This window comes from Malaclemys terrapin, chromosome 3, assembly GCF_027887155.1.
Source record: "Malaclemys terrapin pileata isolate rMalTer1 chromosome 3, rMalTer1.hap1, whole genome shotgun sequence".
NCBI lineage: Eukaryota > Metazoa > Chordata > Testudines > Emydidae > Malaclemys > Malaclemys terrapin.
In genome coordinates, this window is record NC_071507.1 from 205,211,598 (window position 1) to 205,283,686 (window position 72,089).

At 46.8% G+C, this 72,089-nt stretch overlaps 1 protein-coding gene across 1 annotated transcript; it reads right to left on the reverse strand.

Annotated features, from left to right (window-relative positions):
* Positions 1-2,511: 2,511 nt before the first annotated feature.
* On the reverse strand, positions 2,512-59,266 carry SELENOI (selenoprotein I). The gene is made up of 10 exons (XM_054022389.1): positions 59,124-59,266; positions 24,018-24,086; positions 23,567-23,675; positions 15,917-15,991; positions 15,079-15,341; positions 13,533-13,641; positions 12,081-12,129; positions 10,315-10,495; positions 8,574-8,756; positions 2,512-5,379 (listed from the first exon to the last, which is right to left on the reverse strand). The coding sequence occupies exons 1-10, from the start codon at positions 59,178-59,180 to the stop codon at positions 5,263-5,265; spliced, it is 1,212 nt and encodes a 403-aa protein (XP_053878364.1). The 5' UTR covers positions 59,181-59,266; the 3' UTR covers positions 2,512-5,262.
* Positions 59,267-72,089: the final 12,823 nt, after the last annotated feature.

Genomic DNA, 72,089 nt, shown 5'->3' on the forward strand with positions numbered 1-72,089 from the left:
TGTTCCGTAAGACGCCATGATGGTGGCTAACCGAGGTACAGGTAGCAAACACCTTTCCTCTGGGATGCGGGTCTGCTAAGAACGTGCTGCTAAGTGATGCCTCCCTCTTCTGTTAGGTTTTTCGCTGCTGCCGTAAGACAGAAAACAGGCGGCACTGACAAGTCCAGCTGCACGGTAGGATTTTTCTGATTTAATCAAGACTTGGTTCAGCAGCAAAGAGGTTAAACAAACTTCTGTTGCAACCACCTTCCAAGACAGCAGACATAAAATGCTGTCTCCGCAGCCCTGGCCTGCCGCCACCTCCAATACAATGCTGCGAGGTAGCCTGGGGACATAAGGCAAACAAGGTACTAGCAAAGGTTTCCCTTGGCTACTACAACCCTTGCCCAGTTTGCTGTCCGTCTGCATTTCAACAAAGCACAAACAAGATCTAAGACAGCCCAGCTGATCTCAACCCACCAACCCAAGATGCCCCCAGTGACTGGCACACCACATAAAACCACCACCTGTGACAGAGAAAGATTCTTCCGTGGCTTTCAGCAGGCAGAGGATTTACCATCATCCCAGTGCTGCAGCACAAGGAAAGAGGAGCAGGTCTCCTTTACAAATGAACCAAATCCCCTAACTCCAAGTGGTTGGGTTTTTACGCCACTGTTAACGCACCATTAGCTAGAACCACAAGAGCTTCCCAGCTGTTCAAATTACTTGCATAGCAGGCAGCGCTGAGTGCATCTTTGCAGGGCAAGTCGACACTACGAGAGGCTATGTCGGCACAGCTACGTCTGGAGAAGAGCCGCTATGCTGACGGGAGAGCGTCTCCTGCCCACCTAGCGCCAGTGTGGTCAGCGCTTAAGTCTTTGTCACTTGTGTTGCTCATGGGGGTGTCTTTTTCACACCCCTGAGCGATGTAAGTTACATCAACTTACGCAGTAGTGTAGCCCAGCCCTCGGCGTGGAGGAAAATTCAGCTGGGCCACAGCTGAAAAAGCAGCATTTATTTACATACAACAAATCTGATCTGTCACTTCGGAAAGTCCCAACAGGCCAGAACGTTCTCACTGTGGGCTAAGACACCAGGAGCCCAGATAGACACCAGGAGCCTAACTTTAGAAACCCAAGATCTGAATATTTTTGCTGTAGTGACCAAGAAAACCCCAAGCTGAATGAACACATTAGTCATCCATGAGATTCGGTATTGGCGGATTCCCCAGCGGTACCCTAGATCAGGCCGCGAGCACGATAAATTCACCAGACAGGGCAGAACAGGCATGGAAAGGCCAGGTACAATCTCAACACTGCAGTTCCTGCCTTCTCTATTGTTTGTACTCGATGGACCAACTGCAACAGAAATGCTTGTGAGGGATGCTAACTTGGACCACAACGGCTACTTTCATTAACATACCAGTGACTTCAGTGAGCTGTTAAACCTGCACGTATGTGACCCAGCTAAATGTGTGTCCCATGAGCCGGATTTTAGTCACGAGGTTGAACTCGGGGGGGGGGGGGGGGGGGAAGAGGGGTCGGCAGAAGACGTTGCATGGGGGGAGGGGAGCTGCAGGTCTGCAGGGGGGCGAAGTGCAAGTTACACACGCTCAGGAAGCCTCAGCATGGAAATGAAGCTGCGCGTGTAACAAACCGTTTTTCTGAGCGGAAGAAGCCACGCGATGGCATTTGTGTCCGCTCCCAAGGCTTCCAACACTCACTTCAACCAAAGACCCCTAATCGCAGGAACGCAAGGGGTCAAAGTGTCTTCAGCAAGCCACTGGCTTATTTTCACAGTGCTCCGGCGAGTCTCTAGCACAGGAACGGGAGCAGGACGATGTTATGGAAACCGGCTTGTGGGATTTAACGACATGGAACAGTCCGTTTTGAAGCCAACCGCTTACATACACTGCCTGATTTGGGCACGTTGACGGCCCAGAGGGGTTCTTCCCCAATGCTCGGCTCTGCCTGCCGATAGTCCAGGCTGAGGTACAATTGACAGCACTGAGGCATCCCCTGGGGAGCATTTTTAAGGATCATTAATGCAGCGGGGCGGCTCACTCAGGGGTCTCAATAATTAAGGACACAAAACAAGCAGCTCTTTTACATGGGCAGAGAAGCACAAGGGCTCAGAGTGCCTCAAATATGCAGAAGGGGAATTCTAAGCATGGGCACATACGCTCCTGGGTCAGAGTATCATTCCTTCCAAAGAGCCCGGCACCGGAAAGGAACGCACCCCGCTACAAGGAAGAGGCCAGGGTGAGGAAGCAGAATTTCCACCTTCGTGTCTCCTCCTTACCCAGTATTGCAGAGGCCAGAACAATGACCAAATCCAGCCCTTCACTAGAGAACGAGTTTATTTTTAAAGACCGGATTAGGAGAAAACACCAGTTTTCTTTAAAAATAAACCAACCCAAAAGATTTGCTCCCCCTCGCACACACTTGTGGTGGGGAGACTGTAATTTTGTCGGTTTCTGATCAGACATTTCATTCCCCAGAATCCATGACATCAAGCACGTCAGTCACTAAATTCAGATCAACACTGCGCAAATGAAAACTGTTTATTGTGTTGGGCGGCAGAACGTGCCCAGAGAGCAGAATCAGACAGGTTAAAGAGCTCATCCTGCCCTCATCTGCCTGAGCTCGAGCAGCATTAAAACTGATTTCTAGCATAATTTGATTGTAGAGGTTTTGCTAGCCCCAACATGCAATAAGTTAAGGCACCAAATTCCATGACTCCCCAGAGATAAGCCTGTGTGTGTAAAAGGGTTTGAGAGATCCTGCCGTAAGAACATGTCAGTAAAATGCATGAAGGCGTTTAGATTGCAAGTCTGCTCTAGCTGCCAGCCTCCACACAAGAGTGTTTTTTTCAGGGTGTTTCCATGCACGGCCCAAAGGAATGGTTCAACATACTCCACAGCCAGAGGAACAGTGACTAGGGAACCGAGCAGACAGAATCTCACAATGTAAACGCCACCCCAGTCTGAACACAGCAGTACTGCCGGGAGAGTGGGGACGGGGCGGAGAAATTGGACATGCCATAAAAGGAAATGCAGAACACGTTTAGCTTCATGCTTGGGACCCAGACATTTCTTAACGTGACTAGTCAAGGGGAACTGGCCCAAGTATTCCATGATCCGTCGGCACGCAAATGGAAAAACCCAACCTCAGCAACGCGTCACGGCCACGAAGGCGGATTGTGCAGTAGGAAAACGTTCCACAGATAGTTAATCTGTGTGTCCCATTTTCAACAGCTGGTTTCAAATTCTTAATGTTTCTTGTGCAACTACAATTTCAGTTAATTTGCCCATAATTATATATTTAATTCAACAGTTACGAGTGTCAAAAATTGAAGCACAGCCCAATTCCTCTGTACACTTAAGCTTTTTCTGTACAATGTCAGTAATATATATATGAGAGTACGCTACTTATTTCATCAACTCTGAGGGGGGAATAAGAGGTTTTTTCCTCTCCCAGATTAACACCTTCCTCCAGTTCCTGATGTACAGTCATGACACATTAACAAAACAACTAAAACGTGTTTAGTCCAATCACCTCACAGCCAAAAAACAAGATGGGAACACCTAGAGATGGAAGCAGTAATGGTATTTTCCCGCTTGAAATTAAATTCTCCCCCTTGTGTCTTGCAGGGTGTACCTCTAGCCATCAGCTATGATCTTGTACAGGACACCCCAGTGAGAATTCAAGTTCAAATTAAAACCAACCTATTTACAATAAATGCTGTGAACTGGCTTCTGGACGTTCTGTTTCGTATAACTTGCATGACAATGATTTACATTTACAAAAGAAAAGCGTTAAATAGTAATGACAGTTAAGTTTTCCTAGAGCAGGAGATTTTTCACCCACGGTCAAGGAATACACCATGACCAAGCTACTCCCCAGGTATGAATGAATTTGTTCCCACAATACATTATATATGAACATTCGTTGTGCTTGCCCACTTCCGAGTGCAGCCTGTCCAGAACCTGGGTTTAGGCTGCGCTCTTCATTCAAGCACAAATCTTCATTAAATACAATGAACAGAAAAGAAAATCAGCACTCAGTCTTCACCACCACTCAATTAAATGAATTACAAAAAAGAAAACCGCTGAACGCAAACGGCTTAACAGATGGGAAACAGAAAGCTGGATGGGATGTGTGTGACCTAAATGAAATGGTAATTTAAAAAAATCACCTCTACTTTTCCCCCAATAAAATATCCACAAGTGTATGTGCATGTCAGCGGCTGTAAGAACTATTCAGGTGTTTTTCCAAGCTGTGGGATTTGCCACAATGCAGTTCTCTGGAGCTGTGAGACTGCGTACGTAGAGATTGTCCCACCCTTCACGGGGACGTGCACACAAATCGTAGTGCATACAGCAAGTCTGAAATGAGACAAGCTCCATGTAGCATGTGACTCCCCTTCCCCCTGCAAGCCAACCCTCTGACATTAAATGAGGTTGTACTGATTTATCAGAAGGGAGAATTTGGCCAAGTGCTATTTTAGCTCTTGCAGGCAGTAATAAGCCACCCGCCATCCCAAAACAACCATTGCTGCTAAGAGCTCAAGTTCCCTTCATGGGCTCGTGATTAAAGAACACATGTGGCCAATGTATGGTTAACAAGAAAAATACTGTCAAGATATGGTCCCAGTTACCCACAGCTGGAAAAAGGGGGAGGGGGGGAGGGGCGGGAAGAAGGGGAAGCTGCCTTAACCACTTGGGAATTGAGGGATTTGACTAAGTCGTCCTAGTGGAATATCATTTGAAGCTTCTAAACAAACATTTTGCATGAATGGACGTGTGCGCGCGCATGCTGGGATCTGCTCCCTAGACTAACATCAAGGGACAAAGGTCATCTGATAAGGTCTAACACTAGACAGCCGCGTGTGTGACTCATGTGCCTTCGTGTACGACGAAGACGTTCCTCACTGACCCTGCAGCTCAAACGTCTCCGTTACAGATGTGTTGAGGCCACTGCTACTAACTCAGCTGCCAGGTTATTTTGGGTGACCGTGCGTTCTGAGCGATGCCATCCACGTTCCCAAGCCAGCTCTACCTAAACAGAGTTAGGGCTTGAAGACGTCTGGCTAATCTAATATACAGAAATAATTGGAAAGGCTACTCCCCTCGCCTGGTTTCACCATAGAGCGGTTTGTGTTTTCTCAATGGCAGTCGGGGGTGTAGCCCTGGTGCTGAGCCCCCACTGCCCCAGTGTCTGTCCAGAAGATCGATGTAGGTCTGTGGTGATGGTTGAAGTGCAAGCTATTTCCAGCAGTTATTTACAGTACTTGTGCAGACTGCAGGCTGATTTTCTCTTCTTCCCCTTCTAGTCAATCTGTACTGGGCTTCTTTAGCGAGAAAGGCCGGATGTTGAAATGTTTGCTCAGCTGGCTTACCTGGGGGAGAGAGAGAGAGAGAGAGAGAGAGAGAGAAGTTAAATGAAAGCAGTCCATCAGCCAACTTGCCTTCCACTTCAGCCTCAAACAATCAAGGGGACTTGAATGGAGCAGTTCAGTACGCCTCAGGATTCGGGCCCAGGACTGCAGTGAATTGGCAGGGTGCTGTATGTATGGGAAGGATGCATAGCCCCTGCCCATGGTATGCTCATCCCTCGCCAGGGCTATTAGTCACTACCTTACAGAAGCCCCTAAGGATACATCTACATGGCAATAAGACACCCCAGGCTGGCCAGTCAGCTGACTCGGGCTTGCCGGGGTTGGGCTATAAAACTGTGGTGTAGACATCTGGGCTCACGTTGTAGCCTGGGCTCTTGGACCCCACGAAGGGGGGAGGGTCTCCGAGACGCTGAACACCTGCACTGCAATTGTACAACCCCACAGGCCAAGCCCCGTGAGCCTGGCTCAGCTGACATGGGCCAGCCGCCAGTGTTTTACTGCAGCGCAGACATCCCCTTATGCACCACACCATGGACCAAGCGAGCCACACGTGCAGCTAAAAAAGGCTGAATGGCCCCACATGGGTGCATGAGACCTGTCTCAGAACACCAGGAGCCTGATGTGCAGGGCCAGGCCAGCCACACACGACACTCTGCAAACCGGAGTACTTCTCTGAAGCACCCCTCTCTCTCCATGGACTGTGAGAATGCCGGCAGGCTCCCACCAAGCCAAAGCCCTGGGACACAGGGCCCACAAGCCACTAGTCCAGCCTGGGGTGGAGCAGCTGCACCAATTCTACACTCTACCAGATCTGGGAACGACTAACTGTCCTTCAACATGCCACTGGGGTTTGCATTGTGGGGTCCAGCATTTGACCCTCTAAGAGGTTCTGACGAATAGAAATACTTATGGCAATTCCTGACTGTCCATCTAGTGCAATATTGTGCCGCACAGTGACCAGAGGCAAGCGCAAGAAACCCCCAAGGGGATCAGTTCTGGGCAGGCTTCTCCAAAGGAAATTTGTGCCCTAACCCGCCTCACCAGTTAGTGGCTGGTTTTAGCCCTGAAGCATTAAGGTTTCTACACCTTACAAAGAGATTTGTACCCTACCCAAAGTACCTGGATAGTCCATTACACTTTTATATGGAATCTTAAACTCTTGGTCCCAAATGGTATCTTGTGGCAGTGAGTTCTACAAGCTAATTGCACATTGTAAACCATATGCATTTCCTTTGATCAGTTTTTAAGTCTACTGCCTTTCCTCTCTGAACGTGCACTTGTTCTTGAATGCGCCTGGCCTGTTGCGAGCTGTGAAGCCAATGCTCATGCTTTAGCTAAACAAGTAACAAGGGCATACACAAGTCGCTCAGTTGAATACTAGCCATACATGAACTGCAAAAACAACAAGCAGAGGCTGGCTTGCTTCCGGAGCACGATAGTCAGACAGCAGCTACATAGCACCCTCTTATAGCTCTGAGCTAGCAGTGCCTGCACTAGACTGTCCTGCCTAGCCACTCCCACCAGATGACAGTACAACAGGACATCGGTATGTAACTGTGCCAAGAGACAGTATGTCTGAGATTTGGAGACCCGCTTTTAATTATCCTTGAAAAGCCTCCTCTCGCAGTGACCTTCACAAGGCAGAAAGGGCTCATTTCCTCCTGACAGACAGTGAAAAACCATGTCGGACTTAAAGGCTGCATTCAGGAAATTTGCTTTTTGATGAGATTATGCAGAGAGCTACGTCAAGTCATTAGGCTGGCTGAAATTTCAGAGTTGTTTTTAAAGCAATTCACATGGCTGGCAGGAAAAGACCAACACATACAGCGTGGCAGCTAAGCAACCACGTCACCCAAGGCCTGTTCACCTGCAGCTCCGGAGGAGAAACTGCAGATTCACTCTCACCCCATTGTGTCTTACAAAGGGGTTCCAAATGGGTGGGGTTTTCCAGAGAGTATAAGGCGAGAGGAGACCATGACCATCAGTCTATGTCACAGCCCCGAGAACGTCACCCACTGAATCCTGCGTCAAACCCGTGTCTCGCAAGGAGCTAGCGTATGTATTTTTGAGCTGGCCCAAAGCGACAAGTGCTCGGGGTCCCACTCTGGCTGCTGAGGTGGTCATTTCCCTGTTCAATTGACCTAGGACAACCCAACTGGGCTCTTCCCACTGAGCAGCACTTCCACCGCCTAGACGTTCTGCATCCTGCCAATTCCTTCACGCAGTGCTGGTCTCCCTAAGTTAGCTACAGTGCTTCCTTGATCCCTGAAGGCATCTGGATACAGGGGAGACACTTCCACTGTGCTCTCCCTTCCCAGCTTCTCCCCAGCAGAGGAACTCATCTCAGAAGCTTGAAATATGGCAGGTTCTACGTCAGTAATTCAGGTTCTTTAGTCATTTTGTTCACTCTTTATTTAGCCAGACAACCACCGCACTTCAGACAGCGTTCTAGTTACACTATGCCTGGGGCATCTGAAAGCCATAGTTCAAAGGCGCAGTATGAAAAAAAATCAGTTAACGCCTATGGGAAAGTTTATAAATCTGTACGCAGGGCAGAAACACTGTTTGGGTTAACACGTTAAGGCGGTCTTCCCAAGCAGTGCCGCCTACCGGAGAGAGCGTCACACTGATTCGAGTGTCCAGTCACGTGCTACCCAGCAGCAGCCGTGGGGGCCTTTAGAAAAGAAGTTTTAAGTAAGGTGAAATATTAGGAAGTGAATGGTACCTAGCTAAGTCCCCAAATAATTTATTTAAAATTAGAGATACGCCCAACCTGGTCTCTGGATCCCATTCTGATCTTGGCCTTTTTCTGACCGACAGAACCAGAACTACATCCGAACTTGGGCACATTAAATCCATGTTTCGACAGTGTTTGGTTCCTACGTTTTAAGCTGCAAACTGTGATCTGAAACAGGGTGTGGATCCAGGGTTTGGATTAGACCCAGTCTTGAATTTAAACGACTAAAAGAATTTCTGCTGCAGCTGGGCTGTCAGTTCCTGGTGTACAAAATAAGAGCTTTCAGACGCCCCTATTTAGCTTCCTTTCATGTTTTCTATAAATGCTTCAATCTGCCTGGTATTCCAGGTGTTACATGCGACACCCCCCGCAAAACTGATCAGCAATGGGACGAAGTGAATCCTACAAGCAGAGCCGCTACAGTGAAACCCCAAGCCCAAAGGCAGATGTCACTTACCACTCCTACTCCGTAGTGGATGTGCGCCAGGGTAATGAGAGCCGTCAGTAGGTATAGGAGAAGATTTTCCCAGTGTGCTGCGACTCCAGAGATCACCACAAAGATGACCAGGGCTAATGGCAGCAGCATCCAGTTGAGAGGCTGGCACCGGGTACTACTCATCTGACACACGATCAGCTGGCACTGGTGGGGGCAGGCGGGAGAAAGGTCTGTTAGATGGGCGTTGGTTTCCTTCCAACGTGAGCCTCCAACCCATGACTCACTCACTCGGAATACAGCAATGAAGGCTGTAGCGGGGTGGTCACCCGCTCCGGCCTTAGAGGGCTTCAAACAGCCCAGGAGAGGGCTGCGGCTGGGAGCAAGCCGTTCCCAGGCTCAGCTGTGGCCATGCCCCAATCAGGGCTCAGCTGGCCCTTATAAGAGGGCAGTGAGCCAGGAACAGAGTCAGTCTCTCTCGGTCTCTAGAGGGAGAAGGCTCTGGGCCTGGCTGCTGGGATGCTGAATGGGGTACCTGAGGGGAGCAGGGCTGGGGGATAGGGCAAGGGAGCTGGGGAGCTCCCGCCTGGAAAAGCCCGAGGCTGCGGCCTTGTCAAAGGCCAGAAAGGTACTAGGGTGCAAGGGTGCAGCCGGTCCAAACCCCCTTTGCCTGTGATGAGTGGCTTTTCCACTGCAGTCCGCCCCAGCGAGCAGGGGCTAGATGGTGACTGGCAGTAGCCCAAGACTGAGGCGAGGTGGGGATAGTGGGTGGGGAGACCCTGAGAGCAGATGTACTGCCAGGGGGCCAGCGGCCGCAAGGCACCAGCCTGCAGAGGGCGCTCCTGAGTCTAAGCTTATTCCCAGGACGACCGACAGGAGGCGCCGCAGGGGTGAGTCTCGCACCGTTACAGGGCCATGTACGTCTCTAGAGCGATAATTATTAAAACATGGACAATCATCTGCTCTAAAGGTTCCCAAAGACTGAGAAAGTTTCCATTTTGACATGAATTCCTCTTGTGCATATAACCAGAGAAGTCCACATCAAGAGCAGACCATCACAAGGATCTATTTGCATTGATTGGTCAAATCTGACCGATCTTATCTGCAAAGTTAGTAGAAAACTCTGCCGAGTGGGAAAGACAGGAAGCCCTGCTTCTGGGCACAGTCCGAGGATAGTGACAGATCTCTGATTAAAGCGCCAGAGCTTCCTAAACATCATCGCCAGGGCTGGCCTTTTGTCATGCAAGGCATGGATTCCATGGCTTAACAGTATTCATGATTTAGGGGGGATGAGGGCAGGGGCTTCATGTCTGTAGGCAGATGTGACAACACACAGCTGAATCAAGTTTACCAAGAACCTTGCGAGTGACCATGTTAAAACTGAGAGAGCAGGAACTCAATTATGTGAATTGTCAGCCAGAATCAGGGAGGGGTGGAAAAAGCACATACTGGGTTTGGGGAAAGTGTCAGATCTGGTTTACAGGACACGTTTTTCAGCTCTAAAAGAGTCAGCATATCTCTCCTGCCCACTTCAGTGCCTGCCCTTTCAGTCATGGCAGTGCAGCAAAGTGGTTTAGTTACAACAGATACAATCCACAATTCTTGGCATTTTCATTCTGGGTTTGTGACTTGCCTTTCCACCTCATGAGCAGACTGGATAGTTCGTATAATGTAGCCTGACAAACCGCTAGCCCTCACCATTGTGTTAATTCAAATCAGCCCCCCCCCGTCCACACGCATTTTAGCGGAGAACTAGCGCTCTTACTGAAATGTTGGCGAAGGCTGTTCCAACCATGAAGTAGAAGAGCCTGGGGTGGACCTCCAGGATGTCTGACGGCGACATGAAGATCCAGGTCATGCACAGAATGAACAGCAATGCTGGCGAGAAGAACGGCAGCATGATTTCATACACTGACCTGTGCTTCAGAGTGTTACTTTTATAGGCCCTGAAAGGCAAAAGGAACACAAATCTTAAGTCAAACTCTCGGAAGCCACAGCTTCTAACAGAGGCAGGCACAAGCCTTCCTTTGGGAACTCTCCAATCCAGGTGAGCGCCCAACTAGCCTTGGGCACCTTTCCTGAAGTGGAGTACGACCAGCACAGGCTGGGCAGAGCCCAGCAATAGGAATTGTGAGAGAAAATGGGCAAGAGGCCAGTCTCAGGTCAGACACTCCCGCGAATAATGCACCCACGATAGTTACATGTTGCTTATTCAGATGGGTCTTTGGTAACCCTGCATTAGTGGACGATGGATTTCAACGCTGAAGTAAGAAGCAACAGAGGGTCCTGTGGCACCTTTGAGACTAACAGAAGTATTGGGAGCATAAGCTTTCGTGGGTAAGAACCTCACTTCTTCAGATGCGCATCTGAAGAAGTGAGGTTCTTACCCACGAAAACTTATGCTCCCAATACTTCTGTTAGTCTCAAAGGTGCCACAGGACCCTCTGTTGCTTTTTACAGATTCAGACTAACACGGCTACCCCTCTGATACTTAACGCTGAAGTAATAACTGGCCAATCCCAGATGCAGCCTTTTAAGGAGCTGGCAACAAAGGGAAGAACCGGGGCTCCAAAATGGAGTTCAGACTGCAACACTGGGTCTGGGCTCGGGAAACAATTCTGATGAGAAAGACGGTTTCCTGCACAACTTCCTTCTTGCAGAGCCAGTGAGAGGCTAGATCGCCAGAATAGGCGGATGAGTGAAATCTCAGTCTGGGTAGGCAAGAGTGAAATCACCCAGATTTATGCCAGGTGCTTAACGTTCATTTTGTCTACCGGGCGACTCATGGCTAGTTCAATATTCAAATCAGCCATTAGCAGGGTCACCAATTAACGCCTGCAAATCAGGAAATCTGTCAGGGAAGTGCAGGATTTTGTTATTAAAGTAAGTAAAGGGGGGTGACGGGGAGGAGTGTGTTTTGGAATCCAACCCCTACTCAATCCCCCAAGGGGCCATTTCCCAGGTTGCCCTGTTCTTCTAGCCAGACATGCCGCTAATACAGCAGCGGAGACCAGAGGTCCCAAAATGCACTGAGCTGCTTGGCCTGCACGCAGGGACTAGGGTGACCAGATGTCCTGATTTTATAGGGACAGTCCTGATATTTGGGACTTTTTCTTATATAGGCTCCTATTACCCCCCCCACACACACACACGCCCGTCCTGATTTTTCACACTAGCTATCTGGTCACCCTAGCAGGGACCTGTGCTCACAGCAAGTCACATTATTGTATTAACAAGGGCGGCATCTTAAACCCTTCTCCATCTTAATCAGGAGTGCCTTTTGGGCTCCTGGGAAGCTGCCAGTGAAGGTAAGGAACGTTTATAAGCAGTCTAATTTACAGAAAGCTACGCCAAGTCATGGTTCTCCTTCTATTACAGCCGGGGCAGTGCTGGGCCATCAATACACCGTGCTCTCCAACTATTTCTTTCTGCAGCATTCTGCCTGGCTAACTCCTAGCAGAACAGGATCACCACATGCGGTGCCTCAGACCCTGCAGAATAGTTCGTTCACATGATTTTTGGAAAACTTACTTGTAAAAGTTAATCAGGCTCATGGGCACAGTCACTGTGAGTGCACACCCTGAAAGAGAAAGGTCTAAGTTAAGGCAGCGTAGTAATTCAGAGTCCATCGTCATCCCTGAACTCCTTTATGAGCATTGGCAGGGACAGGCTGTTAACCATCATGCATCTTTTTTTAAACAGTCATTTGCAACATTACAGTAGCTGAAAGCGTACTTAAACCCACTGTCACCCCACTGCTGCTCAGATTTTTGTAATGGCCATTAACGTGATTTGTATATTTGACTCAGCTCTTCAGAAAAAGCACTGCCTTGGTTAGGGAAGTGCCAATAAATGCATTTATGGAAAGAACTATTTCTTTTAGTGAAAACATATCGTTATCTGCATTCTGACCAGAATTCCCAAGAAGACACCCAGTGGGCAGCAGAGAAAGCTTTATCAAGGGTTTCACTTTTTCATGCAAGGAGGACATATTTCAGACACAGAAAGGTTATTATAAGGATAGAAGCAAACAAAACTGCCTAGATTTAATGTGCACCATTTAGGACATGAGAACTGCCATTAACAAAAGCTTTAGTCATTTGACCAAGTTTCATGGACCTCCCTGAAGGGCCAGAGTGCCATGAAACCCCAACACACTTTGAAAGCTGCCAGGGTGGCCAGCGGCTAAGAGATTAAATAGGGCAAAGCTGACGTTTGACCAGGACCTCCCAGCAGGAAAGCTGCCTCAGAAGGCATCTTTTGAAGGCTAGGGGTACCAAATTACTTCTCTTCCCAAAGGGTGAGCCACAAATACATTCAAAACAAGACAGCAGTAAAGCTACCCAAGACTTTCTGGCCAGCCAACCTTAACACACTTCAGCTCCCAGGCTGACGTGAAGAGGCAGTTCTGACACAGTACTCTGTGGAGAAGAGTGATGGGAACTACAGACCAATCTGCTGCAACAGGCTAGATTCCAAAGGAGAGTCTCTCAGGCCACGCAGGCTGAGGTATCTAAATACAGACCTATTATCTAGCTCGGGGTGGCCAGACTGCACCACAGAGCAGTCCACAGCCACCCTTGATGTTTAGTAGGAGCGTGCAGACTATGGAAACAAGTCCGGGCATGCATTACTTCCACGCTGCTTAACTTAGTACGGAGCATTGCATGCTGGGACCACCTCCCGCCTGGAGCTTTGTTTGGAGCTGGCTGCAATATTCTCCATTCTATAGAAGTTAGATGCAGCCCACGGCCACTTAGACGGTTCCCACCAAAACCTCAATGGGACTAGTATCAGACCCTGTGCATTTTGTTGCTTTCAGTCTAGACCAAGACTCGTTCAGGCAAGTTTTCTACAGAGATATTTTATTAAGTTTCTCTTTGCTAAAAATATAAACAAATGCTGACTGTTTTTTAAAGTGAAACACTGGCTATTGGTAAAGCGGTGGTGGTTAAAAATAGGCTTCAACATGGAGCTTCTTACCAATAATCATTGCAGTGAATAGGTCTCTATATAAGAAATTAAACAGGAAAGGTGCATACCAGGCCTCAACTCCCACAATCGCTGTCACTATGTAGACAACTGAAATGGTCTGAAAAGGAAATGCAGAGAGAGCGCAGACAAGCATTAGCAGCTGGAAAGATGGGTCAGACCAAATGTGCTTTTGGTGGGGTGACCATTCCTCATCAGGCGGCTCCGAGAGCTGCGAGCGTTGCTTTCCAATCAGATTTTCACTACCCAGTTCTAGCTTTAAAACAAGAGGAAGCCTGTATCTCCGGGTCAGATGCAACCACGGTACCCCAGTGCAGCTGTCAGAACCACTTGGGGCCCCAAACATATGCCCCCGTTCCCAGGTTCCTACGCTGACTGCATGTCAGGAACCAGCCCAACCTCTGCTTCCGGCAACATGACCAAGGAAGCCTCACTGTTAGTCTGGAAAGGGACAGGGTGAGGCAAAGGTTGCTTGGTCACCGTGAGTTTTAAGGCCAGTCCGGAAAGGGAATAGCAAGGAGAGGGGCCTGTGATGCTCTGCCCTGCCCACCCTCCCACCCCCTGTGAGCTCTGTCTGCAGATGCACCTGGGGATAGCCTCACCCCACTACTGGATTGACCAGCACAACCACAGAGGGCAGTTACACTTCAACAGCACCCCAGCACCAGCCACCAGAGCCACGTCTAACTGCCTCTAGCAAACCAATCCCTGGTATTTTAGGATTGTTTGATGCACAATCAAGAAAATGCACTATGGATTAGTGCCAGGGTAGGAGAAACTGGAGACGCGGGCCAGAGGATGACTGATTGCAAAGACTAGAGAAACCACGATTTTACTGATGGAAGGGGCAGCTTTCAAGGGAATTTCTAGTGTCGTACAACGATTCAGTAGAGATACCTGAACTCGTGACAATCAGTGCTTCTACAACCACTGGACCCGATTCAATTGCACACGAGTATATACTGCTAAGTTGGTACTGTTACATGGAGGCCACAACAGAATCAGGCCAAGTCAGTTTGGGACAACCAACAATTAGTATCCAATTTTTAAAAACATTTCATTTCCTGCTAATGCAAAAACCTATGTCAACATAAAGATACTTGCAACACACATCACTTCTCTGCTGAAGAGAAATCAGATCTGTCCCAATCTAACTATGCAATAAAAGTTTCATGATAACTTCCTCCCTTGTTCCTTGATTCATTAAACTTGACTTTAATCATGGGAGAAGTCTGCTTTGCTGAATCAGAGCTTCATGAAGTAGCCCTGATGATATCGTTCCAACTACTGCACCCTGCAACCAAGCAACCAACCTTTCTGCCCTCTGCCAGAAAGCTCTCCTCCCTGAAGAACTCAGAATATCGTTAGGTTTAGGTATGGTGATGGTGGCACTTTATGACTACTGGACAGATGTCACCAAGGGAAAGATGCCAGGGCAGCACATGCCCCTACACAAATAGTTCTGGCAATTCACCAAAGCCTGCCTGCTGTTTTCTAAAGGAGTATTTTGAAATCAAGAGGCAGAAGGGCTACTTACCACCTGGCTGATGTCATAGCCCCAGGGCAGGAAGAGAATCCCTGTGTTATATTTCTCCCAATGGGAGAGGATGAAGGAAAACAAAACCACCCATAAGAGCAGATAGAGAACGAAGACGCTGACACCATTGGATCCCCGCCCAAAGGTGGAGTAAACGGTCACTACGAAGAACATGCAGGCCCAGCTGTCCAGGCCATGGTCAAAGAGCTCCCCCAAGGGAGTGCTGGAGTTTGTTCGGCGCGCTTGCTTCCCATCAACACCATCTGGAAGGGAAGCGCACAGAGAGGCAAAGTTAAACATCCCCAGGCAAAGCAAGGAACTCCTCTGCAGCTGCCAGAGAACGTGGGCTCTGCTGAGAAGTCAGCAGCCAGCTTCAGTATCCAGCACTGTCCGCGGGGGTGCAGAGATTGGAAAAAGAAAAAAAAAAAAAACACACAAAAAACCTTAGGAAGAGTCTACGTTAAATATTTAACAGAAATCTGCTTTCAATATTTCAGGAGTAACCCCATAAAGTCAGTTCTGATAGGAAGAGACATCTACTTTTATGTTCCTCCCTGGAACAAGTGGGTAAAACAGATAAAACAATACAAAGTGGCAGTTTCCAGAGACATCTCAGCCAGAGATAGGTCATTCACAACACCCCAGAGTAAGGGGTGGCAGGGAACCGAGGAATTACCTAGAATCAGAGTTTTGTTTCTTGGGGGGTGGGGGAGGGGGGCTGAGGGGAAGGAATTGGGAAACACAGAACTATGACAACAGTTCACTTGACTAATTAAAGTCATTATGATGACAGGCACACTAGAAATCCAAGACACATCATGAGAATCTTAAGTCTTACCAAGTGTATATGCCACGAAGTTGAGGAGACCCACCATGACCCACACTCGATTTGGAACATGAACATGATCAGGTGCTGTGGAGATTGGAAAGAAGATTGGAGAGTTGAGTGTGCGTACACACACACACACACACACACACACCCCCCAGCAGGTTATGCTATGGTACAAGAGATGCTTTCAACAAGAATTGTTTTAGCAATTAATTGGAACAAGGTTCCATCCAAATCTGTGGGTCATCTCACTGTCCTGAGGAGGCTCCTTTACATTCTCTCAGTCGGCTTGTACCACCGAAAGGAGATGCATCAAATCAGCCTTCACCTGCTCAGTGCCTACCAGCATTCTCTTACGCTTCTTTCTGCGAGGCATCCAGTAGACCCTGAAGATCACACTTTTTGCTGAATTTGTCAAAGATCTGGGCACACACAAGTGTCACACACTCAAATACTGCATCTGCCTCCTTTCCCCGTACCCTAAAACATGCAATAACATTTTCAATGGAACTTAGGCACTTTTGAAATTTTTACTCGTGAGCTATTTTAAGCCCAAGACTTTAGAGCACAGGATAAATTCTAGACTGTAATTAGATGGATCTGCATTTCCTGGGATGAAAGTTAAAGTACCTAGTTACAGTACAACCACGATCCTGGATTTTGCTGCTAGGATGGCTTTGCTGCCCTCTGCACCCCACCCCATTCGCCCTTCTGGAGAACAGAGAGAGCAAGAGTTCCAGATCTTTGTGCTGTGAGAAAACCGTCGTGGGCAAGGTGAAATTCTGTCTCCACATGGGGGCACTTTTGTTTTTAATGTATTGATTTTGTGGCAGGCTGCAGTCACAGGAGTTAAGAGAGCGATGCCAGGAGAGGGTGAGTCCATGAGCTGCGTGCCACGTAATCACGATCCTGTCACTGAAAGCGAGGATGCTCTGCTGTCATGGAAACAGAGGTGGGCAAGGACAGACGTTCCCAACTGCTTACTTACTGATGCCAAAATTGAGTAAAAACATCTGCAAAGCGTGATTCTATTCTGAGACGGGACTGTGTGAAAACAGTGGGGGCGCACAGATTCAGAGATTCCAAGTCCAGAAGGGAGCATTGTGGTCATCTAGTCTGACCTCCCTGCATAACACAGGTCAGAGAACTGCCCCAAAATAATTCCTAGAGCAGAGCTTTTAGGAAAAGATCCAAGCTTGACTTAAAAGTTGCCAGTGAGAATTCACCACAGCTCTTGGGAAACTGTTCTAATGGTTAATTACTCTCACGGTTAAGAATTTAGGCCTTATTTGCAGTCTGAATTTACTGAGCTTCAACTTCCAGTCACTGGATCATGTTAGATGTCTCTCTGCTAGACTGAAGAGCCCATTATTAAAATATTTGTTCCCCATGTAGATACTCATATAGACTGTAATCAAGTTGCCCCTTAACTTTCTCTTTGTCAAATAGATTGAGCTCCGTGAGTCTATCATTATAAGGCAGCTTTTCCAATCCTTTAATCATTCTCAGGGCTCTTCTCTGAACCCTCTTGAATTAATCAACATCCTTCTTGAACTGTGGGCACCAGAGCTGGACACAGGATTCCAGTAGCAGTCACACCAGTGCCAAATACAGAGCTAAAATAACCTCTCTGCTGCAACTCAAGATTCCTGTTTATGCATCCCAGGGTCTTTTGGCCACAGCGTCACACTGGGAGCTCATGTTCAGTTGATTATCCACCACAACCCCCCCAATATTTTTTCAGAGTCACTGCTTCCCAGGATAGGAGTCTCCCATCCTGTAAGTATGGCCAACATTCTTTGTTCCGAGATGTATACATTTACAATACGGTTAAATATAAATGTATACATCTAGGAACTAAAGCAGGTAGGCCGTTCTTACATACATATTGTCTGTCAATGACTCCATATCCTCCACACCAAGGCACGCTTTTCCTTACTTTCACTTTATCTTTGCCCCAGCCGAAATGATGGTGGAGGACCAGAAAGGACTATTCCAAACCCCTTGAGTAAGGATAGGATTTGGTCAGATTCTGTGACTTTAACGGAACTCCATGACTTCTTTGGCTTCAGCCCCCACCTGAGCAGCCCCCCCGGGTGCTGGGCTGGAGCAGCAGTGGTCAGTCCTTGCTGCAGGAGCAGCGGCAGGGCTGGAGCAGCAGCTGGCGTCCCCGTTAGAACCCCTTTCCCCGGTATTCAGTGAAAGCCGGGACAGGTCACGGACTTCCATGAATTTTTGTTTATTGCCTGCAACCTGTCCATGACTTTTACTAAAAATACCCATTACAAAATCTTAACCTTACCCCATGAGTTGCAGCCCTAAAACATGCCTGACACTTTTTCTAGGGATACCATAGCAAGAGCATTTTAAAGTCTGCTTCCTGTAAACAGTTTAATTGCTGGATGAACAGAGATTACACTTAAAGTATATCCTTTCTCCCCACCCCAAACTGGGGACATGAGACTGACACACTTTCTAGGCAGTAAGACGATCAAGCAGTTGCAGTTATGGTCATTCATCCCCAAGAACTTGTTAAGCAGTTAGTCAAGCCTGCAACAAGGAGCCTTACTCCACAGGGAGCACAATGCTCTCTGGAGTTCGCAGCTAGAGCAGGGACAATGTTCTTCCACCCCATGCCCAGCTAGGATGTGCCCATTTCCCCTAAACATTCTTGGTAAGAAAAAGTCAATGGGAGTTTTGCCATTGCCTTCAATAGGGTCAGAATTTTACCCTCTGGAGATTTAGACCTCAAGGGATTCCCAACCTCCACCAGGGCCACTGATGAAAACCCAGAGTTAGAAGCAAGCTCAGTGTAAGTTTATCATATACAGCACATTCTGCCAGTGCACCTAAATCCTGACCGACACCACCAACTCAGGCAGGCATTAGCTTTATACGTGTGCTAGGCAGACAGCTGATGTGGCAACCAGCCTTCCACCTGCAGGGCATTGTTTCTGGCCGAGGACAGGAGAGATGAAATCTGAGATAAGGTTGTAGGGGTACCCACACCACCTTCCCCAGCCACCTGATTCTTCTGTCTGCAGCAATATACCACTCTGAATAATAAGTTAGGGCCCTGCTACCTCTGTGGTTCAATAGTGCTGCTCGATATGGATTCTGGGACCCTTCAAAATCCCAGAGCAACACACGGTAATGTGAAGTGGCCCCCAGAATTCTTAAGCAACACAACTTTATTGTGAGACGGTAGCAGCACACTGGATCCTGAACAGACAGAACGGCTCTGAATTTACCATTCAGGTCAGAAAAGGTTCTAACTCAGCTAATGCACCTCAGTCCTGACCCACAGCATCTGGGGCTTTTCTAGGCCACAGACCCCACACGGCTACTTTGTCCTGAAGCAATCTTCAAACTACAGCACAGAGCATTTTATTTTGGGGTAAGCAGCAACTAATTGTAATGTCAGGGGGTAGCATGGGCCAAGGAACTGATCGTGGTACTTGGGCGCCAGAACTCCAGAGAGTCCTAATCTCTGCATGATCAGTTACTTATTGTGTTACCTTGGGCAAGTCACTTAGTCTGAGCTCAGTTTTCCCATCTGTAACGTGGGTAGGATACTTACCTAAAGCTGAAGCCATTAAAAGGATAACATGCAATAACTGGTTTCAGAGTAGCAGCCGTGTTAGTCTGTATCCGCAAAAAGAACAGGAGTACTTGTGGCACCTTAGAGACTAACAAATTTATTAGAGCATAAGCTTTCATGGACTACAGCCACATGCATCCGAAGAAGTGGGCTGTAGCCCACGAAAGCTTATGCTCTAATAAATTTGTTAGTCTCTAAGGTGCCACAAGTACTCCTGTTCTTTATGCAATAACTGTTCTCACATCTCTCACTCCCATTACGGGGGAGGAGAATTGTGGTAGTCTCAGATACCATCTGTGCACTAATTTATCTTCAGTGGCAATCATTGTCTCTCATTGTCCCTGTAATCGGGTGATTAATATCCAAAAAGGGATTCTGAACATGTAAAGCAATATATAAGTGCCAAGTATTATTAGTATGTGGCCGAACACCTGGAAATACCATTTGACTGGAGCCAAATATTAGATACAGGAATAAGTTATAATGTGCCACATTTAAACGTTCATTTCAGCAGGATATTAACGTGGATAGCGAACTTGACAGATATTTTTCTCCAATTTAAACTTGCATTTACCGCATATTATGAGAAAAAACACTGCAGCTCTAATATCTGCTTTATGGGAATTGCAATACGAAGCCATTAGTCATAAGTGTTCTTTCCATTTTTTTCTCCAATGATATTTTGGAAATTATACCAATTCTGGCAAGAATGACTAATAAAAGGACTAATTCGTTTCTTAAACTCGAGGTGGACTTTTACACTCTGGTGGCTCTTTTGCTGAGCGTGTTTGTTTGTTTGTATTAAGAGGCACAGTTTGTTGATAGTGGCAAGTCAGTTATAGGAACTGCATTACCAACCAGACAAAGGAGAAAAGGTGTTCAGGGAAGTTCAACAACGTGATCCAGGGGCTGACTTACAAGCCCTTCCCTACAATCTGGCCTATGGCCAACCTGGAGTAATTTAAAGGAAAAATCCATTCAGGAAGGACATATGCTGACAGCATTAGCAGGTCTGATGCCCAGGCATCAGAGACAATGTATCTGGTCATCTACAATAGACCATGTTCTGCCATATGCACATTGCTTGAAGCTTCAAAGCAGTCTTTCTTCCCTCCCTCATGGGTCATGGCACTTGATGAAATCCTGAAAATATATCCGAGACCGAAGCTTTGGAACTCAAAAAAACCTTTCCCCTTGTGGGTTCGCACGCTGACCTACTTCTACTGCTCTTACAGATCAGAGGGTTGGATTGTGGGGTGTTCTGCCTGTCTCCCAGCACAGGGCACAAGACCAGTCACAAAAATCACGCCCAGGCAATACACTAGTTTCTCAAGGGAGATGATGCAAGCCCCATCCTTTGGAACTTTAGGCCTGAACACTTTGAGAACGTCCTGCAGAGGACAAGCCTGCTCTGGCAGGGAGAAGGACTGGACGATCTGATGGGGCTTCTCCATCTGATTGTATGATTCACGGGTACTATGAAAAACAGATCATAAGACCGAGGAATGAGACAAGGAGCCTCTCAAACCCGCTGCCTGCCACGTTTCATGACTTCAGTGTCAGAGAGAAAGGGAACTGCAATGACAGAAGCAGGAAGGTCTGGTACGAAAATCCATTAGACAAAGGGGAGCAGTGAGGGCAGTGCTGGAAGCAGACCACCTATTCCCTACGGTCACAACTATCCACTGGGCAGAGGAAAGATGCACGGCATGCCAAAGGTACCATGGTGTGGCACCACCCCCTCCTAGCAATCTGGTGTTGGAGAAGTTATTGGGGGAGTACAGACCTTTCTGAAATTCAGCTGCCTGCCTGCTGGGGACAGAATAACCAATTTGAATAGAATTCTGTGGAGTGGGATGAGATCCCTGAGCTCATTTCACTTGCAAACCACACCAAAAATTGTACATGTCTTCAAGATGAAAGGCTAGTTCAGCCCTTTGTGCCCCAAGCCCTTTTGGGCAGTCAGCGGCTTGACAGAACTAACTCTCCTAGGTGGAGGACACCACAATGCATCTTCCCCTCATAAGACGCCAACATGAACCTGCAATTGGACAAATGTTGATACAGGGAGTTGCTCCTGCAGCTTTAAAGAGTTACTCATTTTTAATTCGTAGCTTCCCAGTGCAGTGTATGATTACTACAGCACAGAGTATTCTTGCTAGTGAAATCTGCCAATTTGCCAAGGAACAAAGTGCACAGAATTCCCTCAGTTGCTAAGAATTGCAGCTTCACTTGCGCTTCTCAGATCTCCAGCTGGGTTTTGATGATTGACCCATTACAGCTATTTCTTGTTTCAACAAGATCCTAGCTAGCTGACACGTGAAACACAAAATCTGAAGAGACATGACATTTGCGGTCAGCAATAAGAGACATCACATTTTGTTCTTTACAAAAGCTTAGCCATGAGAAGGGGTTCTATGATGGCATGTAACTGGGCACACAAATTAGACCTCAGAAGAGTCATGTTCAGTATTAATTTAGGATCCAATTCTCTTACCCTGCACGTCTAGTCATTTACACTAGTACACTGCCACCAAATCAAAATGGTAGCATTTTACACTTACTTAAGCCAAGTGCAGGGCAATGGAGAATCAGGTTGTTGCAGGATAGGAAGACAAAAACACTTCAAGGGAGATTGCACATCCTTCAAAGGGGAGATTCTCATAGCCTTCAGATCTGTGACTTCGAACACTATTAAAGTTACAGAAGTGCCCAGAAGAACCCAACTTGTTAAGCCTCGTTATTTGCACAGCTTTAGCGCCAACACCCAGATCTACGACAAGACAAAGGTGCTAGGGCAAGGAATGAAAGGCCAAACTTCTTCCTCTTTTTTTGGTTACAAGACCTTCCTATTCCTTTCTTACTCCTTCTCCCCATCAAAACTTTTAGTCGGATGTTTAGGAAGAGCCATTCCAACATGGGATACCGAACAGACACAGGCAAGCCCCGCCGTAGAGATTATGCGGTACACTACAAAGACTTCCGGAAAGCAAATCATTTGAGATTCTCTCTTGAACAAATGCAGACAAAAGAAACGTTGGGTATGTCTACACATAAGAGCGCAGCAGCTGTGCCATTGTAGCACTCCAGTGTAAATGCTCAATACTGCAATGGGAGAGTGTTCTCCTCTCGCTGTAGTTAATCCACCTCCTGCAGAGGCGGTAGCTAGGTCAGGGGAAGAAGTCTTCCTTTCATCAGCCTGGCCCCCTCTACATCAGGGGTTAAGTCAGAATAGCTACGTCTCTCCAGAGGTGTGGATTTTTCACACCCCGAGAGATGTAGCTATGTCGATGTAAGTTAGATCAGCTCTTAATGTCAAAACAGCCTCACAAGACTGCCATATAAATTTACTAGCCCAGATATAAAGTCTGCTTGCCCATCCTTTATCATGATGACAAGGAGGACTGTAACAGACTGTGAAAAGACTGAACAGTCATCCATCAGAAGAGGGAAATAAAGGTACACACATGTAGCATGTAATGTTTGGGTGTATTGATATCCAATTGAGATTACTCTAAATCCAACAAAAAACAGGTACCACTGGTTCACACACAGCACTAAAAATAAATGAACTGGACAAAGACAAGCAGGCCAGTAACCTAAAATTGGTATTTTATCAGCAAGGTGGGTTACATCATCTGTTATTGGCACCCAAAGGTATTATTTGTTCTTCCTCAAGGCTATAAGTAGCATAATGGGTGTGTCTGTGTGTCCCGAAGTCAGCTTGACTTTAAAAGGTACAAAGAACTCTTAAATTTGGGGGGTTGTTTTTTTTTTTTTTTTTAAAACGTTGGCTATTCCTCCTCACAAAGCAACCGGAAGGAATGAGTCATATTTTGGCTGCTTTAATACAGTATCCCCCAGCGATTCGGTCCTTGACTCTTCTTACCACATTGATATTTCAAAACCAAAGAACACTCCAGAGCAGTAGATGAGCAAGCCATATCAGTCAGCACATGAAATTGCAAAACTATGGTACAGGAAGACAGGAGTATCAGATCTTTTATTACTCACATGCTCTAAAACGTACAGTTTAAAAAAAAAAAAGGCAGTCTTACCGGAAGCATAAAAATCAGGGTCAAAGTATGCCATGAGGAAGAAGTTGAAGACAAGCAACAGGAAGCCAGAAAATGTTATCAGATTTGGAGCCAACCAGGTAGGGAAAATCTATGGGAAAGCGGCAAAAACACACACAAAGAATCACATCAGCGCACACAATAGGCACTACACATTGCTTTAACTACATCAGAGAGGAGTTTATGACTTATCGGTGTTAGATAGTGAGAGAGGCTTTTGACATTTCTGATTCTGCAGCATAAAATTGTAGATGGTTGTGCAATCGCGCCCACAGTTATTGTCCTGCTTGAAGGACAAAGGTTGGCATTTGTCATGGAATTAAAGCAGAGTTTGTTTCAACCAAAAGGCAGTCCTGTCTAAGAGATTATGCCATGACAGAAACTGGCACTTCCACTTCCAGCACAGAACCACATGACCAGCAGGAATTCTCACCTTCACGATAGTATTCCAGAACGGGTGCATAACGTAGAGAGAGAGGGGATTGCTGTCCACCGCACTGTACTGTGAAGGAGAGGAAGAGAAATATGGTTAAATGAATGCTCCAGCAGGTCTCCCTGAAAGCCAAACATACTGACTAGACAATACCAAATTCTCTCAAAGGGATCAAGTATCCCCTGGGTCTGGGCTTCTCAAAGTGCGGCGTGTCAGATAAGTCACAGTATGTCATACACGAGCAGGATGGCATACTTGCCTATAGAGCAGGGAAACAGTAACATTTTAAAGATAATGGGAAAATCTGAAGCGCACTCTGCCACATTTGCTGGAAACACTGCAGTCTCCATGCTCATGGAACTCCTGCCCAGAAGTTGTCTTATTTCAGGAAAAGTCTGACCATTGAATTTATATTTAAAACCTCAACTACCACCCCCCCCCCGGCCCCTAAAGACGCCTTTGCAAAATAACTCCATGAATATAACGTGCAAAATAACATGGGACTGGACGACTAGCAGCATAGACAATAAAGAGGAAGGGATGCAGATCAGAATAAGTAAAGAAGACGTCAGAGAGGTCTTCTGATTAATCTGAAAGAAACCAAGTCAGCAGGGCCTGAAGTTATCCACCCCAAGGTGCTGAAGGAATTAGCTGAAGAAATCTTGAAGCCACTGGCAGTAATATTGCAAACTCATGGATGACAGCACCAGTATTTCAGTACCGGGTAGATTGGTTCAAACTACAGTAAAGAACAGAATTATCAGACACAAACGTGAACATGATTTGTTGGGGAAGAGTCAACATGGTTGTTGTAAAGGGAAATCATGCCTCACCAATCTACTAGAATTCTTTGAAGGGGCCAACAAGCATGTGGACAAGGGGGATCCAGTGGGTATAGTGTACTTCGATTTCCAGAAAGCCTCTGACAAGGTCCTTCACCAAAGGCTCTTAAGAAAAGTAAGCTGTCAGGGGATAAGAGGGAAGGTGTTTGCATGGGTTGGTAACTGGTTAAAAGATAGGAAACAAAAGTTAGGAATAAATGGTCAGTTTTCAGAATGGAGAGATGTAAATAGTGGTATTCCCCAGGGATCTGTACTGAGACCAGTCCTATTCAACATATTCATCAGTGATCTGGAAAAAGGGGTAAACAGTGAGATGGCAAAATTTGCAGATGATACAAAACTACTCAAGATAGCTAAGTCCCAGGCAGACTGCGAAGAGCTACAAAAGGATCTCTTGAAACTAGGTGACTGGGCAAGAAAATTGCAGATGAAGTTCAATGATGATAAATGTAAAGTAATGCACATTGGAAAACATAATCCCAACTATACATATATAATGATGGGGTCTAAATTAGCTCTTACCACTCAAGAAAGATCTTGGAGTCATTATGGATAGTTCTCTGAAAACATCAACTCAATGTGCAGCAGCAGTCAAAAAAGCGACCAGAGTGTTGGAAATCATTAAAAAAAATGGAGATATCCCATCCCATCTCCTAGAACTGGAAGGGACCTTGAAAGGTCATCGAGTCCAGCCCCCTGCCTTCACTAGCAGGACCAAGTACTGATTTTGCCCCAGATCCCCAAGTGGACCCCTCAAGGATTGAACTCACAACCCTGGGTTTAGCAGGCCAATGCTCAAACCACTGACCTATCCCTCCCCCCCTTAAGAAAAGGTGTGTGTGTGTGTGTGTGTGTATATACATATACACACACACACACACACACACACCTTAAGTTCCCTATAAGCTGTGCGGACACGCAGCAGCCTATTTAGTGCCGTGCATGCGCTCAGGGAACCCGCCAGGGACCTGCAGTGGTGGTGTGGTGCAGCCCGACCCCGGAGTAGCCCAGCCCCAGATGTGGCCAGGGTACTGTGGCATGGTCCGACCCCGGAGTAGCCCAGCCCCAGACGTGACCGGGGCAGTGTGGCATGGTCCGACCCCGGAGCAGCCCAGCCCCAGACACAGGTGGGGCAGCGCCGCCTGGCCTGACCCCGGAGTGGCCCAGACCTAGTCACAATCAGGGCAGCACGGCGCGGCCCCAGGCACGGCCCTCCCACAGCCTGGACCTGCTGGGGCAGGGATGCCTATCCTGCAGCCCCAGAGCTCCCACAGCAGGGAGAGGCACCTCTCTCCCACAGCCCAGGTGCTGCTGTGGGGAGAGAGCTGGGGGGGTGGAGAGGAGAGGAGTCCCACCAGAGCCCCAGAGCACCCTCCTGCACCCCAAACCCCTCATCCTCAATCCCATCCCAGAGCCCGCACCCCCAGCCAGAGCCCTCACACCCCTGCACCCAATCCTCTGCCCCAGCCAGAGCCCCTCATTCCCTGCACCCAACTGTTACCTATCAGCTCTGTGCTCTTGGGGAACCAGGGTGCAGTATCCAACCTGTCTGACTCACGAAAGACCTCCCGCTCCCCAGCCCCCTGCTTAAACCAAAGCCAACCAGAAGAAAAAGTCTTACAAAAAGCAATGAGAAGGCCGTGGGAGACACCTAAACCCCTGGGATAAGGTGACAGGATTAAGCAAACTCCCCTAACCTCCTTTGCATCAAAGATGGGACAGGGAGGCATCTCTATTAGCATACAGAAGGGAGAACAGAGATTCCAAGGCAAGAACCGCACAGAACTCTGGGACCAGAAAAGCAGGGAAGCACTGCACCGTGGGGGATCTCTGCTCCAGATGTGAATGAACCCAGGCCTGCACACACCCAGCTCAGTAGTTATCAGGCCATAATAAACCCTTTATTGGTATCCAAAATACCGAAGCTGCCTAATTGCTTTGTGAGCTCCCTCCAAGGAACACCGCCCATAGCCAGGAATGATCAGTTCCCATCGTCTAGCCTGAACAAAACAACCTTGGTGTTCTCCCTTCAGCCATCAGTTTACCCATAAACAAATCTAGTGTTCTCCCTTGAACTATTGTTTTTTCCCTACAAAAACCCCTACCCACGCTCAAGTAAGTTCTCGGATGCCTGGATCCAAAATCTGCATCAGTTCCATTGGGACTCCATCTTCTCCTGACTGATCGTGCTGGGGGCTCTGCCTGTCTCCAGCACTCCGGACCCTCAGCTACCACCACCCTCTGGGAACCCCGATCGATTCCAGCTTCACGGAGCGGTGAGAACCCAGCTCTCTCTGTCTCGGTGTAGCCTTCTGACCCTGACGTGTGGGATCAGTTATAGTTTTCTAAGCCTGACTTTTGTAATCAAATTTAAGTTAGATTTAATATTGTTTGTTTGGCTCCCCTCGTCTGGTTAGATATATGGAGATATACCTATCTCCTAGAACTGGAAGGGACCCCGAAAGGTCATCGAGTCCAGCCCCCTGCCTTCACTAGCAGGACCAAGTACTGATTTTGCCCCAGCTCCCTAAGTGGCCCCTCAAGGATTGAACTCATAACCCTGGGTTTAGCAGGCCAATGCTCAAACCACCACGCTATCCCCCCCCGGGTATTTTTTGGCTTCCCCATTCGCTCTGCAGCAACACTCCTCGTACCTAAGCAAAGATCCCTGCAGTGCGCAAAAATCTTGTAGGGTTGGCTCATCAGGTGGGTTACTAGCAGAACAACCGTAACATGAAAGTGGAGCTAGGGACGTGCTGAACCTGGGGCATACAAAGGTGGCAGCTTGGAAGTGCTCGAGCCAGCCTGCTGAGTCCAGGGGCATATAAGGGGTCAGCTTGGGAGTGCCGATTAACCTGGTCCTCTCAGACGTGCTCGGTTAATGCGTGTGTGCGTTCGTCTGATTGTGGGGCTGGAAGAACCCAGCCCTGGGGAACCTAGGTCCTGCAGGATAGCCCCATTGGGAGGGAACTTGCAGAAGGGAGAAGTAGAGCTCCGTATGAGAACACACGTGACACAAGCAGTACACTGATAGAATTACAGAACCCCGCTGCCCAGAAGAGTAACCCTAATAAAGGAGCATACCCCAAAGTAACGGGCAAATCTGGTAACAACCCTCTGCCCCATCCCTGAGCCCCTCATCTCTGGCCCCACCCCAGAGCCCACCCCCTCCAGCTGGAGCATTCACACCCCTGTACCCCAACCCTCTGCCCCAGCCCTGAGCCCCCTCGCCCCCCCCAATGCATTGTGTCACACATCACTTCCATATTGGTGCACATAAAATTCATTCCGCACATGGGTGGGAAAAATTAGAGTGAACACTGCATATTAACTCTATATAAATCCAGGGTACACCCACATCTTGAATACTGTGTGCAGATGTGGTCGCCCCAACTCAAAAAAGATATATTGGAATTGGAAAAGGTTCAGAAAAGGACAACAAAAATTATTAGGGGTATGGAACAGCTGCCATGTGAGGAAAGATTAATAAGATTGGGACTTTTCAGCTTCGAAAAGAGACGATTGGCGGGGGGATAGGACAGAGGTCTATAAATCATGACTGGTGTAGAGAAAGTAAATAAAGCAGCATTACTTACTCCTTCCCATAAACACAAGTACTAGGGGTCACCAAATGAAATGAACAGGCAGCAGGTTTAAAACAAACAAAAGGAAGTGTTTTTTCACACAACACACGGTCAACCTGTGGAACTCTTTGCCAGAGAATACTGTGAAAGCCAAGACTAAAACAGGGTTCAAAAAAGAACTTGATAAATTCATGGAGGATAGGTCTGACAATGGCTATTAGCCAGGATGGGCAGGGATGGTGTCCCTAGCCTCTGTTTGCCAGAAGCTGGGAATGGATCACTTGATTCCCTGTTCTGTTCATTCCCTTTGGGGCACCTGACATTGGCCACTGTCGGAAGACAGGATACTGGGCTAGATGGACCTTTGGTCTGACCCAGTCTGGCCGTGCTTATGTACAGGTGAGGTCAAAGGAATACTGAAGAAGGGCTAACATGGTGCCCATCTTTAAAAAGGGGAAAGGAGGGGCTGGGGAAGTACAGACCAGTCAGACTGACCTCAATATCTGGGAAGCTACTAGAGCAACATCTATATCACTAAATTTGCAAATACCTGGAGGATGAAGGGGTGATCACTAGCCAGCATGGATCTACTAAGAACAAATCATGCCAAATCAGCTTGATTTCCTTCTCTGACAGGATAACTGATTCGGTGGATGGGGGAAATGTGGCAGACATAATATACCTGGACTTCAGCCAGGCTTTTGACATAGTCCCACATGACATTCTGATAGGTAAACTGGAGAAATACAGGCTCAGCAGAACTATCATTAAGTGGATACATAATTGGTTAAACAACTACAAACAAAGAGTAACTATTAATGGAACAGGTTTCAGAGTAGCAGCCGTGTTAGTCTGTATCCACAAAAAGAACTGGAGTATTTGTGGCACCTTAGAGACTAAAATTTATTGGAGCATAAGCTTTCGTGTCCGAAGAAGTGGGCTGTAGCCCACGAAAGCTTATGCTCCAATAAATTTGTTAGTCTCTAAGGTGCCACAAGTACTCCTGTTCTTCTTTTTGCGGATACAGCCACTCCCTGTCCCTATGTAGCTCTGCACCCCTGCCCCTCGCGTGTCTGTACCCTCACCCAGCCACTCCCCGTCCCTGTAGCCCTCCCCCTATGTCTGTGCCCTCACCCAGCCACTCCCTGTCCCTATGTAGCTCTGCACCTCTCCTCCTTCCCATGTGTGTCTGTGCCCTCACCCAGCCACTCCCCGTCCCTGTAACCCTCCCCCTATGTCTGTGCCCTCACCCAACCACTCCCTGTCCCTATGTAGCTCTGCACCCCTGCCCCTAGCGTGTCTGTGCCCTCACCCAGCCACTCCCCGTCCCTGTAACCCTCCCCCTGTGTCTGTGCCCTCACCCAGCCACTCCCTGTCCCTATGTAGCTCTGCACCTCTCCCCCTCCCCATGTGTGTCTGTGCCCTCACCCAGCCACTCCCCCCCCCTCCCTGTAACCCTCCCCCTGTCCCCATGTTTCTCTGAACCTCCCTCCCCCCTTGGCTCTGTGCCTCCACTCCTATTCAACCCCTGTCCCAGTCTGTCCTCCCCACTAGCCCTTATGAGCCCCTGACGGTCGGACACAACACACACACACACACCCCTACCTTCTCCTGACCTGGCTGGCAGGGAGCTACTGCTGTTCTTGGGCCACAGTGCTCTCTGGTGGGCAAAAGAGAACTGCAAGCAACATTTTGGCAGAAGCTTTTTTCTGCACAAAAAATTAAAAAACCTCTGGGCTCATTAAATATACGCACGCGCGGTAGTGCAGAATTCTCCCAGGACTAAGAGACTGGAGGCCAAGATGTTGAGCATTTAGTAGATTAGTTATTAGTATATAAGTAGTTGAGTGCTGATGATGTGCTAGGAGCTGTAAGTTAAAATATGGGCACAGCCCTGTCCCAAAAAGAATATAGTCTAAACAGAGCAGTCTTAGATCTGTTAAGACCACAGACATGCTTTACACACTAAAACAAAGTTACTCCTTCAGTGACAGGACTTGTACAAGACTGGATTGTTCTTCTGGTTGATGTATTAGAGACTGTCATATCTACAAAGAGAAATATGAAATTGCAAAAAAATGGGAGGGGGAGGATATGGGTATACTTGGTAGAAGTTGTACCAGTTGTCCAAAAAACCCCAACACACCACACCTATAATCTGTCTCAGATCTAGCCTTTGTATTTCAGACCTAAAGAACAGAGGAAACCGAGAAAATGTCATATAGCACCCAATAGTTAGGACCCTGAGCTCCAGGCAACTGGGCAGTGGATTCATTACAACCATGCAGAGGTTATAAAATTTATCCATTAAATAGCAATTCACTGGGTAGCTTCTATCCTCTTAGTAAAAGATCTGCCATTTACTGCAGGGTAATTCCCTAGGCAGAGGGACACAATTTTCAAAGTTGACTAGCAATCCTTAATGCACCCTCTCCCTGAAAATTACAGCACCCTCTCCCTGAAAATTAGGCCCCTTAAAGGTGCCTCAAAGGTGTCTCAAATTGCACACTCAAGAAACTAGTAGGTCTTGAAAATCTTGGCCTGGGTTAATATAAATAAGGTACTGTGCAGTATTAGTATTCAGCCAGACATGCAACAAGGAAACCTGTGTGAAGGCAGCCGGTATAGATGGGCTACATTTACAATTAGTTCCTCATGGGTCTACAGTGTATAAGAACCAGACCCTTTCATTTCCTTAGTCTATTATTGCTGCAATGCACTGTAAAAAGCCAAGTGTGCCAATACCAAAGTTAGCGCAGAAACAGAAATTATAAATGGAGCAGAAATTCTCACTTAACAGGCACCGATAATGTCCCACACAAGCAAAGGCACAAAAGCCACTCTCCCGCGTCCACCATCATGATCATAGACTCATAGACTTTAAGGTCAGAAGGGACCATTATGATCATCTAGTCTGACCTCCCGCATGATGCAGGCCACAAAAGCTGACCCACCCACTCCTGGAAGAATTCTCTCCCTTGACTCAGCTGTTGAAGTCCCCAAATCATGATTTAAAAACTTCAAGTCGCAGAGAATCCTCCAGCAAGCGACCCCTGCCCCATGCTGTGGAGGAAGGCGAAAAACCTCCAGGGCCTCTGCCAATCTACCCTGGAGGAAAATTCCTTCCCGACCCCAAATATGGCGATCAGCTGAACCCCGAGCATGCGAGCAAGATTCTCCAGCCAGACCCTCCGGAAAAAAGTTCTCTGTAGTAACTTTTAATATCCCATCATTGACCATTGTTACTAATTACCAGCGATGGCACGTTATTGACCTATTGACTAAAATCACGTTATCCCATCAAACCATCCCCTCCATAAACTTACCAAGCTTAATCTTAAAGCCAGAGAGGTCTTTCGCCCCCACTGTTTCCTTCGGAAGGCTGTTCCAGAACTTAACCCCTCTGATGGTTAGAAACCTTCATCTAATTTCAAGCCTAAACTTCCCGACGGCCAGTTTATATCCATTTGTTCTCATGTCCACATTAGTACCAAGCTGAAATAATTCCTCTCCCTCCCTGGTATTTATCCCTCTGATATATTTAAAGAGAGCAATCATATCCCCCCTCAGCCTTGTTTTCCATGTCTGTCTAAACAAGACCCCATCTACCCACCCCAGGCACATGGGAAAGAAGTTTTATGAGGCTGCAGGAGTTATGAAGAGAAATAATTGTGTCTGATTGAAGATGGCGAGAACCTGTGCTGTGGTCAGACACCATGGCTTCCGCCTGGCTTTACCCGATCAGCTTCTAACAGAGGCTACCTGAAGACGGGGATATCATGAATTTCCTGAAATCCAGACATCCAAGGTCTGACTCACTGCTTTTGGAGTTGAAATCTGCACAGCTCCAGAAATGAATCAAGCACAGTGAAAGCACTCAATGCTCACTTCTTTAATCAGGGCAGGATAGTGCTTGAACATGAGAAGACCTGGTCCTCAAGTGCACTTAACTTTAATTAAAGCTTAGGTTCTGCAGAAGTTGCTAGTATTCTCTTTAGAAAAATCCCTACTCCCTTGGGGCCAGTGGAATTTTCAAATCCTCTGGAAACACTTCCTTTACAATCAATAAACCAGACTATCTAATTCTAAATAATGCTGCAAGTTGTTATCTGCTGTCTACCTCATAACAGAACTATTATCCAGCACAAAGGTACAAAGATTATCCTGTCTAAAGTCCTTCCTCCCGGGGGACGTTCTGATACAACCCCAAGAAAAAATTCAGAGGCTATAAATGCCTAAGCTGACTTATTTAGTGCTGAAGAGTGTGTGACTTGGCCGTCATTTCATTGTTCAGTCCATAATTCCATGTGCTTCGTCCCGGTGAAGTGCTCCCAGGACACACCAAGCACATCTGGCAATTACCCCCTCCTGAAGGAAAGCTCCCCTCCCCAACTACAACCAAAGAAAAGTCACTTTCTAAAAGCCATCCCCTCTACACGATCTTTTACTGCATTTCCAAATGAAGGTGATAAGCATGCCCATTTACCTTCTTTTTAGAAATAGAGGGGAACAAGGGAAAGAGAAGGCAGATACAGACATCAAAACAAGACAGCCTCAAACCTCTAGCCCACACGTTATTGACCAGGAGAAGATGTTTATTTTCACCTCCTGATTAAAATGTATTCCGTAAGGAAAGAACACAGTTTAGGACACACAAGAGGTGGTTATGAAGGACAAGAAGATGACCAGGAATCACTAGAAGTAACTGAGGCAGAGACAAGACAAGACACCAAAGTGGCTTATATGGCTTCGAAATAATACAGTCTCTTCCCTGCTCCCAGCGCAGTGATGAGACTCAGAAGAAGTCTTACACTAACCGGTCTATGAAGAGATGTAGAATTTGTCAGAGGATATGTTAATGTAAAGTCATGCCATGGCCTGCAAGTGCCAGCTAAAGCTAATAGAATTATTCTCTTTCATGAGATGCTGGCATGCCCAGGCAAACTTGTTTCGGGATAACGTGCTTGTGCACCCAAATAAGGTAGTTTGTGACAAGAGGCGCAAATCAAACCTATGTAAGCCTCTTGTAAGAGACAGAGCAAATCCCAGGATTAACAGAACAGGAAGTTGAGAAGGCAGAAAGGGCCTTAATATTAGACTGGAAACCGATCCATCTCAAACGGGTGGGAGAAAATCCATCTACCTTGTCTATTAGAATTTATTTCTATGTAAAGAAGGTTAAAATAAGAGCTGACTCCAGTCCTTTATTCAGAGATTTTGATATCCCATTTTCTATTTTTTTTTCTTTAATATTGTTGCTGCATACCCCAACCACAGATTATTCTGCATTCTGCAATGGATACAGCTGTGGCTTTTGGCAAACTCATATACTGTATTTACTTCCCCAAGCCCATAACTATCAACCACCACCCCAGACCACTGGCGAAGCTGTGCCACAGCATGAGAATCTTAAACTTCGTCTCCTTATACCACTAGGAATTTCAGCACCCAGCTTACTGCAATTTTAAAGCACGGAATTCCAAGTGGTTTAAGCGATAATGAGATTTAAACGGATGGCAAGGGACGGGGGGGGGGAAAAGGAGATTGTTTGAATCTCGGTCTCATTATCTCCATAATCACTTGGAATTAGAAAGCAACTAAACAGTTTGGGATAAAAAGAGAAGCACCCTAGGTAGAAATTTTTTTCTAGACAGCTTGATCTATATACACTTCTCTGCCACCTTTTATCCAAAGGATCCCAAAGTGCTTTATACGCTTCAATGAAATCTCAAAGCCCTAGTGGTGGGGCAAGTATGATCTCCATTTTCCAGACAGGGAAACTAGCAGTGATAAGCAAACCTGCTCTAAGTCACGCAGGAAGTCAGTCTGTTCTCAGCAAGCTGAGAACAGAACCCAGAACTCCTGGATTCCAGGCCTGTGTTTTGCCACAGGACTTCCTTCTCCTCACTGTGGGAAATTTACAGCCATGCAGAGGCTAACTCGTGGGCACGTTGCCCAACCGCCCTAACATATGTGATAAGCTACTTAGAGTCATCGAATTTAAGGTCAGAAGGGACCACCAGTTCATCTCACCTGACCTCCCGTAGATCACAGGCCACTAATGGCACCCAGCACCCGCACACTAAACCCAACAAGCAAAGTTAGACCGAAGTATAATAGCCTACAGGGGGCTAAATTATTATGTGCCACAGGCAGATACTAGGAGGGACCAAGGTGCAGCAATGCCCAAGACCCTGGCAATGGCAGGGAATTGATTATGCGAGACATACCCAGATGATCCAGGTAAGCGACTTGCACACAATGTGCCTAGTTGAGTGAGTAACCATGGCTTGAAGGAGCCCTCATCCGATCTTTCTTGGCCGGAAGAACTCTCCTCATCAGGCCTCCTGGGCAGGCTGCGTGTGTCAAGTTGCTTTTTGGAGATCACATTTCAAAGCCCTAAGATATCACTCTGGTAAATTGACATCTCCACCAGGATGAAGACTTAAGGGCTATCCCCATTCATAAGGTCGGATGGACCTCTAGGGAGCAGACTCCTCAATTCATGGTTTATAAGTAACCTTAACTCCAGGCTGCAAGCTACTCTGAGTGAAAGCGGGCCCTTGGGAGGGTACATCTGGAACAAAGCTACAGTACACAGCGTGCTCTCCTGGCACGTAGATTTAAACCCCGTTTCTTTTGCAGTCCCAGAGTAGACCGTTTCATCTTACAGTTTAGCACATAATTCTTAACTGGCAAAAGTAATCCAATTAGGTAATCTGGCCAGCCTGTCTCAAACAGCGCCTTCCTTGGCTCCAATGTCTCCTGATAACCAGTGAAGCAAATGCAGAGTGGCAGGTTTAAACCCAGCACCATTTTTTTCTTAGACTTGTTAAGGCCCAAAGGATTCAGATGCCAGCTTCTTCTCTTGCTAAAATTTTGCTATTCCGTCACTTCACTCCTGCTGCTTCTTGATGCAAGTTAGTGGGACCTCCAATGCCACCGAGCCCAGGTGCAAAAAAATAATAGGCAACAAACGTAATTACACGCCTCAGAGTCCTGCTCTTTCAAAGTACTGCCCTGTAGATTATGGGTAGCACCAGTTATGACAGTGGTTCACCAGCGTCTTTGAAGGGCAGGGCAAGTGAATGGTGGGTCAAATATGAGGCAAGTAGCTCACCCACATAGCAAACTCGCACTCAAAGCGTACGAATCTTGGTAATCGTGATTCTGTTTTAATATAGCACCTTTCATGCCAGTGGATCCCTCTGCACATTCATACTCAAAACAGTCACAAAACCTAATAACTACCAGAGAGATTAGAGAGGCACTTTTAGATTCCTGTAGTTGGTATAATCACTGCAGTCACGACTGAAATGCAGCCCACCTATGAAGCAGCAAGTGGCATCTGCCTGACAGCGCATAGCCGTACTACACAATAGTTCAGGACAGGAGATGAATACCCCAATCAACAGAAATTACATCGGGAACTAAGAGAAGCAGAATGTTTTTCCAGCTGCAGTATTGATACCTGGCTACTAAAAGTATTTAAAACAACCAAAACATGACAGCCACAAGAGGCGTTTCCCCAGGCACCACTAGATTTTGTGAAGCCAGCCCCAGATATGGCTGAACAAAACAATCCCCCAGGTGGAGGTGTTTTTATTTTTTAAAGCTATCTACCGTTCTAAGTTTTAATATCTGGGCACAATCAATTTACTACTTTTAGAAGTGAGGTTTACGCTTAAATGGTGAATCCAAAACTTTTAAAGAGATTAAGCCATTAGCAGGCTACATGGATAAACTTCATCTAAAGCATTTTAGGAGTAAATGGAGAAGTTTTCAACCTGCCAAGATCCACATTCCTGTTGTAAGAGAGGACAACACCAAACAATTATTGTAGAAAGCTGGGAGGCAAATGAAGCAGGGAGTGAGGACTATTTTGTTTTAAGATGAACTTGTAATTGTCTACTCATGTAATTCTTCATTTGGAAAAATAAACTTTAAGAAACATCTACATTTCACCTTTAAAAGTGTGTATGGGGGGGGTTGTTTCACTACTTGAAATGGGCAACACTTTTTATAGGAAGAACAGGAGTACTTGTGGCACCTTAGAGACTAACAAATTTATTAGAGCATAAGCTTTCGTGGACTACAGCCCACTTCTTCGGATGCATATAACTGTTTATAGGAGAGACCTCAAAAGTGCAGATTTATTTTTAGAAAGGGATTCAGAATGGGACCAGTACCATCTACATTTCACTTGGCTTGGCAGACATCCATATTTTAATTATCTGTGTAGTTTCTAGAACACGCATCAGTCTCTCCTCTGCTTAGCTAAGGACATGCTCCCCACGGTTTAAAGAACCTCACTGAAGATTAGCAGTAGTCATCACAAAGGCAACTAACTACAAAAAAAGGCTCCGCTCACCCAACCCATTAAGAAGTATTTACCATTAATATTAATGAAGCCATAAAATCGTTATCTAAAAAAGAAAAGCAATGCCCTTTCAGTCCTACCTCCCCAAATGCACGAGCAGATCTCCTACAGAAAGCGTGCGCACGTCATAGAACTAAACTGCAGTGTTGGAATCACCCCCTGACATTAACAAAACACAGAACCAGAACAAAATGTCCCAGCATGTCTCCCCTTCCCTCCACCTACAACACTGCAGGAGCAAACTGAGAGCTGGGAATGCAGTGCAAAAGTCACAATACCCATTAACTTATCCTTCAAACTATCCACTGAGACTCGCCCTGACTGAAAACAGAGTTACTGCATCTCATACGCACCAACCAATTACGTTTTGCCATTGTGTGTCAGAGAGGGGAGGCGTGTTTTGTGCAGCAGAAGTAGGGTTCACATCAGACAGCGTGAAATGCTATGAGCAGCATACTGATTCTGCAGGCATCTTAACTGAATGTAGTCCTCCCACGAGCAGTGAAGCTGTAGACGGGCCCACAATGTGAAGCACCAGTGAAACAACATCAAAACTCTCATTTATAATTGTTGCACACAAGTGGCATAGAAATATAATGTCACAAACTAGCTGACCCTAGTTCTACCTATACAGAAATACATATTTCATATACTAGAGCAAGGACAGTTTTACAGACTACAGATTGTTCTTACATTAAGAAACAATGGGAAGGCCTCACTTTGGTAAAACCACCAACTCACTCCTGTTCCACAATTCATACACTTGTACTCTTAAGTTATAGTAGCTTCACTAATAATCTAACACAGTGGCTCTGACCCTTTTTCAGGAGTCTGATTTGTCTTGTGGACCCCAAGTTTCACCTCACTTAAAAACTATTTGCTTACAAAATCAGACACAAAAATACAAAAAGGGTCACAGCACACTACTACTAAAAAAATTGGTCACTTTCTCATTTTTACCATATAATTATAAAATAAATCAACTGCAATATAAATATTGTATTTACATTTCAACAAACAAATCACTGTCTGCATGAAGTTTCAGTTTGTACTGACTTCGCTAGTGCTCTTTGTGTAGCCTGTTGTAAAACTAGGCAAATCTCTAGATGAGTCGATGTACCCCTGGAAGACCCCTGCGTACCCAAAGAGTGTGCGTACCCCTGATTGAGAACCACTGATCCAATTTACAGGAACAACATTATCTTTGAAAGTCTACATGGAACTAAAAAGGGATTGGGAAACTACTACTTTCAAGTGGAGTTCAAGGCTAAAACTCAACGTTTGGTTGAACAGGTTTGCTTCCTGCATATATTCCATCATCTTGACTGATCTTAGCAATTCAAGTTTTCATTGCTTTACATTCCTGTGAGTCCTGCAGGCCCAACACAGCTAAGAGAGGGAATATAATTCAGCTTCTTCTTGCGCATCAGAATTGACTAAGTTCCAATCCGTTACCCCTGTGCAAACCCACTAAAGGCAGAGGAGCTGCAAAGGGGTCAATGAGAACATAACTTGGCCCAGCCACCTTTTATTACAGGTATTCATGAACAGGAAGAACCAGCGGGACTCTAAGATCCCAGGCTGTGTTTCCAGGATCAGCAGTTAAAAACGAAAATCAAATTTGTATCACATTAAACTATAAATCAGAACAAAAATGCAATTCAGTGACATTTTTACAGAATCGCTTTTCATATTGAAAACTGCCCATTCTGAGTCGGTCTCTCCTTGACACTCCACTGCAATGTGGACATTGCACACACCATGGTGAAACTTGCCACAACCATTTCACTTTTCTTCCAGCAGCAAACCAAAAATAAATAGAACAATAGGGCCTTTGATACTCTAGCATTTGGGGGGATATCTACACCCCGCACAGCCCTACTGGTGGTAGTGATAGCGTAGACACAGCACTGTCCTCTAGCCCTACTCAGAGCAATTTTATACAACTCCTTGGTACAAAGTACCTGTTTCTACGCTAGTGCTGTCACTGTTGGTAGATTTCCCAAAAATGCTACAGTAAAAGACTCTGGAGTGGTCTCTCTCTATCACAAGAAGAAAAATTCCGAGAATGAGCCTGTCCATACAGGACAAAGCAGAGTGCTTACAGCATTTAATTGTGGTATGGCTGCCACCACCTTTTGACTTACCATTGCTTGCTCTGCCAAGTTAATGCCCTTTTGAAGAAAAAAAATCTTGCCCCAATCCTCAACAAGTTAGTGCAAATGTTGTGGACAACTCTGTGGGTACAATTTCTTTTTTTCAAACCAGATTTAACAAGATGGGGTTAATAGTTTGCAAATCAGGTACACCTGCCCATACATACAGCAGATTCTTATAGGACAGTGGTGGCAGGGAAGGCAAGGAGTCTATTTTAGGACTTCTGAGGTACTATAGTATCCAAGCCCCGGGGTAAGAGCTTTTTACCACTTGGCTCAGTTTTGCAGGCCTGCTGGATGTGCCAGTGAGGATCTCTGGTGATCAGGCCATTACTCGGAGCAGGAATGAGACTGAGACACTAAGGCCTCGTCTAGACACAAACACTGTACTGATTAAACTAAATCAATTTAGAAACCAATTGAAATTGGTGCAACTCCCTTGGTTGAACATTCTTAAAATCAGTTGAAGAGTATCTGCTCTCATTTTAGCTTAAGTGAGACTTCTACAATATACAGTAATGCCTGCAATGGGATCACTTACAATTCTAAGGAAGACTATCCCTTCCTGAAGGGCTTACAACCTAAATTGGAATGCACAGACACAGACCATGCCACCAAATGAACTAGGGACCATTGGGCCAGTTTCAAGGTAATGCACACTTCTTAAAATCAACACTTTTATTGGTAGCCTACAATTTTAAAGTTTCTTCAGAGAGGAAGTGAGAAGTTTTTAAAGATGAAGAATTCAACATTTCAAGGCAAGTCAGTGTGCATTTAAATTTGTCAGCACCTATCAATATTCATTACTTGCGCAATAAAAGTCAAAGAATTATTGGCCTCAAGTTGTTTTTTTTTAAAAATTACCCCATCTGGGCTACTTATGTTACAAACAGCATCAGAAGTTATTCTTCCAACTTGACACAGGAAGACAACTAAATTTCTCAAAATCCCAGGAGTCAACTCAGCTCACAATCACCTGAGCAAAAGTTGAACCACTTCCCCAAGTGATGTAGTGTTTTTCCTTTTGTGAAATGCTCTAACACTCACATTCACTGACTTACCACATGCCAACAGGACAATGGACAGCGTTTCAGCAGCCAAGAACAAGCTCTGTACAGAATTCCTAACTGACTGCTGTTTTTAGCTCACAATGAGAAGTGAAGGGCTCATACAGCACTAAAACTTCATTTCATCACACAACAGGGACACCTCAGGAGGAGCCGATTATGTATTTAAGTAGGAAAATATAGAGATTTGTAGTCCAGATTCTACGGATGGCTTCCATGTCTAGAAAACCAATGCTGTTCTGAAGGAATTCAGTAACGAGTCACTCTCAGGGGATGTCTACACTACCACCTTAAATCAACCTATGTTAGGTCGATTTACAATCGCCACAGTAATTATGGCAGTGACTTGTGTCCACACTACCCTCATTCTATCGGTGGCGCACGTCCTCACCAGAGCGATTCCACCAGCTGAAGAGGGGCAGCACAAGGGGCTCCATGCAGCTCCCCACTGGGAACAAGGGGGAGGGAAGGAATCCTGGTTTTCAAAGGTGGTAAGCAACTGCAGCTCCCCGTGGCTTCAAATGGAGCTGTGGCGCTTAGTATCCTCAGAGATCAGACCCTAAGTGTCTGAAGTTGGAGACCCAGAATTAGAGACGGTCTTTGAAAACTGGGCTGTATGTTACGTGTGTGTGTGTGTTTTAAACAGGAGCCTTAGTGCAGTGGGGCTCCCACTGGGGAGCATGGAGCTGGGATCCCAGAGGGCAGCCTGGCTTGGAAGGACACCCAGTAGCAGCCTAGTTGGGGAGCCAGACTTTCTTGTCAATTTCATGGCTCCAGCAGAGCCCTGAACTTGACAAGACAGCCAACAGCAGATGAATACAAGGTCTACACAGACACCACGTCCCCCTAACTACACCGACATAAGCCCTGCACCTCTGGGGAGGTGGATTTATGTCAGTGGAGTAGGGCATTTACATCTGTGGGAGCAAGGCTGTCGTGTGTGCATTGACATAGCTAGGCCAACATAAGCTGCCTTATGTCGACCTAACCGTGCAGTGTAGACCAGGCCTCAGATAATGTATTCTGATAATCACAAGACTAGTGATTATATTGCCAATAATGTGAAGTAGTTCTGCCCAAGCTATTCCTTCTCCATTTACATCTAATCTTAATGTGATGTCCCCTAACTTCACAAACCTGCACCACCGGGAGAAGGTTAGCGGTACCATTAATATCTTTACTTATGAAAAAAATCCTCACCTCAAAGCCAATTTTTTCTCAGCAAGAACAAACTGATTTTTTCCTTAGAACAGAGTATATTCCCAACACTGCTCTGTGCCACTTCCCACTGAAGGAGAAAACCAGTATTCAGAGGTAAAACAATGGTGCCTCAGAGAAACAATTTTCCACTTATTACTGGTCACCAGTTCATTCCCAAAACCCATTTGAGATAAATTCACAAAGTTCAGTATATTTCCTTCTCCTCTAAACAGGAAGTGGAGAATGCAGTCTGTACTTGAAGGCATTAACTCTTTCATAGAAGTGTACCTCCATAATTGTATGTTGGACATTTATTAGTGAAGGCAGAGCATTATAAATGTTAGTAAAGAAGCCCCAATGGAACCTTGTTACAAAGTGGAGATTAAAACAAAGTTACATTATCTTAGCACCTGGGTTAAAATAAGTTTACAAGCAGCTGTGTTTTAGTAGTGCCAAATTATAGCCTGGTTTTCAAAGGTGGTAAACATCTGTAGGCCGGTTTTCAAAGGTGGTGAGCATCTGCAGTTCCCCGTTGCTTCAAATGGAGCTGTGGTGCTTAGTGTCCCCTGAGATCAGACCCTAAATGTCTGAAGTTGGACACCCAAAATCAGAGACTGTCTTTGAAAACCGGGCTGTATGTTACCTGTTTGGGGTTTTTTTAAAACAGTTTTTGGAAGATGCAGTTTCTTTGACAGAGTATGTTTCCAGATTATGTATTCAGAGACCAGATTCTAAAGGAAAATACAGGCAGTTTTAGTGCAAAGCACCAAAGTTAAAGGATCCCACATCAAGTCATTCCTAGTTGTGCAACAGTCCGTATAACAAGACTACCTGGGTAGAAGGGGTGGGCAAAGGAAGTCCCTTCTGTACAATGGCTTAGTGGCTGAATAGACAAGCTCATTTCAGAAAAGGAGCTAAGAGCAGACAATGAGGACAGTAATAAACAAATGAAGTCTGAAATATTTTTAAAGCCTGATGTATAGGGAGGGTTCCGTGAGGTTTCCATGCTCTTCCCCACATTTGCTTTATTCTGTTAGGGTAGGATCACGTCTTACTGCGTGGTTTTATAACGCACAGTCATTGATATGGGATTAGGATAGGATAGGTTTATTCAAAGCTGTAATGCTAGAATATCAGCTTGTTGTGCTATGGTCAGTGCATGTGACTGACAATCAGGGTTTTACTTCCATTTCTGCCATCGGCTGGCTGCATAACCTGGGACAAGTTAGTCAGTTTCTGTGCCACAGATCCCCCATCTGTAAAGCAAGGACAGTGCTCATCCATCTTATTTTAGATACTCCTATCCACTCCATCACCACAGCACCTGAGCGACTCTCCAACTTGAACGCAATTACCACAACACCTCAGTGAGGCAGGGCAGTACCAGGGTCTCCATTTTACAGGTGGGGAACTGAGGCACACAGAAGGGACGGGGCTTTCACACCATCGCACAGGACATCTGTGGTGGATCTGGGAGCTGAACCCAGGTCTTCTGAGCCCCTGGGTAGCACCCTACCCTTTCAGCCCACTTTTGTGATACTGTAAATCACTATCATTGCACGAAGAGTAGTTTATAAATAGTTACAATCAAACCCCCAACTGTTGATGTTTGTATCTTTAAAAAAAAAAAAAAAAAAAAAAGATTTGCGATACATGCCCCAGGGAATGCTGATCCCAGACAGAAACCCTTAGGCCATAGTTAGAGTCTATTCCAAATAACATTCTACCAGATTGTTTTTGTACAAAGGACAAATGACTAAGGAGAAAACATTTTAGTTTAAGATTGGGATAAATCTAAAGGATGCAACTGCATTTGACAAGTGCCTGTAAATCCAATTTACAGCTAAAATAAACCAGCTAGCAGAGCTACGCCAAGGCAAACAAGCCCCATTTGCTCTATGTACACATGGAAGTGATGAGTTGGAAGCAACTTAGTACTTGTGCTTTTAGTGTTGGTACTTATTAACTTGGCCTTGTTTCCCCTTTGTCTGGACACTTTTTGTGCCATCAAAAAGTAAGTTTACCACTTAATATGATCTGCATCTCAGGTTCACCAGGGAAGAACTTACCAGTTCTGCTCCAACACAAGTAACACAGCATAGTCCCTCATGTGTGATCTCACAGCAGAGAACACTGCGTGCAGGGAGGTTATTTTGGTGGGCGAGAGGGGAAGGAAGGCAACAGATTGGAAAGTTATAGTGTCTCCAGCATGTCTGTCAGTGACGCAGCTTAGCCCTGCTGAGCTGGGCAGCAGTCACTGGCCAAACCACCTTCCTTCTCCATCTCCCCCCCATCCCCAATCTATTTTAAAGAAAGTACCTAAGGAATGGTGTTTAAATGCCTTGCAACATGGGCCACCTTGAAGAAGAATTTTTGGATAAATGCACCACAAAACCATCTGAAGAAGTGAGGTTTTTACCCACGAAAGCTTATGCCCAAATAAATCTGTTAGTCTTTAAGGTGCCACCAGACTCCTTGTTGTTTTTGTAGATACAGACTAACACGGCTACCCCCTGATACTTGACACCACAAAACCAGTACCTCTACCCCGATAGGACGCTGTCCTCTGGAGCCAAAAAATCTTACTGCGTTATAGGTGAAACCGCGTTATATCCAACTTGCTTTGATCCATCAGAGCGCGCAACCCTGCCCCACCTGGAGCACTGCTTTACCGTGTTATATCCAAATTTGTGTTATATCGGGTCATGTTATATCGAGGTAGAGGTGTACCTGAGATACACCGACGATATTTTCATCCTCTGGACAGAAACTCCCTCACAGATTTCCACCACTACTTCAACCACCACCACCCATCCATTAAACTCTCTCTGAAACACTCCCACACCAGCATCAACTTCCTGGACCTCACGATCAGCTTCAACAATGGAACCCTACAGACAACCATATACAAGAAACCCACAGATCACTACACCTACCTTCACAGATCCAGTCACCACCCCAAACACACCAAGAAATCTTATCTGTGGTATCTGAGTTCCTGGCTATAGCATATGTTCTGAGGAGAAAGTCCTGGATACATACCTTAACACACTCAAAACTGCCTTCACCAAACAAGGACACTCCATCAGAGAAGTAGATTGTATCATGTAACAAGTCACCCAAATACCCAGAGAGAATCTGCTTCAATGCAGAAATAAAACCCCTCCAACCGCATACCCCTAGATGTCACCTACCACCCCATACTGGAACCCATACGGGGTATCAAACAATTACAACTCACACTTGATGGGGACCTCATCCTGAAAGAAATCTTTCCTGAAACCCCTCTTCTGGCCTTCAAAACACCCCCAACCTCATTATCAGAAGCAAGCTCCCCAGAGACCAGGGCACACAAACTCAAAGCAGCACCAGACCCTGCCAGAGCAACAGATACAAAACCTGCAGGTTTCAGAGTAGCAGCCATGTTAGTCTGTATCTGCAAAAAGAACAGGAGTACTTGTGGCACCTTAGAGGCTAACAAATTTATTTGAGCATAAGCTTTCGTGGGCTACAGCCCACTTCACTGGATGCATCCGAAGAAGTGGGCTGTAGCCCATGAAAGCTTATGCTCAAATAAATTTGTTAGCCTCTAAGGTGCCACAAGTACTCCTGTTCTTTTTACAAAACCTGCAGACATCCCGCCACTGCTACAATGATCAACACTGTCCACAACACTCCTTTCAAGATCCATGGGTCCTACACATACCTATCATAATGTGCTGTATCTCAGCCAGTGCACTAAATGCCCCATAGCAACTATTGGGGTGAAACCCCCCCCTCAGCTGCTCCACATTCTTTCTTCCCTATGACTGGAAGGGTGTTAATGGGCCACTCCACCTTGAATGGTCCCTCGAAATGTGTTAACTACTTATGCTAAACAATCTGCTCCCCCTTGTATTTAGCTGTGACAACTGGAGTAAGGGCTCCTACACACTAGCACTTACTTCAGTATAACTTAAGTCGCTCAGGGGTGTGAAAAAGTCACCCCACCAGCCGCGACATAAGTTACACCAACCTAAGTGCCGGTGTGGAAAGCGCTAGGTCAGCCGGAGAAGCTCTCCCACCAACATAGCTACCGCCACACGGCATAGAGCAATTCTAGTGTAGAGTCGCCCTAAGTTTCCCGGACCTAAAGAAGAGCTCTGTGTAGCTCGAAAGCTTGTCTCTCTCACCAACAGAAGTTGGTCCAATAAAAGATATTACCTCACCCACTTTGTCTCTCTAACATCCTGGGACTGACATGGCTCCATCAACACTGCATACACGCACACAAGGCATTAAAGACCCCTCTCTAAATCAGAAGGCAAGGCCCCCCTTTTGTCAACGCTGAAAAAAGGCAAGGAGCTCTCAGGGCAGCCATTAGGAGTTAACAGACACCTGCAGCTTGTCCTCAAGCTCAGGTGTGTCCATAGTTCCCATGAATAGAATCAGTGATGCAGAACGGAGTGCACAAGTTCCTCATTTGAGAAACCAGATCCTTGGGCCACTCATTCCCCTCAGGTGTCAGAGTTGGAGCCTCCAGCTCACAGCTTCAGCTTGGGATATCAGCCCTACCTTCTATAAATATGTGAAGAGGGATCCTCCCTCTATCAAACTAACTTAGCATTTGGGGAAGCTCCCTTTCCTCGCTGATGAGACAGCAAGAGAAAGCTCTTCAAATACACCCTGATTCCAGGTGCTTGTGAGGAAGTTCTGCTCCACAGTTCCAGACTAGAGGAGAAGAGGGAATGGAGGAAAAAACCTAGACCCTCCGTTACTCAGAGCTTCACCGTGCTTTGAAATAATAGTTTACACACAAAAAATAAACATAAAAAAACCACCCCACAACCCCTAGGCATTAGTTTTAATTATTTTTGGGCATCCTCATGTGTGCTGGACACATTATAGAAAGTGCATATTACTGGTCCCGGCCCCAAGATGCTTACAGTCTAAGTGATGAACATGACTGCCAGGCAGGGGTATAATCAGATCTCAGCTGGGGACGTAGGGGAATAAAAGAAAGATGGACTCAGTAACTCATATTAGGTAGAGGTATGTTTTGATGGATCGCTGTTCCTGCCTCAATATATATTTAATGCAAATATTTGTATAGGTGATGCTGCAGAATTATGGTTTTAGGAGCCATATGAATGCGGCAGAGGTGGAAAATTGACAGATTTTAGAAAACATATCCTGCACAGGAAGAAGCATGGAATAAGGACAGGAGATGTCTGAGACAGAAGGCTACAAAAGGGGCATAGAGGTTAGCATAACTGTTAGAGTGGGTACTGCAGGGTGTGGGGATGAGTGAAGAACATGAAATGAGACCAGGTCGGAGATGGAGGCAAGAGCTGCAAAATGGGGTACCGTGAAAGAACGAATTAGAAGCCTGAACTTGATATGTAGAAAAATAAGAAACGCAAGGGGAAGAGGATGACACTGTTGAAGCAACAGATTGTTTTAGCAAGACCCAAGATAAGGAGACTGCAATAGCTGAGGAGGGAGATGATTAAGGCCTGAATAAGGAGTTGTGCATGTTAGGATAGAATAGAATCTTAGAAGATTAGGGCTGGAAAAGACTTCAGGTGGTCATCTAGTCCAACCCCCTGCTCAAAGCCCAACTAAATCATCCCAGCCAGGGCTTTGTCAAGCCGGGTCTTAAAAACCTCTAAGGATGGAGATTCCACCACCTCGCTAGGTAACCCATTCCAGTGCTTCACCACCCTCCTAGTGAAATAGTGTTTCCTAATATCCAACCTCAACCTCCCCCACTACAACTTGAGACCATTACTCCTTGTTCTGTCATCTGCCACCACTGAGAACAGCCGAGCTCCATCCTCTTTGGAACCCCCCCCCCTTCAGGTAGTTGAAGGCTACTATCAAATCCCCCCTCACTCTTCTCTTCTGCAGACTAAATGAGACCAGTTCCCTCAGCCTCTCCTCATAAATCACATGCCCCAGCCCCCTAATCATTTTCGTTGCCCTCCACTGGACTCTCCCCAATTTGTCCACATCCTTTCTGTAGTGGGGGACCCAAAACTGGACGCAGTATTCCAGGTGTGGCCTCACCAGTGCCGAATTGAGGGGAGTGATTATTCCCCTCTATCTGCTGGCAATGCTCCTACTAATACAGCCCAATATGCCATTGGCCTTCTTAGCAACCAGGGCACACTGTTGACTCATATCCAGCTTCTTGTCCACTGTAATCCCCAGATCCTTTTTTGTAGAACTGCCACTTAGCCAGTCAGTCCCCAGCCTGTAGCAGTGCATGGGATTCTACCGTCCTAAGTGCAGGACTTTGCACTTGTCCTTGTTGAACCTCATCAGATTTCTTTTGGCCCAATCCTCCAATTTGTCTAGGTCACTCTGGACCCTATCCCTACCCCCCAGCATATCTACCTCTCCCCCCAGCTTACTGTCATCTGCGAACTTGCTGAGGGTGCAATCCATCCCATCATCCAGATCATTAATGAAGGTGTTGAACAAAACCGGCACCAAGACCCCAGAGGTGGGACACTCCGCTTGATACCGGCTGCCAACTACACATCAAGCCATTGATCACTACCCATCGAGCCCAATGATCTAACCAGCTTCCTATCCACCTTATAGTCCATTAATCCAATCCATACTACTTTAACTTGCTGGCAAGAATACTGTCGGAGACCGTATCAAAAGCTTTGCTAAAGTCAAGATACATCACACCCACCGCTTTCCCCATATCCACAGAGCCAGTTATATCATAGAAGGCAATGAGGTTGATCAGGCATGACTTGCCCTTGTTGAATCCATATTGACTGTTCCTGATCACCTTCCTCTCCTCCAAGTGCTTCAAAATGGATTCCTTGAGGACCTGCTCCATGATTTTTCCAGGGACTGAGGTGAGGCTGACTGGTCTGTAGTTCCCCCGGATTCTCTTTTTCCAATCATCCAGGACCTTCCCCAAACGCCACGAGTTTTGAGAGATAATGGCCAATGGCTCTGCAGTGACATCAGCCAACTCCCTCAGCACCCTCGGATGCATTGCATTCAGCCCCATGGACTTCTGTATGTCCAGCTTTTCTAAATAGTCCTTTAACCTGTTCTTTCACCGCTGAGGGCTGCTCATCTCCTCCCCATACCGTGCTGCCCAGTGCAGTAGTCTGGGAGCTGACCTTGTCTGTGAAGACCGAGGCAAAAAAAAGCATTGAGTACTTCAGCTTTTTCCACATTAATGGTCACTAGGCTGCCTCCCCCATTCAGTAAGGGTCCCACACTTTCCCTGACCTTTTTCTTGTTGCTAACATATTTGTAGAAACCCTTCTTGTTACCCTTCACATCCCTTGCTAGCTGCAACTCCAATTAGCAGGGGTAGAGTTTTTAAATGCTGAAGGAGAGAGAGACCGAGGCAAAGGACGAGATGCCGTAAGTCACAATCTTCCTCTGAGTCTCCCAGTAGATTCTGAACTGTTAGGGCTTCTCTACACTTACCGGGGGATCACGAACAGCGATCAATGCATCGGCAGTCAATTTAGCGGGTCTAGTGAAGACCCACTAAATCGACCGCAGATCGCTCTCCGGCCAAATCCTGCACTCCACCGGATCAAGAAGAGTAGGGGGAGTCGATGGGAGAGCGTCTCCCGTCGACATTTTGTAGTGTGGACCCCACGGTAAGTAGATCTAAGCTACGTCGATTTGAGATACGCTATTCACGTAACTCAAATTGCGTAGCTTAGTTCGAATTTCCCCTGTAGTGTAGACAAGGCCTTAATTAGCTCTTATGGGCAGGGACAGCACCGTATCTAGCACAGTACCGAGTACATCCTCTGCACAGAGTCAATTACTCTTTTTTAAAACCAGAAAAAACACTTGAGAATTCCATGCGAGCGCAGACAAACTCATTACATTGTGCAAAGAGGAAATAGTCAGAACCTTCTTTTAAACAAATCTACCAAAGCAAAAACAAGGAAAGATTTCAGCAGGAGCCAGGAACTGCAGGAAAATTCTCTTGAAATTCAAGCAATGCCTTTATCTGAAGCAGACAGAAAGGGGACTGCTTTCCCCATGCGGGCAGGGGACTGGACTCGATGACCTCTCGAGGTCCCTTCCAGTCCTAGAATCTATGAAAACATTGTATGGTAAATTGCTGTTTGTACAGACAAGACTGGGGCTGTACTGTTTGTGTTCATCCCTCTCTCAGCTCTGCTACAGCTCACTTCAAGGGCTAGCCTACGCTGGTCGCGGCAGCGCTTTAATGTGGTTTGTGTGGTTGCAGTGCAGTGCTGAGAGAGAGCTCTCCCAGTGCTCTAAAAAAACCCACCTCCACGAAGGGCGTAGCTCCCAGCGCTGGTGCACTGTCTACACTGGACTTTACAGCGCTGAAACTTGCTGCACTCAGGGGGGTGTTTTTTCACACCCCAAGCAAGAAAGTTGCAGCGCTGTAAATTGCCAGTGTAGACAAGCCCTTAGTCATTCTCCATTAGCAGAGGTGTGGGCAAATAAGAGTTAAACAGCATTCTTTACAGGTGTCCTACACAAAGCAAAGTCTTGAGACTCGTGAAAAGCAAAACAGTATAGTGGTACACTGAGCTAAATCAACTGTGCAAACCCTAATTGTGTAACCATTTTCTGAGCCAGGGACTGGAAACAATACTTTGATTTCCATAATGAGCTGAAGTACTTTTTCAAACAGTCCCAGCAAGCCAAGCACCAAGTGTTAGTCAGCAGAGAACATTTATAATGGGATTTATTGTAGCAGAGATGCAAAACAGTCACAGGACTGTTGTCGTAGTTTTAATCCCATCAGAAAGACTCAACATGTGTGTTGATCAGAGTGCTAATTTCTCCTACCTGCCAACAGAACACGGATTATTTCCCTGATTACAATGCATCCCTTTGGGGACCTCCATGTGAAGCGGACCGTGCCAATTCCTTACAGTAATGTCCTGATTTAAATGCCTTGTGAGAGGAAGGACACTTCATGCGATCAGAGCATCTCATCTGCTAACAACTATGCAGCAGAGGGAGTGTACAGGAGGAGACCCACTCTTCATGAGCTGCTAGCCTTGGATAAAAGAGCGAAAGAATATTTTTTTCAATTGTAAGCATGGCAATCAATCACTTTTCCAGCATCCCTGTAAGGCTATATCTTTGCTGCAAAGTTAACTCTGCCTCCTTCCTGGGTGTTGCCCCTACCCCAGCGCCCATCCACACACACAGACTTCTCACCTGAGCATGGTGGGGCTGCCTACCCAGCACATTCTGGGATATAGGCTAAAGCCCAAGCGTTGCTTACACTAGGGTTGGTAAGTCCTGCTAATGCCATCCCATTATTCCACCTCTCCTGCTCCCTGGGTGCTCAAAAGTACAGTCAAGTTCTCCCACAATTCACTGGGAAGGAGTCAGAGCAGCTCAGCTTACTGCAGTGCTAGGAACCATGGGATATCCACCCCCAGAAGTCCTACCGCCTCACATGACCGAGTAAAGCACTAGCGTGGATGCAGTGGAGTGGACACACTTGACTACACTGCTTACACCTGAGCCAAGCCAAACCAGGAAGCAATGATCTGCGTGAACTGCAGTGAAGATTGTATACCTTCGTTAGTCTGGGGGCCATCCAATCTCCTCCTGGAGGAGAGGCAAATGATCTCCCTTCCTAATCCATCAGTTCTTAAGTAGCTGGAAGTTGTGGCTGTTGAAGGACACAAAGTAACCTCCCCCTCCCCCCAGGAAGTAAGAGTGCTATAGCTAGCTCTTGATCTGGTGAGCAGGAGACCACAACGCAAAGTCTAATGTGAGTCACGCAGACAAATGAATCACCCCATGCTAGGAAGGCTCCTCTGTGACAGGAGGGTGTGTCTTCTACCAGGAGAGACTCTGAACGGGGATACTCTCTCGCCCAGTTTATCCTTGTTTAAATGCTGAACGTCACCTAATCTCTTCATTAGATGCTCCCAAAACCACAATCAACAGGAATCTAAATCCCTGCTCTGAAAGCAAGGGACCAAACAAAGCCAGCCCTGTTTTGTGCCTTTTGTATGTAGGCTAGAGGAAGTGCTCATGACAAGCACACAACTCATGCTAGCCCTTCACCCTTCCAGAGCAAGGCAGAGACCCTCCGCAAGATGCACGTCATGCACAGGGCTTGAAGATTTACCAGACACCTAACAGCTGGAGGACTCAGCCTACTAGCCCAGAGGCAGAAATGTAAAATGAAGAAGGTGGGGGCTCCAGCAGGGAGGTCCTAGGGCAAGACTTTGCTGAGTAGTCCATCTTTCACCCCACCCCCGCCAAACACCTACTGGGGAGGACTTTTGGATTTTGGCCTGGACTCTACTTGGGGGCATCGTCTTTCATATCATCCTCTAGTTATCAGGTGTCTGAACGGCTGCTGCAGACATGGGCGGTAAACTTATGAGTAACTGCTGTGCCTAATTCCGTAGCTCAATGCAGTAGCACTAGTGTGAAATGGACAATCCTTGACAGCTTCACAGCTGCCCACGGCTTTCTAAATAGCAGCAGAAAAACTGATCAGATGCCCTGATTTCACACGCCTGCTGCTTGTGGCTCCAGTGCCGCTCCTTGGCAGAACCAACTCTCTTCATACTCAGGGCTTGTCTAAACAGAAAAGGTATCTGTACACTTATACCAGCCTAACCTATCATTTATAGCATGCTATCGTTATTTGTATTAGCGGAGCACGAGGTATACCAGCATAAATCCCTGTGTGAACATTCTTAGCAACTTAAACTAAACCAGAAAGCAGCACTAATTCTGGAATCAGAACGTCTACACTGGGAGTTATGCCAGTAGAACTACAACAGAGTAATTATACCAGAGGTTAACTTCACAGCCATTAGGGCTAGTTATAATTTAATTAGATGAAAGTTTATATTATGCAGAAATTGGTGGCTTAGCTACCAACTCTAGCAAGGGGAAGCTATCCACCCTTAGTAGAGGATTTTTCACATTCAATTCAGGTCACCCAAAATCAGGACTCAGATTTATGAGGGGGCTCTGAGTGGATGGAGGGGGCAAAAATGATCGGGTCAATCAAATGAAAAATACGGAACAGAGTAGTTAGCTGCCCAAGGAGAACGTCACAGGACAGAGAAGGCTGCAGTCTTGATCCCCTGAACATTACTACAGATAGAGCTAAAACCACTAGCTGGGTACCAGGTGCTGATAGTTACATCTGTAAATTACTAGGAGTTCAGATACATCTTTGGCCATCTTTCCGGTAAAGCTCTTAGCACAAACCGTAAATTGTCCTTCTTGTGTAGGCCTGCCTACACACCCACTATAGTCAGCGACAGCAATCTGGCAGTCGTACTATTTGCTACCTTAGCCATGGCCCATGCGTTACAAACAACAATCCAAGTTGCCCGTACTAAATGCCTACACAGGACAGACAGGTCATTTGGTAGCTGTGAAAAGGACAGGCTGGTAGTTTTACAATGAACATATCTGTTTAGGTTGATTAGTACTGCACAGAGCAGTAACCTTTCCTTTGTAATCACGCTGACAATCTGTTGCTATGACAGTAAATACTGCAAAGCTCCAACCACAGCTAAAATATCTTGAAATGCAAGAGTCATTTTCTCGTACACAAGTTGCAGGAAAAGGTTTGACAGCTCTTCTAGAAAGCAATCAAGGATCCAGTAGACGAGTATAAAGTGTCAGGGTTTAGCCAAATGGAGAAGTGCCTTATCAAGAGCTATTGCTAATCAAGTAGAAAGAGAGCCCTAGAAGCCTCCTGATGTCTTTTTAGAGAGATGAATGGAGACATGCAGTTTGGTAGCAACATTCAATGAAAAGCCACCAAGCGACCTTGTTCTTAGGCATGCTGGAGACAGCTCAGACTTGAATAGTTTAGAACACAATGCACAAGACCCAGCTGCTTGCCTTTAATGATATACACTACCAGCAAGCTGTTGGCAAGATCTCAGCAGTCCCTTAAAGGCACATGTAGGTTAGAGGCCTGGACTGAACAAGTAGGTTAGTTGCGTATGCCTCTGCCGAATGTGTTCTGGAAATTTTTCTGGAGAGTAAACCAAAGCGCCTAACCTCACTTCACTTCACTGCTTAGATTAGAAAGTAGCCATCAACCCTTTTCCTGCCCCGGAGGTATAGCATATCTGTAACAGGGCAGGGTAATTTTTAAAAATGAGACCCTGCAGTCAGTCAGTAATGCACACTAAGCCCTATCAGTATTCTGAAAAGCAAATCCTAATTTGCTGAGGAGCTTGTGTTTTCAGAAACAGCTGCTGAGAGTGTGCCGCAGACACTTTCAATTCATTCATGACACAGCAGCATTCTACGTGATGGAGAACAGAGTATTTTTAGTCTACAGGCTCCTAGAGAATTCTGGAGTGCTCAGGACTAGAATAAAGCACATTCTGAAGCCAATGCTAAGAAATGGGCAGCCCAAGGTTGGGTGGGAAGAAAGCCAGAAAATATCTAAAAAGCACTCTGGAGACCAGAACCACCTAGAAAGCATGAAGTGTAATGACAAAGAGGGTTGCAAACACCACTTGATTTGTCCAATATAGCAACAGGCCTCTAGGAGCAGTTTGTTTGCCACATCCACCCATAACCCTTTCATATCTGGCCTTCAACCACATCAGTTTTGCTGCTGTCACCCATTAACATGATATTAAAACTCAACAGAATATTTGGACGCCTAGTACCTGGAGCACTGTGTCACAGTAGAGGTGCTGTAGCTAGAACAGTCAGCACAAGTCAATTTCCTCAGTAGTACCAAGGTAATGCAGATGTTCCACAGCTGCCTATAGCAGATTCACATACAAGTTCAATTAAGCAAAAGGATGCAGCCTAAGATATGGCTCTCTCTGCATTGGTGGTTTTGATCAGGCCAACGTTTCTAATTAGGTCTCAGAAGGAAATTATAACCGTGCCATGATTTCAATCCAGACCCTGTGTCTAATCTGTAAAGACTTTGTTGGACTAAAGCCTCTCTTCTGGTGAGCCACCTCACAGTTTCACACCACAAGACAGTTGTGCTGGACAGGAATACTGCTGCAGATGAATCTGTTTAGAGTGAAGCTCTGCAGCAATCCTTTGACTGCATCTCCTAACCAGACCACACCAGAATGAGACCAGGTCTGTTTATTTTCAAAGCATGAAGCAAGATACGCCCCCCCCCCAAACCCCTTTTTCTCCACCCTTCTCCAGCAATAAGGTTTAAAGAACAGCTATCATTTCTCATGGGGAGGGGGAGGAATGAGAAGCAGAACATGGAGGAATCTAAGTAACACCTGCTGCAGCAAGGAAAGAAGAATATGCTCCCTTATGGGCAAATTCAGTGTTACTGTATGCAACACCCAGATAACATCATAATAAATTAGAAATGCTTAAGATAGACTAATGTCTCCTTGCCCAGATCTCAGTATTACCTTCCTGTTTATAACAGATCCTCAATGGGAGGATAGTACTGAATCTCCATATGGCAACTGGGAGATACCGGAAAAACCACCACTTCCTGATGCATAATATCTAATTCTGCCTGCAACATCTGTACATGCAGAACTTCCTGCTTATTTCTGTTAGCATTCATCTAGTGCCTGAGCAGAAGATCACAGATCAGGAATCTGCAAGCTCTTCGCAAGCTGGAGGTTTGGAGTCACAGAGACTAGCATCCAGGAGGACTTTGCATCTTTACAAAGCAACTAAAACCAAGGTACCTGTGTTAAAAGACAACAGAATGAGGCTTTCACATAACTAATAGTGGGACTTTGAATCTTAGGATGCCTTATTCACAGCACCATTTTGTTTGTCTCAAGAATAAGGAAAGAGGTGACTGTGGAAGGAGAATGAATAGAAAGCTACTTGTCATTGATAATCCCAAGAGAAAAGCAAAATATCTCCATCTTTAGCTTATGACCCAATAGTTGTTCTGCTATAAAAAGCCACCCCTTACTTTTAAGGACCAACTTTTGCTTTTGACTTATTAAAAATCACACCCCAAAATCATAGGAGTGAACTCCTCAGTATGCTTTTATTTTTGAGCCTGCCAGCTACCGGCATTCCCTGCCTAGGTACTTATATGGCCCCCATCACTGCAATAGCCAAGTAGCTCCCACAAGTAAAAAGTTACAATATTTCTCACTTCCTTCTTTGCTGACAAGATGGCGGCTTGGGTAGTTTTTTTCCTCTACTGGACAGAGCACTGGATTAGGACTCAGATGACCCAGGTTCAATTTACAGCTCTGCCACTTCTTTGCTGGGAGCCCTCGAAGCACAGGGAAGGAATTGACATGCGCAATTTCCCTATCTGTAAAATGGGAACAATGATACCAACCGCCTTTGTAAAGTGCTTTGAGGCCTATGGATGAAAAACATGCATTATACAAGAGGTAGGCATTACTGTAACTAAGTAGTGAATACGTTATTTCAGAAAGGGCTGGATTTCCTTCAAGCCTCCCCAACACCAAGACTTGAAGTAGTAATTTGTTTGTGTTTTCTCACCTATTCACCCAATTTGGAGTACACATTGAGACCACTTCTTAGCCTGCACCCATTGTACACTTCCCTAAAATATTGGAGGGAACCAGACTAAGTACCTCATGGCAGAACTCTGGTCTACAATCACTGTGAAGCAACAAGTACACTTATTGTTAAACTGTACAACAATGCTTACTGTTAAACCGTTTGCTGGCAAGCTTGTGTACCACTGGAGAATCGTACCTACACAACTATTCTCCTTTCAATGGCAGAAAGTTTTAAACAGCAGAATAGATCCTTCAAGATAGTGTTTTGGATGCTGGAGGCCATAAATGGGTGTGCTTGAGCAGACCCCATGTTATATCCTTCAGATTTTTCAGGTTTCTTTGCCATCTTTAATAATACATGGCTGCATTTTGCAGAATTTTACATGCAGCAAAATTAGCATTGGGCTTGTACATGACCTTGAACAAGAACCCTTTACTTTGGATTCCAGACTTCCATCCTTCCAGTAGCAGAAATAATTTGCACACCAACACGTGTCAGAGTATGGGATGCTGAGATACACATGCAGAATCAGAAGCTAGAAAGAAGATAAAAAAAAAGTAGGCCACATTTCTCCTGTCACCTCCACTCAAATTTACTGTGATTAGAGTTGCTGGAGTGTCCAAAGGCTCAATCAAGACTGAGGTCCCATTATTCGCATCACTGAGGCGGGCACCATATCTGCCCAAGAATTTGCTGTCTCAACAGACAGCATTGGCCAGGAGGGTTGGGAGAGAACAGCAAAAAAAGGCAGCCACCTGTTCTATGCAGTTTTCCAGTTGGTTTTCAGCCACCAACTTCCAAACTTGGGGAAGTGAATCATTATCTCCATTTTACAGATGGGGAAATTGCACTTCCCTCCCTCAGAGAAGCGTTATGAAGACAAATACATTTAAAGGTTGTGGGACAATCTATAGGAATGGGGGCCCTGAGCAATTAAGATAAAGATACAATTTTAGCTCCTCAAGCTGCAAACACTTATGCATGAGCGCAGTCCCATGGAAGTCAGAGACTATTCATGTTACATGCTTAAATACGTGTTTGCAGGATCACAGGCTAAATTTTCAATCTTGTGGTTTTTGCCTATATCGGCTTTAGAAGATTCAAGTAAGATACCCTATCACTGTGGCATTTTTTAAACGGCATTTAAAATTTAACAAATAAATTTTAATATAAAGTTGCATTAACACAAATTTTCAAAGCCTGAACGTGACTTGATTTAATAATAAAAAAAAAAAAAAATCAAGTGATTTAAACCTGTCTATCCTAGTTCCTAATCTGTAAAATGGGGATAAGAACACTCCTACCTCCAAGGGGTGTGGTGAGAATAAATAAGCAATTGCTATGATAATGGAAGCCATGTAAGTACCTACAATACATAGAGCAATTCTGCTGCTGGTTTCCTCAGGAGACCTGGCTCTCATGAGGGATGGCCCAAGACTGTGGCACTCGCTCCCTTATCCACCATTTCCAGCCCATGCGCAAAGCACAGTTCCTCCCCCTTGGTTTTCTATTAGCCTAACATGCCATGGGTTTGGAAAGGCATCCATACACAATCATTCCCCCTAGGTGAGGCACAGAGGAACCCTGCTTGACTGGTATTAATCACGAGGTTTAACTCTTGAAGGTACTCAGATACGATGGTGATAAGCGCTGTATAAAAAAACCTAAATGGGATACAATACCGTGCTAGTGCCCGAGACCAGACAGCAAAACTAAGGGTACGCCCAGACTACCCACTGGATCGGCGGGTAGCGATCGATCTATCGGGGATCGATCTATCGCGTCTCATCTAGATGCGATAGATCGATCCCCGAATGCGCTCCTGTTGACTCCAGAGCTCCACCAGGGTGAGCGGTGGTAGCGGAGTCGACGGCAGAGCGGTACCGTGAGGACGGGAGATAAGTCGAAATAAGATACGTCGACTTCAGCTACGCTATTCCCATAGCTGAAGTTGCATATCTTACACTGACCCCCCACCCCCACCCCAGTGTAGACCAGGCCTAAGTAGAAGGTGAAGTTAACCTGTCTAGTTTCACTACTGATGCAGGAGGTGGGGGGGATTAATATCAATTATAAAAAAAAATAAATCAAATTTTTAGAGTTATGTTGATCGGAGTGAAATTTTATTAGTACCACAGATAAAGAAAATATTACTTTAATACAATGACTCTTATGTCAAGTGTCCCTAGAACGTTATAAAAGGGACCATGAGTTTTGGTACAACGTCTGCTTCTGCACACTGAAATTTGGATACCCCCCAAAAAGTGTACTCATGTTTACAATGATTTCCTTAAATAGGTTTCATCGATGTACATTTACTCGTTGCTCCCACACGTTTTATCTACATCAGAGGATCAGCTTCTGTATAAGAACATCCATCAGTTTTTGCAAGATAAACAGCAACGTGGACCCATGTATTTAACATGGTTGAATCCATAAGGTATTCGCAGCTCAATACAGCTCTAGTCCCACAACTCCCATTAACATCAAGGTGACTCATGTGACTCAGACCCCATGCAGCAAGCTGACAGCACACTCCTACTGCGGAAAGCCACAAGCCCAGTCAACAACATTGCAACACAAAACAGTCCTACTGCGGAAAGCCACAAGCCCAGTCAACAACATTGCAACACAAAACAGTCCTACTGCGGAAAGCCACAAGCCCAGTTAACAACCTTGCTACACAAACAGGCAGGTGTCTACACCCACTGTATTCAGAACACACTGCGAAGCCCCAATCCTGTGTCATCCCTAGCTTGACTCAGTCATGTTGCCTGCTGCCCAACCCAGTCTGATTGGGCAGAGAAGGATTTTCTCAGCCTGAGAAACGATTGCATAGCCAGTGAGGGTCGGGCAGCAAACGCTCTTTCAGAAAACACACCCATTTCAAACGAGCAAAGCAGCCGCAACCACCACCAGAAAGGTCAAAGTTTCCCCCGGGGACTCCATTAGACCCGAATCACCCGCTGAACGTTAGACGTGGTACGAGCTCTGGGGGGAGACAAAGGAAACGGTTCCGGCGATTGAACTTGGCCGGCTTCAGGCAGTGGGATGTGACTCCGGATCAGCGCCGGCCCGTGCAGTCGGCGGGCTCGGGCAAGAACCAGCACCCCCGGGTGTGGGCTCCCAGCGGGGGGGGGGGGGGGGGTCTACCCCCAGGGCAGCCCCCGGGCAAGGGGAGGTGCCAGGGCGCGAAGGGGGAAACGCAGCACGAGGCGCAGCCCCCCCCCCCCCCGCGCGTCACGGCGCCCCGGGGGGGGGGGGGGGCCAGCGGGGCGCGTCCGCGGGGGGGGGGGGGCGGCGCCTGAGGCGCATTGCCTCGGGAAATGCCCCCCCCGCCCCCCGGGGCTCCCCCCACAGGACCCCCCGCCCCTTGGGGCTCCCCACACGGACCCCCCGGCCCTCCGGCACCTTGTACTTGTCGAAGCCGGCCAGCTGCTCGGGGCTCACGTACTCGTAGCCGGCCATGGCGGCGGCGGGGCGGGCGAGGAAGCGGCCGGTCTGACAGCAGCTGCCGCGAGGGGACTGGCGGCGCGGAGCGGACCTGACTTGGCCCCCGCCGGCTGCCGTAGCCGCCTCCCGACTCACGCTCACGCCCTCCCCTGGCTCGGCATCAGCCCACCCGGCGTGCCTGGTGACGTCACCGCGTCGGCCCTCCCGCTGCCGCCATCTTGGGATAGGCTGGGGCAGGCACTGCCTGTGATCACGTGGTACCTCCCAGCCAGGCAGCAGATGGCCCTGAGGCGGGGTCACCCTGGGGCTGCCCCCTGCAGGGGGAGAGGGGAGCCCCTTGGTGCAAGGGGGCCAATAGGGGCAGAATCCCAGGCACCCTAGTGAAAGGGTGGTAGGGGTCCCCTGTGGCCAGGCCAGCCTGCTGGGTGCCAGGCACTGGTGGAGCAGGGCCCGGCCCATTGCTGTAGCCCCCGGGGGCTGGAGGGGCCAGGACCCTACTGGGCTGCAGGTGCTGCACTCACACAGGATGGTCTGTCCTTGTAGGCTGCAGCCTCAGAGGTGCCTTGGCCACCAGCGGGAGCCAGCTGGGCCTAGAGACCCTACAGCTAAATCCTTGAGGAGAAGTAGCCGTTTGTAAATAGGGGGTTGTAAAACTACACAGGTATCGGTGACAATGCCACTTTACTGCATCTGAGGCTGGAAGGCCTGGGTGTGGGACTGGGCACTGCAGGTCCACGGTAGTAACAAAATCCCCACTCGTCGTAAGGCTGGGGAGAACCATGCTTCCAGGTCTCCAGGCCTTTGCAGTAGGCTCTGATGCATGCTGTCCTCCACGCTCCCTCTGTGTGCTTTGATGCTCAGACCCACTATGGCCCTCACCATGCAGCCATAAACCCAGCCTAGGATTCCCCTTCTGTAAAGGAGCTGCTGACTGGTGTAGAGGCAGTACACCATCACCCCACAATCCCTGGTGGAGACAGCTTGGCCAAGGAAACAAGGGTGTGTCCGTGTGCTCTGGTGAAATGACCTGTCGGGGTTGTTGGCAGCCGGCACAATGGAAAGCAGTCTTCAGTTCAAAGGATCTAACACTGCAAGTTGCTGTTATTCATCACTCAGTGTTCTACATTGTTCAAAAATAGACAGTGATCGTTACCTTTGGTAACAAGGTGGATGCACCAGGCATTCTCCGAGGCTGTATCGGATAGCAAGTCCTAGGGGCTAAGAGGAAGACTAATGAGATCATAGGGTTTTTCACTTATAAGTCACCAGTGCAAATCTAACCTAGGTTGATAGTAATTAAAACTTTTTCTCATCAGGTGGCTGGCTAATGGCTTATATTGGGATGTCTCAAGCCAGTGCTCACAGTGTAGGTGTCTGTAACACAGCCATTGGATGCTCACCCCCACCACATGACAAAGGTATTAACTGTTTGTAACCCTGCCCATGTGTTGTGCTCTCTGGAGTGGCTCACAACTGTGAGTGCCTCTTTCAGGTTCCACTGTCAGAAAACAGGGCAGACGGCCCAAACTGGTTAGATTTCACCAAGCCCATGACAGATGTGAACTCCTGGATTACTGTAATGGTCTCACCATGGAATCACAGACAGTCCCCTCAGACTCTCCAGTCTATCTTGCCATCCAGACAAACTGGACTGTGTAATAAAAGGTAACTCAAACCAAAAATCACACCACATCAGGTTGCTGCTAGTCCCAAGAGACTAGTCACTTACCCCAGATTAATTGCTACTAATCAGATCTTCCATGAAAGACAACAGTGGCAGCCAATTCTCTAGTAAACTAACTAAAAGTTTATTAGTTAAAAAAAGAAATTAGAGTTATTGAGAGGTTAAAGCAGGTAAAATATATTAACAGGTGAGTCACAGTTTTTAATTCCAAATGGTGGCAGAGATGTAATAAACTGCCAGTTTTCCAAAAATCTTTTCAGGGAACCCAGGTACTCTCTGGGGATCTCCACTCTGCATCTGGTACACTTCCCTGTCAGAGTCCAAAACAATCCAGAGATAGGTTTCAGAGTAGCAGCCGTGTTAGTCTGTATCCGCAAAAAGAACAGGAGTACTTGTGGCACCTTAGAGACTAACAAATTTGTTAGTCTCTAAGGTAATCCCGAGATAAAAGATCTTTCCTTGTATCCATATTTAAAGCTTCTTCTGACAGGAAACAAGCTGACAGGGTGTCTATCCACCTGAGCTTTTCCTTTGGCGAGGGAGAGGGAGGAAGGAATGTGGAGTCTTTTGACATCCTATCACCACACAACCCTGAGCACTAAAGTTCTTCATTTGCATTTCACAAGCCGTCTTTGTAGTTTGAGGGGCCTTTTACATACAGGGTGTACATAATGTCAATGTTTGCTGTTACGTTACAACGGGAACAGTTAGTGAAAACAATACAAATAACATTCCACTAGTTTTCATGAAGTTTAAACATCTTGCTTTGATCTATGCTAATACGGTTTAAATGCCAAACACACTCATACAATTAACAATTGCTTTGATCTATACTGATAGACAAGTGAACTGACCTGGCTGTGACCTGAGCTGGCATCTAGTCTGTCAGATCACACCATGTCAGATGACTGGGGCCAGGAAAGTGAAAATCAGTCTCTTACCAGGTCTCCTGGGTACCACCCCTTTATTAGTCTCCACAGCACAAATTCCATCATTGTCACTGTTTACAGTAACAGGAGAGGCCAATGATTCAACAGGCGATGGACTTCTGAGAAATGGAAACTGAGTTTTCCCAACAGCTAGCCCACAACTGGGGAGCTTGCCTTTAGGTTACATCAGAACGACCATGGACTTCAGCACCTCCATGACGAAACGTACAACACGTCTTCAGCTTAGCTTCCCCATAGAGACCACACACAAAACACCCCTACCAAAAACAATCACTCCAGTCAGAGCAGGGAGTCCTGCATTTAGAATGTGGAAGGAACTCAAATACTGCGGTGATGCCCTTGCTGTACTTACCTAGATACATGAAACAGACTGACACTGCATTCCCCTCTAAAACAGAGCTCAGGCATTGATATGATACAGGGGGAGCATGGACTACCATTGCTTTTATTTGACCAGCTCAGTGGGTGAATTGCTGATTTCAGTCTCCCATGCTGCCAGTGCAGTTCCTTTCACCAGCTGTACATTCACACACACAAACTTTTAGCATGTCAGGGCCCAAGAACGCAGTTTAATGTGGCCTCAGTTCAGTGCTGGCCGGATTCTCCTCTCACCGAGGCTGGTTTTACACTGCATTGATTTTAGTGATGTTACTCCTGATTTACCACAGGGTAACTGAGAGGAGAGTCAAGCCCTGAATATATGAATATACTACAGAAAACTAACAAACCTCCCGCCAGCAGCTGCTCAGATCTCAAAATGGTCAACCTGCCCCAAAACGGCTGTACCAACAGCCTTAGATGAGCTCAGTCTTACTATTTTCTTTGTTTTTAAGTTAACTTCACATTAGTTGATTTGGTTTTACGAAAAGAACAGGAGTACTTGTGGCACCTTAGAGACTAACAAATTTATTAGAGCATAAGCTTTCGTGGGCTACAGCCCACTTCTTCGGATACATTTTGTTTTCTCTTGGGTTTTAGAACTATTACTTTAATCAATTGTAGCTGAATACTTCATCTAGAGAAGGGTGAGATGAAGAAGGAAAGAATCTCACCTAATGATCAATACAAATAACAATCTCTCTCTCTTTATTCCTGTCTCCACATCCCTGTCTCTTTCTACGGCCTTGTCATTGTCCCTACTAAAGTCTACTCCGCAGCTTCAGCCATATGGAACAACCTCATCCGTTCTCCAGGCTAAATCCTCACCTAGTGGAAATCAGCATAGCTCAATGGAGCTACTCAGAATTAAACTAGATGAGGGTCTGGCCCTATATACTCATTCAAAATGCACCTGAAAATGTCTCTTTTCTCCCTTGCCTGCTGTTCTGTTTAATTTACATACCTCTCTCCTATTGAAATGAGGACCAGATCGACTGTGTAAATCAAACTCAGCGGAGTTACTCTGGATTTATACCTGTCCAAAGGAGCCTGATTCTCCTCCCGCTCATGCTGTTTTCCATCAGTGTAACTTTACTTCAGCGAACTTGCTCCTGATTTACACCTGGGTACCCGATCACCTCTCGTTACAGAACGTTTTCCCGTTTTCTTGTAGAATCTGCTTACCCTGGTAAGTGGCCCGTGAACCTCATTAACAAAAGGCAACTGCCTGAAGAAGAACGTGAACGCTTGTCTCGTTCACCAGCCGAAGCTGGCCCAATAGAAGACAATACCTCACCCACCTTGTCTCTCTAAAGGGCAATTAGACATTTTTGGGAAAAGGCTGAAGATGAAATAAAATATTGCACTGCTTATTCCATGGACATGCAGCTCTACGGCTCCTTCCCCGTGGGCTGGGACAGGACCAATTCCCTGCCTGGTCAATGTCTGGCAGAGACGGGGAGCTGGCTGGAAACCCGCTGGCATCGGCTCAGATAAAAGGGAAGCAATGCTGCTTGGCAAGAGGAAGCAGTTTGAGGAACTGGCAAAGCCTGTGTCTGCTCCATCGGCTGAGGGCCCTGGCCTATCTATTGTCAAAGTAGCCTGAGGCCTTGGGTTTCTCCTGGGCTTTTCTCTGCTCTGGACTCCCACACAGTGGCAGTGGCCAGAGGCTCTCTTCATTTTTTGCTGACCGTTCCTCTCAGATTCAGACCTGACCGTGATCATCTGGACCGTTGTGACCTCTAGTCTAGATCACTGCAATGTGCTGTCCCTAGGGCTAATGCCCACGGCCACTTTCAAGCTTCAGCTAGTGGGTAATAGGGCCTTTTGAGTAGGACAGACAGCCCAGCGTGCTGCACTCTGCTCTGCCTGCCAGCTCACTTCCAGCTGAAATTACTAACGATAAAGCTCCAATTGCTTCCCACGTGCCGAGCAGCCGTAGCTCCAGCTGAAGTCAAAAGGATCCAGAAGTGAAAACCAGACAGCAAGTTGGCTTGGCCCCCGTTAGCTCAGCTCAGCTCTCTCCCTATCCCCTGCCTCAGCACGTGTGCTCGGAAGACAGGCTTTGGTTCTCTGTCCTAGGGATGACGTTGCAGGGAGGAGAGGGCAGGGCATTCTCCGGGTCAGGGCTTGCCCCTCCGAAATTCAATCCCAGCAGCTATTCCTGAGCCCAAACCTGCCCGCTTTCACAGTGAGGTATAAGACAAGTCTGTCTCTTTGCTCCGGCTTCCCAATCAAACCAGGGCCTTGCGATCCCCTGAATTTAACCCACCTGCTGAAATTCACCAGCTCAGCCCTTCTCTGGGAGGCTGGGCTCAGCGAGTACATGATCCCTGTTTTGAGGAAGGTGATTTCTGACATCTTTGGCCCCCTCAAGGACCCTCTCCCTGCCAAGTAAAGATTAGAAGGGGGGGGGGGAATCAAACGAAGGTGAAATGCATTTCACCTTCGTTTGATTCCCCCCCCCCCTTCTAATCTTTACTTGGCAGGACCCTGGCCAAATTCTGCTTTCAGTTACACCGGAGTAATTCTGGATTAACTCCATTGACTTTAGAGGAGTTGCTTCAGATTTAGATCCTGTCTATACTGCACCTATTAACTGTGATTTTGTAACCAGTTAGGGCAGTAGCCAGTTACTGTTGGTTGTGTGATTCTGTTATTGGTCACACACAGCCTTTTTGTCATTGCATCCACACTTAACATGCTGCCTAACCTTGTTCGTATCAGTGCATGCTGGGAAAATCTGGGCAGCTCTCCTCAATAGAACTATCCTCACTAGAGAACAGAGTGGCTGAAGGATATGCAGAGAGGGCAGCACCAGTAGCCCATGGGGCAATGCATTCTGGGATAGCCCAGCTCACAGAGAACTGGGAAGAAGGCAGACTGGCCAGATCGGTTGGGGGTAGGGAGAGGGTCCTGTCTGCATCATAATAACAGCGTCACAGCCGAGTTATAGTGACACAGCCATAGGCAAGTGTGAAACGCTTTAGCTGCCATGGTTACTAACCCTGTTTTTACCAGGTGTTGGTTGTGTGGACACCAGTCCATGAAATGGTTACAAACTTGGTTCACAGTTGTCATGTGGCCAGGGCCTTGCACTGAGGTCACGGAGATCAGAATCCCTCCCCGTTTTCCATCAGCTCTGAACTCAACTCCTATTCAACACCTGGTTCAGCACCACTTAACTGCTGAGCATTGGCTGAATGCATCCCAATGATGTGGAATTGTTTGTGCTTATTCTCTGCAGACTAAGGAACCGTCCGTACTGATCCATTTAGTCACGTCTCTAAAACCACCCATTATTTTCATCACTGAAGCATCCAGGCACTTCAGCGTGATTAAAAACTACACTCATAAATAATACATACGGTTACCCCTGGGAGCAGCCTGGAGCCCATCCCTGCAGCAGTAGAGAGCTCTGCTGCCAAGCAAAATCCTCCCCCACAGGTTTGTGCAGCTGCAAAAGGGCCAAACTGGGCATCTCTACACAAAGAGCCCTTGTCTCAGTGGGGAGCTAGGGGAATGGCAGCCTCTCCCCAAGGCATCACTGCCCGTTAATGGAGATAAAAGCCAGGGGATCCATGCGGCCATGGAGTCATTAGCCAAATCCACCTCCCACCCCTGTCCTTCCCTTTGCACTGCTGCAGACTGACCCAGGAGAAAGCACTGCTTTGGGGGACGCATGGGGGACAGAGACCACCACTTGCTGGCGTAGCCCACCATCACCATCCTGCCCCATCCCGGTCCTTCTGCTTCCACACAGCAGGACACGGAGCTCAACCAATGTGCCCTGCCCTGAAGTCTGCCAGACGGGGGTTCTGGGGAATTTTGCACTGTGTCCCTGGCAGAATGCCACTGCTATGTCTTATAATGCTGTCAAGCCTTTTGGGCTAATGTGTTTGTGGCCCGGTGGGCCTGTCCGCCAACGTGGGGACAGAGCAGTCAGCCACCCCCAGCTCTGTTTTAATCCCTTCCACTGGGACTCAGCCAACCATTACCTGCTGCTTGGCTGGATCACCTGGTTCCCGACACCTGCTGGGCTTCTACGTGGGTCAGGGCTTGCTGCTCCCGGGCTCTGCAGGCCTTTAAAGGGGCAGACCCCCCTGCTCCAGTGTGGGTGAAAGAGAGGGAGGGGGGGATAGCTCAGTGGTTTGAGCATTGGCCTCCTAAACCCAGGGTTGTGAGTTTGATCCTTGAGGGGGCCATTTAGGGAACTGGGGCAAAAATCTGTCTGGGGATTGGTCCTGCTTTGAGTAGTGGGTTGGCCAAATAACCTCCTGAGGTCCCTTCCAACCCTGCTATTCTATAATGCAAACTGCAAGTGCCACAGTTTCCATTATTGGTTGTGCAGCACTGGCCCTGTGCTAGGTGTTGTACAGAACAAAGACAAGTCCCCATTATACTGGTTTCTTGTTCAGTAGCATTTACAGTCTCTGATCAAGCTCAAGGCCCTGTTGTGTTAGGTGCTGTACAGACAGAGAAGAAAGCAAGTTCCCTGCCCCAAAGAGCTTGCATTTGAAAGACACAGAGAAGCCAGGACCCACTGGAGCTGCACCAAGAAGGACATAAGGTGGAGGGTTTGGGTTTGGTGATTGTTCACCCCCTGCTTGTGGACATTGCAGGAGAAGTGAGTCTTTGGAAAGAGCTTTCAAGATAAACCCAGGTCAAATGCATGTGGCAAAAGACCACCTTGGCTTAACCACGAGATCTTGCACGATCTAAAAAATAAAAAGGAGTCATATAAAAAATGGAAACTAGGACAGATTACAAAGGATGAATATAGGCAAACAACACAGGAATGCAGAGGCAAGATTAGAAAGGCAAAGGCACAAAATGAGCTCAAACTAGCTACGGGAATAAAAGGAAACAAGAAGACTTTTTATCAATACATTAGAAGCAAGAGGAAGACCGAAGACAGGGTAGGCCCACTGCTTAGTGAAGAGGGAGAAACAGTAACAGGAAACTTGGAAATGGCAGAGATGCTTAATGACTTCTTTGTTTCGGTCTTCACCGAGAAGTCTGAAGGAATGCCTAACATAGTGAATACTAATGGGAAGGGGGTAGGTTTAGCAGATAAAATAAAAAAAGAACAAGTTAAAAATCACTTAGAAAAGTTAGATGCCTGCAAGTCACCCGGGCCTGATGAAATGCATCCTAGAATACTCAAGGAGCTAATAGAGGAGGTATCTGAGCCTCTAGCTATTATCTTTGGAAAGTCATGGGAGACGGGAGAGATTCCAGAAGACTGGAAAAGGGCAAATATAGTGCCCATCTATAAAAAGGGAAATAAAAACAACCCAGGAAACTACAGACCAGTTAGTTTAACTTCTGTGCCAGGGAAGATAATGGAGCAAGTAATTAAGGAAATCATCTGCAAACACTTGGAAGGTGGTAAGGTGATAGGGAACAGCCAGCATGGATTTGTGAAGAACAAATCATGTCAAACCAATCTGATAGCTTTCTTTGATAGGATAACGAGCCTTGTGGATAAGGGTGAAGCGGTGGATGTGGTATACCTAGACTTTAGTAAGGCATTTGATACGGTCTCGCATGATATTCTTATCGATAAACTAGGCAAATACAATTTAGATGGGGCTACTATAAGGTGGGTGCATAACTGGCTGGATAACCGTACTCAGAGAGTTGTTATTAATGGTTCCCAATCCTGCTGGAAAGGTGTAACGAGTGGGGTACCGCAGGGGTCTGTTTTGGGACCGGCTCTGTTCAATATCTTCATCAACGACTTAGATATTGGCATAGAAAGTACGCTTATTAAGTTTGCGGATGATACCAAACTGGGAGGGATTGCAACTGCTTTGGAGGACAGGGTCATAATTCAAAATGATCTGGACAAATTGGAGAAATGGTCTGAGTTAAACAGGATGAAGTTTAACAAAGACAAATGCAAAGTGCTCCACTTAGGAAGGAAAAATCAATTTCACACATACAGAATGGGAAAAGACTGTCTAGGAAGGAGTACGGCAGAAAGGGATCTAGGGGTTATAGTGGACCACAAGCTAAATATGAGTCAACAGTGTGATGCTGTTGCAAAAAAAGCAAACATGATTCTGGGATGCATTAACAGGTGTGTTGTGAGCAAGACACGAGAAGTCATTCTTCCGCTCTACTCTGCTCTGGTTAGGCCTCAGCTGGAGTATTGTGTCCAGTTCTGGGCGCCGCATTTTAAAAAAGATGTGGAAAAATTGGAAAGGGTCCAAAGAAGAGCAACAAGAATGATTAGAGGTCTTGAGAACATGACCTATGAAGGAAGGCTGAAGGAATTGGGTTTGTTTAGTTTGGAAAAGAGAAGACTGAGAGGGGACATGATAGCAGTTTTCAGGTATCTAAAAGGGTGTCATAAGGAGGAGGGAGAAAACTTGTTCACCTTAGCCTCTAAGGATAGAACCAGAAACAATGGGTTTAAACTGCAGCAAGGGAGGTCTAGGTTGGCCATTAGGAAAAAGTTCCTAACTGTCAGGGTGGTTAAACACTGGAACAAATTGCCTAGGGAGGTTGTGGAATCTCCGTCTCTGGAGATATTTAAGAGTAGGTTAGATAAATGTCTATCAGGGATGGTATTTGGTCCTGCCATGCGGGCAGGGGACTGGACTCGATGACCTCTCGAGGTCCCTTCCAGTCCTATAATCTATGAATCTATGAATCTAAGAGCTGACATCATTCTCAAGCAGCGGGCTCCCTCTGTACTAGCAATCAAGCGTGGGTTTTTTAAACTGCAGCTTAGTGAGGTCCTGCAACAGAGTCTTTGTGCCTTCAGTAACGTATTTACCAACAGCTGCCCAGGGAATTCCAACTCCACAGACTACAGGAGCGCAGCAGCAAAGGATGACGTAAGTTAGCTGTGTGGGGCCCCTGGTGGCAGCACCACGCTCGACTCCTCATAAAATCTGAGAACATTGATGGCAAAAAAATAAAAGCCCAGATTTTCAAACTGTGGGGCCTAAAGTTAAGTGCAGAAATTTAGCTTAAGGCACCTAAATAAATCACCTGATTTCAAGTGATCAGTGCCCAATAGCTGCCACTAATTTCAGTATATGTATCCACCCACACAAACATACACACTATATGTATATATTATAAAACAGAGACACTCAGTCATACAATCAGTGGGGAAATTGGTCTGGAAGAAGTCATTATTATCACCCAGTCATACCATTTCCACCTTCTACTCCCTCCTGTATTGTTTTTCAGACAGCGAGTTCATTCCCTTTCTTAGACAAACACTACAAGTAAAAGGAGCAATAGCCAGTGTGTGACTGGGTGCCCTGTGGCTCACACACGACCCATTCTGGGGACAGTACGTGTCACAATAATGAACTGTGGCAATACCGTCGGCTGGGCACAGATACCTACAAAGCCCTGCCGAAGGCCCGGTTTGAGGCATTCCGAAGGGAACTGAACCAGGTTTAATAGCCACTTTGGCTGTAACTGGAATCTTTTGCTAGAACCACGTGATGAGTGGAACGCTTTGCTGCAGAGACAAAGGGCCAAAGCCTGCCTCCCCTGAGTTCAGTGAGAGCTTTTGGTTTCAATGGAACGAGGATTTTGCCCAGTACAATGTACAGTAAAAGCTGTGTTCTCCAGCACTTTTCCAACCGGAAATCGCTATAAACTGGGATTTCTGATCTTCACTGAAAGTCCGGTTTATAGTCCGGTTGGTGCGGGGCCAGCAGACTCCCTACCTGGCTCTGCATGGCTACCCGGAAGCAGCAATATGTCCCTGATGCTCCTAGGTGAAGGCGCAGCAGGCAGTTCTGCATGCTGCCCCTGCCTTGCCCCGCCCTGAGCGCTGGCTCCGCAGCTCCCATTGGCTGGGAAGCATGGCCAATGGGAGCTGCGGGGGCGGTGCCTGTGGTTGGAGGCAGCGTGCAGAGCCGCCTGGCCACGCCTCCACCTAGGAGCAGCAGGGACATGTTGCCCCTTGCAGGGACCCACCGGAGGTGAGTGCTGCTCGGATCCGGCTCCCTGCACCCCTTCCCATGCCCCAACCCCCAGCCCTGAGCCCCCTCCCACACCCAAAAATACCCTCCCAGAGCCCATGTCCCGCACCCAGTTCTGCACCCCAACCCCCAGCCCTGAGCCCTCTCCTGCACCCAAACTCTCTCCCTCTTAGTTAACCGGAATGTTTTATTTACTGGCAGCCCCCATTCCTTCAATATGCCAGATAACGAAGCTGTTACCGTATAGTCTTTGTATTACTGTCCTCTCAGTGGCTGGAGCGAGGTTCCCCCAGGGATACAGGAGGGTTCTTTGAATGGGTCTCAGACCTATTGTCGACCTTTGTCTTGGACTCTGAGGGCCAAAGGCATCGCTAAGATCCTAGTAGCCCGTTGGTGTCAGTGGAGTAGTTACACCAGGAGTGGATGTGGATGCCTTGTGCACATACACTGGATGGCAGATCAATGCAAGTTGCACTAATTCCATACCATTTACACCTGGTTTCTGACCAGCAGCCACCCAAGCTGTAACCTCCCCCACCATTTATATCCTTGCTGGGTCTGGCCCAGACACGTCCATTTACCCCAGGCTGCACTGGGCCCAAGAGCTACATGGGAAGCAAATTTAGGAGCAAAGCATGGAAAAGCACCTGCAGCCCCAGCGGGTTTCATGTCCCCTCTGTCCCGGAGGGCAGGTTTGGAAGCAGTCAATACAGAGAAGGGAAGTGTAGGTGGGGAGGGGCCGGGGAGAAGATGGAATAATGTGTCCCTGATAATCCGCTGCTGCCAATAAACTCGTCAAACTCAAGGTCTGTTTGCAAATAACTCCTGGAGAGCAAAATGGCTGCGGCTGTGAGGTCAGAGGTTTAGTCTGTGTGAAATTCACCCTGGGCAGCATGCAGGCTCATGGCCTGGACCCCACGAGCTCTCCACTTCCATCTGTCTTCCTCGTGGGCTGTGTCAGCACCCCCCAGCAGCTCTAGAACCCCATCAGGGTGGTAACCAATGGCTGAAGGGAAAAGCCCCCCAGCTCTGGGAGGGGGAGAGCCCTGGCTGAGGCTGGCATCTCTATAAATGCCAGCCGGCTAATTAATGCCCAGGGTAGAGCTGCCCCTCTGCGGTGAGAGGGGAGAATGGCATTGTTAGCAGAAGCAGCTTTTGCTCTGACTTGAGTCTTTGCCAGGCAAACGGAAGGTGGGAAAGTTTGGTTCAGAGCTGGCTCGTCTCTCGTGCTAAGGTGAGCCCTCCCGCCACTGCCTTTGTATCCGAGAGACGCGCTTCCAGTCGAAATACGCCGTGTTCACGGACGCTGTAGATTGCACAGTGAGACACTGCAATGTCAGACCGTGCCAAGCATAAACATGCAGGTGCGGGTTTAACTCTGCACCCAACATGTATCCTGGATTTTTCTATAGTGGCTGCGTCTTGTGCTCTAGAATCCAAGTTCCAATTCAAAACAAAATTAAGTCTCTAACTCACACGGTTGCAACCTCTTCACCCCCACACCCCAAAAAACAACAACAAAAAACAACCCACCTCCCAAAATAAAATCCACCCCCTTTAAAAGTGACCCAATGTAACCAGTGCAGAATGTCTCCTGGAGCATTCAGACAGCTTGAAACTGTATCTCCGGCAGACATGAACTGCTACATTTAGCTGAATGACATGTTGACTCTGAAACCTAATGACAACATTGTAAATGTCTATGGGGAGGGATAGCTCAGTGGTTTGAGCATTGGCCCACTAAACCCAGGGTTGTGAGTTCAATCCTTGTGGGGGGCCATTTAGGTATCTGGGCAAAAATTGGTCCTGCTAGTGAAAGCAGGGGACTTGACTCCATGATCTTTCAAGGTCCTTTCCAGTTCTATGAAATAGGTATATCTCCATATATACATATTATGTTGTTGATGATTTTTGCTGATCAAAGCAGGTAAGAAAGAAACCGGATGAACCTATT